Raw genomic sequence first — 72,089 nt, forward strand, 5'->3', positions numbered from 1 at the left:
AAAGAAAATCCCGGAACAATTTATGGCCTATAGCCAGTAACAAAGTGTTTCTTTCTGTACCTTTATATCATTCCCCCCACCCCGTAACTGCTGATTATGCCCAAGTTGAAAAAAGAAAAAAAAAAAGTTTTGGTAACTTTCTAGAAGGTTTAGATTTCAGTCTGGATTGAAAAAAAAAAAAAAAAAAAAGAACCTCATAAGAAGGGCTCTTTTTAATCAGATAATTGACCAGTCAGTAATTTTAGCTTGTCTGTGACACACCAGTTGGCAGGTACAGAGGCACGCAGCCCTGTGCTTTCGCCTCCATTCCCCCTTCTCTGCCTCCTGGGACTGTCAGTGAGCTTCCCTGTCTTATTGCTGGTCCCCAGAGCCTGTCCCCCGACGTTTTGAAGTTCAGAAAAGGAGAGCCAGCTGTCAGAGGTGTCCGTGCAGATGGCACAAAAGGGACTCCATCCCTCCATCACCCACCTGGGGGGGACAAGGAAGGCCCCACTGAGCAGCTGTCTCTGATCCAGAGCACCCACGTTTCATACTGATCCCTAGTTTCCTGAAATCCTGGCTCTAAAGCTGTTTGGGAGGCTTTGGTGGGGCTTTAAATACAAGTACATTAACTCCTCTATTTTAACTCCCTCATCATGAGTAATGGCAACTCAAAAATGCCCTCTATAATGTCACGTCACAAAAGGCTCTGAAAATTATCCCTGACCCCTATTGTCTGCCCGTTTTCTTTGATTCCTTCCCGACTCATCACGTTCCCTGGCAGCCATGAATGAAATGTAACATGCTAAATGACTGACATCCATTAAAGCTCCTGGACAAGTCTTGGACCAGGTTTTGAAAGGACCTTGGAAGAAAAAGGATTGTGTGCTCTTTGAATCTTGGTCTGCTGAACGGCTGCCAAGTGAGGGCTGCTGCATTCAAAGGGCTGAGTGAATAAATGAGAATAACATCCTTGGGGACCTGCTGGATCGGCTTACCTCTGAAAATGCTCAGCTTCACAAAGGGTCAGAGTCACAAGGTAAATGAAAATGGCTACGAGGGGACTTTGATGGCCGAAGCCCGGTAACAGTAGAGGACTTGAAAGAAAACTTTATTTAAAAAAATAAAAAAAAGAGGAAAAAGAAAGAAGGGGGGGTGGGGGAACCTCAGAACTGCAAAGTCAATTGATAAGAACAAAACTCTTCGAGAGCCAATCTATGAATATTTGTGAATTATACGTGGGCGGTGCATAGATGAGTGTGTGCACTTACAAACATGTATAAACTCTTCATCTACCCACAGCTGTAAACATCATGAATTAATTTTATTTTACACTGGAATAAAAACTGGGTCAAGCCTATTAGCTCATTTTCGTGGTGTGTGTAAGGACTCTAATTTTGATCTTAGGTGCAAGTGATAAAAATCTAATGAGCCATCAAACATGTGATTTCTTTGGTCACTCCTTGTTTTGTAAAAATTTTTTAAAAGATTTATTTATTTATTTTGTTGGGGAGGGGCAGAGGGAGAGGAGGAAGCCGTGCGCAGACAACCCACTGAGTTTGGAGCCTGGAACTAGGGCCCCATCTGAGGATTCTGAGATCATGACCTGAGCTAAACCGAGAGTCAGAGGCTCAACCGACTGAGCCACCCAGGCGCACCACTTGTTGTTTTTGTTTTGTTTATTTTGCCTACATGTGATTTCTCAATTAGAATGATTTCTATTTACCACTTTAATGGAGGTGCATTAGAAGCAGATTCTAGGCAATAAATAAATAAATAAATGAATCAGAAAATCACAGGAATTTTTGACATGTTTCCATTGAGACTCCACATGGTACCTGCCACAGGATCAGTCTTAGGAAGCTTCTCTGGCTACTGACTTTTTTCAGCTCATTTTTAGATATGTACACTTAGGAAGCATAAAGAGATCCTATTGAATTCGTTACATAAGAATGCCTCCAGTGAAGATTTAAATGAAGTTCTGGTCCCTCCTTTGATTCAGCAAATGACAATGACAATGGAGGCTGTGACTCAATGGGGTGAAAACTTGTTGACAGAGGGCTGCCTTGGCCTTGTGGGCATGATTTCCAGTAGCTGTGATATGTTATATAAATTTAACCTTGGAGAGTATAGTGGATTGAATGGTGTCCTCCCCGCATCCCCCCAACCCTTCCAAGAAGATATGTCTACATAGAATCTTTGAATCTGAACTTACTTGGAAAAAGTTTTTTTGCAGAAGAAATCAAGTTAAAGAATTCAAGAGAAGGTCATTGTGGATTAGGGTGTGTTCTAAATCCAATGACAAGTGTCCCTGTAAGAGAGAAGGGAGAAGGAAATGTGAAGACAGAGGCAGAGATTGGAGCAATGTGTCTACAAGCCAAGGAATGCCAAGAGTCACTGGTAGCCACCAGAAGCTAGCAGGGAGGCATAGAACAGATTCTCCTGTGGAGTCTCAGAAGGAACGACCCCAATGACACCTTGATTTTGGACTTCTGACCTCCAGAACTGTGGGAGAATAAAGTTCTGTCATTTTAAGCCATGCAGTGTGTGTGGTAGCTCCAGGGAATGGATACAGTTGGCCATGACCCAGTGTACTACTGTAATCACAAGGCCATCCAGCTTGGGATTGCTGCTCTTCTATAAGGTCAGGCAGTCCACTGATTGTTGGATCACCCTGGTGATGGGGGTACACTCTGCCCAAGCTCTTCCCTTTTGTCATTTTCCCATGATAATGCTTCCTGGCTTCCAGTAAGGAAGCATGCATATCTCCTCAAGTCATTATTTAGATAATGTCTGTAAAGAAAAATATTGTTCCCCCAAACTCATGAGTGTATGGGAAAATACTCTTGTTGTATTCCAAACACAGTTATCAGAATCAAGGCTGCTGGTGTAAAGGAAGGTCACCCTACTTCACAAGACAACCATGTGTCAATAGCAAAATTAACTGTTCAGGAATGAGGAATAGAGGTTTTCAGTGTCTTATATTCCAACTTGCTAGTTTGTTACCTATAGTTATGAGTCATTGTGTTAACAATTTGATTGGTGTTTTGAGGTTATTATGTAACACATTTTAATTTTTCTTTCAACTTAAAATAATACAAATTTGGATTTCTGATACTGTTTTCTTTCAAAATCTCTGCTAATCAAGAATAAACAATGTATGTTGTATAGGAGAGGTCGGTACTTACCTGTATTTGTGCATGTATATATATATATATATTTTTTTAAAGATTTTATTTATTTATTTGACAGAGAGAGAGATCACAAGTAGGCAGAGAGGCAGGCAGAGAGAGAGAGAGGAGGAAGCAGGCTCCCTGCTGAGCAGAGAGCCCGATGTGGGACTCGATCCCAGGACTCTGAGATCATGACCTGAGCCAAAGGCAGCGGCTTAACCCACTGAGCCACCCAGGCGCCCATGTGCATGTATATATTTTAAAGGGGCACAATTATATTTTATTTATAAAAGATTTTATTTATTTATTTGACAGAGAGAGATCACAAATAGGCAGAGAGGCAGGCAGAGTGAGAGGGGGAAGCAGACTCCCTGCTGAGCAGAGAGCCTGATGCAGAGCTCGATCCCAGGACCCTGAGATCATGACCTGAGCCGAAGGCAGAGGCTTAACTCACTGAGCCACCCAGTTACCCCTACAGTTATATTTTAAAGAAGATTTTTTGTTAAAAGACACAACTTACTATCTTTTCCTAAGTATCTGAGTTAAAAATCTTTGGGAGTGGCCAATTGAATATAAATTTAAAATCCTTCCACATAAACGAGTTCTGGGAGATTCTTCTTTAGTTTTTATTTATGGTACTGGATAAAAGAAACAAAACAGACTGTTTCTAGGACATAAGAGTGGTACAAGAACACATAATAAGCTTGAGGTCTTACAAATTAGATTGATTGAACAAAATACTTTCTGTTTTTAAATAAAAATTTCAAGGAATGCAACATTTGGGGAAGTGTCTCGAGTATACCTAATTATCAACAAGAAGTTTCTAGGTGTCAGTGGCCAGAAAAAGTTAATCTGTTTTCCTGCTTCAGTAATTCCCATGGAGTAAGATACTGGAAAAAATGGCTGAAAGTGTAGATTTATAAAGCAGGAGTTGTAACAAACAGTTAATAGGTAAATGTCCATTTGACTGTTTAAAATCTATGTATGGAAGGAATCCTCGTTGCAAAAACAGACAAACAAAATGTATATAATCCAGAGTGGGTATATCACTATTGTGTGTTCTAAAAATCCCATCTTTTTTTTTTTAATGCCAAGTAAGACTGACACATGGAATTCATTACATTCTAGCTAATGGTTTCAGTCAAATTTATAACAGAGCTGAGTAGGCAGCGAGCATTTCTGGACCTGTGTCTCCAATCACAGGGAACCCAGAGACACAAGCATTCACACACAGAGGAAATTCGGTGCCCAGACTACTGAAGGCTAATTCCTCTGCCACCTACATTTTTCACTCCCATGAATAAAATAAGTTGTTTTGTTTTAAAAAATTAATTTAGCCTCTGTGAAAGGCCAAAATAAAGGATTGGTAGGATATATGATATTGTAGGATAAATGGTGTTGATTTTTGTTTTAGCTTTGCACCATGGTAAGTTCAGAGTAGAGTCTGATAAAATGGAAGGAAAACACTAGATTTCCTGATTATGACATTGCAGGATATGCTTTTAAAACAGCTTGTATGTGGAAGAAATAAGAAACAGTGATTTATTGACACTGGAAGTGAAAATTTGTGCTCATTCTTTTTTCGTGCATTCAAGTATGATTTGAAGTTGATATTTATCTAGCTACTTTTTAAATTCTCATTTTTATTTGGAGAAGTTTGTTAATTTTTCTCCGCTATTTAACCTATTTTGTTAACTTCAGTGAACTGAACTGTTGTTTTCTTTGGGATGTGGAGATTGGTGAAAAGAACTCTGTGCAAGTGTTGGTTAAATGTCTTTCTTTTCGCAAGGATACTTTGAAGAGCATCAGAGACAAACTTCCTGTAAGCTGTGGATTCTGTTGGAAGAGCGGTGGGGAAATTCTTTGCCTGTGTGTGTAGTTTTGGCCTGCAGGGGGCAGCCAAATGCAGCGAAGCTAAAAGAGCTGGCATACACCGCCCTGTTTTCATGCTACCTGAGTAACCCTAGTTCAGGAAAATGCAGCAAAAGCCAAAGTAAGCACTCCTACCCCATCTGTCACTGCGTGGAAGAGAGCTGAGGCAGCCATATTTAATCAACACTGAAGTCTCCCCCTGGGTGATGTTCGTGCCCTTCTGTAATATTTTATTCTAAGTCATTTCCCAGACAGCATTATTGATTCGTGTCATTATTCTCCCCCAAGCTCCGGGAGCTTGTGCAATGTGATACCAACTGCAGATCTCGTCGTGAACATAACCTCAGAACTGAAAGGTAAGGTGACTGCTGGCCACATTCAGTCTTACCCAGATGGCTATTACCCAGTGTACGGTAGGTATTTTAAACTCTTAAAATCTGACATCCGTTGGTTTTAATGCATTAGCAAGAATAAAAAATTAAAAAATAAAATAAAAAAGAAGAAAAGAAAGAAGGAAAGAAAGAAAAAAGAAGAAAGAAAGAACGAGAGAGAAAGTGGAGTTTGGCACTTGTTTCTTCTTTCTGCTTTTTTACTTTATGACTAGTAGATTTACGCTCACGCTGAGAAGATACTGTACTTTAGGTATTTTGTGTGGGTGGTTTGGATGAGGAACTCCCCTCCCCTGGAAGAGTCATTAAAAATAATAATACATTTGATATTTATCTTGACTAGAGTTCTGAAATTCTTTCCTTTCCCTTCTCTCAGAGGTAAAGGAGAACAATAAACATTTTCTTTCTTTTCTTTTTTTTAATGACAGAGAGTGAATTGTAAGAGGAATGGATGAGTGAGGGAAAGAAGAAAGGAAGAGAGAGGAAGTCGGAAAGGAAGGAAGTAAAGAAAGAAGGAAGGAAGGGGAGGAGGCCAGCAAGTTTCATTATTCCCAGAGGTCTTCTTACTCTTAGGAAATGACCCATTAATCTGTTTTCTCAAAGCCATTTCAATTTTGGGTCCATAAACATCCTTAAAAGTGTGCATAGTTATTTACCTTGTAGACACGGTATTTCAAGGAGTAACAAATGCTCTCCGCATCATCCCTCATCCAGACCCTCACACACATGCCCTTGCATCAAGTTCTGCAAAATACAACCTAGATATTTGCAATTTCAAACCAAGTTTCTGTTTTGTCTTGGGCCCCGTGGAGTAATGAAAGTTGAATTGCCCACTCTTTCCTCCTCCTCCTCCAGCAAAGGTTTTCTAATTATTGTATCAAAGTCCACCCCAGTAGTACTAATCCTATGTTGTAGGCACTTCAGGAATCTTTTCGTCTTGTTCAGTTTGCATTTACAATTGGAATTGATGATTGCACAGTAATCATTACCAATCCAGAGTTCTGCTTGTCACTTTCCAAAACCTAAAGCTATTGTGGTAATAATTTGCCTGAATATCATGAGAGATGATAATCAAGATGATAATCACCATAATACTACTTATTCTTGAACTTCTTCTCTGCTTCAGGCCCTGGATTGGGCCACTCATATCCAGCCCTCCCTGAAGCTCTAAGGAGTAGGTATTCCATACTTTTCATATGTGCTTAAACTGTAGCTCAGAGAGATTAAATAATTATTATTGTTTTAACTACACCACTCAAGTTACTTCAAGGGAGATAACTATTTTCTAACGAATAATCTTCTAATAAAGCTTAGATAATTCTAAGAAAAATATTAATGCAAAACACTTGCCTCAGTAGGTATGAAGCATAATAATTAAGAGTCACTCATTACAGGATTGTACTATAATTATACTTATCACAGGACTAATAGGACTGAAAAGAAAATCTAATAATAATCCCAAGTCCAGCTAGGAACTAATTTTACCGAAATGTTCATTGTGCCAGATATCTGGCTGAGTGTGTGGCGCACTTTGTATCACTTTATCCTTGTGTGGTTTTAGGAGGCATTATTGTCTCCACACTTTAGACAAGGAAGCTGAGGCCTAGATCGATTTAGGAACTTGTCCAAAGTTACAGTTAGTCAGTGTGAACATTAAGTCTTTCTAATTCTAGCACTAAACTGCTTTGCTGCTATGTCCATAGTCTTTCTAATCTCTCCTGGTGTTTAGTACATGATAAAAGTAGCATTTTGGATCAGCCAGTGGAAAAGCAATATATTAGTCAAAAATTGGTGCTGGTCTGACTCTCCAAATTGAGGGAAAAGAAATTAAGTATTTACTTTAATCATACCAAAATAAATTCTAGATGGATCAAATATATAAATATAAAAAATGACTCCATAAACATCCTTTAAAAAGTTAGGATGAATATTTTTCTGTTCTTGGGAAGGCCATTCTATGTGTGACAAGAAAACCAGGAATCATAAAGTAAAAAGGTGGTAACTCTGACTACAAAATATTTCAAACATTTGACAGCAAAAGGTATTTTATGCAGTTTAAAAGGCAAATCGCATACTGGAGAAATATTCATAACATATATACTAGACAAAATATTAATGATTTTGATGTATAAAGAACTCCTTAAGTCAATGAAAACAATCGACATTTCATAGTAAAGTGGGTGAAGTTTATAAATAGGTACTTACAAGAAGAGAAATACAAAGAGGGAGCCTGGGTGGCTGAGTCGGTTAAGGGTCTGCCTTTGGCTCAGGTCATGATCTCAGGGTGCTGGGATTGAGTTCCACAGTCAGCCCCCCTGCTGGCAGGGAAACTGCTTCTCCCTCTCCTCCCTGTTTGTGCTCTCTTTCTCGAATAAATAAACGAAATCTTAAAAAAAGAAATACAAAGTGTCAAAAAATACCAATCAGAGAAAAGCAAATTAAAACAGGAATGAGATAGTATTTTTCACCTACCTGCTTGGAAAACCATTTAACAATGGTTTAGAAAAATGAGTATCTATGAGATTAAAATTGCCAATAGGATTACTGATTCAAAAATAAAAACATACACTATTTGTCCTAATAATTCTACTTCAAAAATATTAAGTAGTGAAAATAATTGGACAGTTAAATAAAAATACATGCAGAAGATATTTAGAATGCTGAGGTAGATTTATCGCCACATTACTTATTACAGAGCAAAACTGGAGATAATATAAATGTCTATCATGAAGGCATTTCTGTTAGACATTACAGTATATGGATACAATGGCATAGTGTGAGCCATTAGAAGTAATGCTACAAAGCTATATTTATGATCACGGAAATGTGTTCATGTCATTTAACTTAAAAAATGCAAGCTACAAATCAGCTATGAAAAGTCATATGTGAATACTATTTTCTAGAGAGAAGACTAATGGCTATTAGTGGTTTTTAAAAAATGCTTATCATATTAAAGATTTTGTTTGTTTCACAGTGTCCAATGTTTACTACCAGGAAAGCAGCAAAGCTATTTTCCTTTTAGGAAGCTACTGGAAGAATATACGTGGGTTGGAACTGAATAAAGCTGAAATGGAAAGAAGGCAGATTCTGGGACTTTCTTCTTAGGCTTTCTAGGAGTTTTACAGCCTCATTGGAGGATCTATTCTCCTGCTGGGCAACCACGCTGTTCCTTTTTTTTTTTTTTTTTCTTTCTTTCTTTCTTTCTTTTTTTTCTTTCAGTGCTAACATGTTCAGCTCTGCCATTACTTTGGCTGGTTTATGGCTTTGGCTCGTCATGATTCTTGCTGTTCTGGTGCCATTTCAGCATTTATGTTAAAGTTGGCAGTAAGGCTCTGTGGGTATTTCTCACTTAAAATCACAGAGAAAGGGAGTTTGATTGATCAAGCTGTCTTTTCTTTTCTTTTTTCTTTTTTTTTTTTTTTTTTTTTTAAAGTTTTTTTTTTTTTTTTTTTCAAGAAAGATTACAAGTAGGCAGAGAGGCAGGCAGAGAGAGAGAGAGGGAGGAGGAAGCAGGCTCCCTGCTGAGCAGAGAGCCGGATGCGGGGCTCGATCCCAGGACCCTGAGATCATGACCTGAGCCGAAAGCAGCGGCTTAACCCACTGAGCCACCCAGGCGTCCCTGTCTTTTCTTTTCTTAAGTCTAGGCCACATCAGATATCACTGGCTATCCTTGGGTTATCCTTGGGGCAGGGGCTCTCTTAATATATTTACTGGGTTGATTAGAGTATCTCATGATACCCAGGCCACTAAGATCAGACACTCACATAGCAGATGGAAGCCAGGCCATTTCCTTACAAGGGCATTTTGGTGGGCAGGCAAGGATTATCGACTTGGCAATCGAAGCTCTCGTATAGAGACTATCCAGCTTACTTCCTATGCCTATGCATTTAATAGTTTAAAGAGTGGTGGGGAAAAAGTCCATCAGAATTCCACTATGTAATTGGAGAACCTTGAAGATCCAGAAAGAAGACTCTGGATCTAAAACTATATCTATCTATCTATCTATCTATCTATCTATCTATCTATAACTATATAGTTCTGGATCTAGAACTATATTTTGTAGGGAAATCTGTGTTTCTAGTTAAGAAAATTTTCTTCTTGAAATAATCGAATAACTTTAGCAAATTTGACGTCCGGGTAAAAAGTACCCAAACCATCAGGGAAATACAAATCAAAACCACAATGAGATATCCCCTCACACCAGTCAGAATGGCTAAAATCAACAAGTCAGGAAATGACAGATGCTGGCGAGGATGCGGAGAAAGGGGAACCCTCCTACACTGTTGGTGGGAATGCAAGCTGTGCAGCCACTCTGGAAAACAGCATGGAGGTTCCTCAAAATGTTGAAAATAGAACTGCCCTATGACCCAGCAATTGCACTACTGGGTATTTACCCTAAAGATACAAACGTAGTGATCCAAAGGGGCACGTGCACCTGAATGTTTATAGCAGCAATGTCCACAATAGCCAAACTATGGAAAGAACCTAGATGTCCATCAACAGATGAATGGATCAAGAAGATGTGGTATATATACACAATGGAACACTATGCAGCCATCAAAAGAAATGAAATCTTGCCATTTGCGACAACATGGATGGAACTAGAGAGTATCATGCTTAGCAAAATAAGTCAAGCAGAGAAAGACAACTATCATATGATCTCCCTGATATGAGGAAGTGGTGATGCAACATGGGGGCTTAAGTGGGTAGGAGAAGAATCAATGAAACAAGATGGGATTGGGAGGAAGACAAACCATAAGTGACTCTTAATCTCACAAAACAAACTGAGGGTTGCTGGGGGGAGGGGGTTTGGGAGAAGGGGGGGTGGGGTTATGGACATTGAGGAGGGTATGTGCTTTGGTGAGTGCTGTGAAGTGTGTAAACCTGGCGATTCACAGACCTGTACCCCTGGGGATAAAAATACATGTTTATAAAAAAATAAAAAATTAATTTAAAAAAGAAAGGAAAAAAAAAAGTACCCAAACCACTGGGCACTCTAGTACATTTTTTTTTTTTTTGCTTTTTATTTTTATCTTTAAGAACCATTAAGAAATTCTTCACAGCATGTGTAATGTGATAAATTTTTGCTTCAAGAAATGTAATGTGTAAATCTTTACAAAATTAAAACTCAAAGAAGTTAGAAATAGCATTTAAAATGACAATTTAATCATTTAGCCCAAATTTCTTGATAAAAATTTATAGTAATATTAGTATCTTTATGTTGCACAATTTAAAGTTTGAATTTCTTTCTTTTTTTTTTTTAAAGATTTTATTTATTTATTTGACCAAGAGAGATCACAAGTAGGCAGAGAGGCAGGCAGAGAGAGAGGAGGAAACAGGCTCCCTGCTGAGCAGAGAGCCCGATGCGGGACTTGATCCCAGGACCCTGAGATCATGACCTGAGCCGAAGGCAGCGACTTAACCCACTGCGCCACCCAGGTGCCCTAAAGTTTGAATTTCTTTAAAAAAAGTTTGAATTTCTTATAAATTATAAATAGCAATGATCTGCACTGAGCAATTACTATGATTTACTAAGTGTTGCTAAATGTCTTGTTACAAGTCACAAATCTTACTGATTTATAAACTGAGATAAGAAATTTAAGTAATGACTTTGTCCAAATTCATATATTTAATTATTTGTTTGAACAAAGCAAGCTCAAAGCTTGTGCAGTTATCCAGGGCGCTAATTTGCATGACCAATATCAATAACACTGTGACAATTCCTTAAGCAAATAGAGTAAATATTAATACTACCTTAAGAGACCAGTGTTTTAGGCCAAATTTGAGGATTAGATTCCATAGTATTATTCACTTCCAATTACATTTATAAAAGATTTTAATGCAAGTAAACATAATACTTTTATTTTGTCATCTCATTATTTCAAAACTGTGGTTAAAATTCCCAACATGTCGTGGAGTATGCTAGCATGAGGGGTTGAGATTGAAAGATACAACCCCTAATTTGAAGGAATTTAAAGTTTAGTAGAGGGGACAGACAAATAAATAGCTTAAAGTATGTGCTTTTCTAGAAAAGTGTGCTGGATGTAATGGGAAGCCTGGACATTATTCCTTTTTTCATTCTTGTTGGGAGTCATCCATATTAATATTCTCATGAACAGTCGAGTATTTCAATATCCTGGTTTTGAGTGTCTTCTCAGGGTAAAGCCAATACGTCTTTGGAGCTAATAGATAGTCTACACATACACACACAAGCCCTTAGGCATAATTTCTACTGATATGAAACATGACTTTAAATTCTTGCCAAACAATACTTCTGTGGTGTTTTCTGCTTGATGAGAACTGTTGTATTGAGTTCTGACAGCAATAAAGGTGTTTCATCAGTCCATCTCATGAAGTGGTGGTACCCATCTAATGCAACCAACCAAACACTTTATAAAGTTTAATATTTTCATTTCATTTCCAAACACTCACTAAATACAGAAGATATATATATATATTTTTAACACACCTTGTTGATTTTCTATGTAGGGTAAAAAGTATATGCCTTATTCAAGTAATTGGTATTCAATCACCTACACTCATCTTGTTTAAAATTTCCTCTTTCCTACTTTTTAATATCAACTTATAATCATTTTGTAGTGCCCTGGGTCATCTTGTTTTGTAGATAAAAATCACTTAATACAAAAAGGGGGTGGCAAAAAAGGAAAAAGTGAACTGATATATGACCTAAACATTTCCTTGATGGGCCATGCACAAGACCTAAGGAATTTTCTTGATGATCCGTTTCATTTCCTAGTTATACAACTTAGAAAAAGATAACCTTCCAAAAAAATTTCATTGAGAAAGTACTCTTCTAATATAATTGTGGGATTTCAATTTCAATTAAAGTGGGACTTTACACAGTCTGAAATTAAGAATCAGACTGGAATCTTTCAATCTTGGCTAGGTCCGTAAGCCAGCAAACTCACCCTGAGGGATAGAAAAATGGGTAGAATAAAACTCCTAAATCTTCAGAAAATGTGTTACTTCATTTTAAGACAAATATCATGTAGGAAAGGAAAGAGTTATGTCTTTCAAAGATGTAAAACACCATTTGTAGCCAGTTGTTTCAACCCAGCTAATAGAAACACGGTTAGGCTCTAGAAGATGAATAGGTGTTTTTCCAAGACAAAATGCTCGAAGGCTAAATGGTCATTACTGATATCCATGTTGTGACTCGTATAGTAGTTAAAATATTTCTGATTTGAATGCAGTTCCCTCCCTCCTCCCTCCCTTCCTTCTTTCCTTCCGGTTTTCTCTTTTCCCTCCTCCTCCTTCTTCTTTTGGCTTAACTTGAGAGTGGGTGGGTAGATGTATGTTTTCAGTTGTGCCCTATGTCTGCCCATTTTCTGCCCATATTTCATTTTCAAGCCCATCTACCAACTTGGAAGTTGGTGTCTGAATTAAAATGGTCTCAGTACTGAAGTTTCTTTTTAAAGAGTTAGAGTAGTCCTTATCATCTTTAAGTTTAACTAATTCTTATGTATGTTGATTGGAAGACCCACTAAAGTAGAATAAAAATATCTTTGACCCTCATGTTCCTCTGAAACACTTTTAAGTGAATTGAGAGAAAACGCAATAATAAATTAAACTACTAGTTTCTTTACAAGGAGTTGAAGCCCTTGGGAGGATCCTTGGTCCATTGTTCTTGGACCCATGGCTTACTCTTCTAGTACTCAGCTTTGATCTTGATTCTTGTAGGCTGTAGTTCCCAGGTTTCCATGATATCTGGCTTCTGGCTGGCTTTGATCAGTGGGAGCCTCTGGTGGGGGATTGGAGGCTGGCAAAAGAGAGAAGAGTAGGTATTTCTTAGCCTGCTCTGGGCCCCTGGTGGTATCTTAGCAATGATTCCCCTGTGGCGCTGGCTTCCACCAGACTTACTTGATCCAGCTTGCTCTTTCTTTCTTTCTTTCTTTTTTTAAATTTTTAAAAAGATTTTATTTATTTGACAGAGAGAGATCACAAGTAGGCAGAGAGGCAGGCAGAGAGAGAGAAGGGGAGGCAGGCTCCCTTCTGAGCAGAAAGCCCGATGTGGAGCTCCATCCCAGGACCCTGAGATCATGACTTGAGCCGAAGGCAGAAGCTCAACCCACTGAGCCACCCAGGCACCCCAGTTTTTTCTGAACAATAATGGTTTTTCCACTAGCGTCTTTTCCCTTTGTGTATCCAGCCCAGCATGGCAATGACTTCCTTTTTGTAACTATGCTCCTCACTATCACAAGTTTGGTTTCTTAGGTTCTCTAGCACTTGTGTAACCAATTCCCTGCATTGAAATCACTTGTAGTAATTTCTTTTTTCCTGATCAGATCTCTTTTGATTTAACTTATTTTTGTAAGTCATTGCTGAATACATTTTCCAGGAGTTGCATATTTCAGGGGGGAAAATAGGTTTGGTTATACCAACAATATTGGCTGGATATAGCAAAAGTTAGAAAATAAATCAATTTTTTTCTTCCCTACACGATACCAAACAGCCAGTTTAATGGTATTATTTTTCTTTCATAATTGAGTAATTTTTTGGATTTGTGTTGGTGTAATTTTATACCATAGTTGCTGTCTCCCCTATGGTTACTTAGAGAAAATCTACTCAAAAGCACAAAATTTGGAATTGAATGCCTCTTTGGCTGTCTACAGCTTCCTGGGGACATTTTTGGCTGCAGTCATACCATTGGACATGTTGCATACACAAATAGGTAGTGTTGACTGTCTGAAAAATTTGAAATGGTCAAACTTACTGTGAGCTTAGCTAAGAAAAAGGAGAGAGGAGGAGAAAAGAAGGGAAGAGAAAAAGAAAAAAAAAGCCGACCTGAAACCCACGGGTGTTGTGAAGCCTGGCTGTCACAAACTGCTACCAGTTCAAGCCTCAGTTTAACCTAAAGAGATTTGCAAGAGATTGGATGTGTCCCTGTGAATGAAAGAAGAGTAAACTCACCTCACTTCAACATTAAGGACTATTTGTTATCACAAAGGACAGAAGTCCTTAACTGGCACTGGTCTAGTTGTTCAGGTTTGGACGCAGGAGCTCCTGGCATCCCCACTGTTTGGGTTCCTTCCATTGTTCTCTCTGCCATCTTGGATGCCCCTGAGGTCACTGTCACACAGAGTTCTAGGCAGTGCCTCCACAAGAGTTGAGCAGAAGAGGCCTTCTCTTCTTTGAGTATCTTTTATTTTTTTAAATTAATTAATTAATTAAAAATATTTTATTTATTTATTTGCCAGAGATCACAAGTAGGCAGAGAGGCAGGCAAAGAGAGAGAGGAGAAAGCAGGCTCCCCACAGAGCAGAAAGCCCAATGTGGGGCTCGATCCCAGGACCCTGGGATCATGACCTGAGCCAAAGGCAGAGGCTTTAACCCATTGAGCCACCCAGGTACCCCACTTTGAGTCTTTTTTAAAGACCCTTTCCCAGAAGTACCCCAGGGGACTCCCTGAGTTAGGACAAATCACTCTGAAATTTGGACATATTTTAGAAGTAATTTTCATTGCTCTCTTTGCTTATAAATCTTAGGGACTAAGGACAGTATAAAAGTTTCTGATCAAAACCAGAATTTTTAGATGGCATACCAAGGAAAGCATGTCTTTCTTTTTAAACATATTTTAGGGTTGATACATATAAAATAGTTTGGAATTCTTTGCCTCTAGGAAATAGTACTAGTTACTCAGGTTTACTGGGCATTTACTGGATGCCAGGTGTGAGGGAAAACAATTGAATCTCACTGTTCTTTACAACCACTTAAGGAGGTAGTTACTAGTAAGATCCCCCCATTATATAAATGAGGAATTTGAGATATAGAGAGGTTTAATAATTTTTACACTGTTCCTTTGCTGGCAAACTTGGCAGGAAGCTGGGATTTGAACTCAAAAGTTTGAGCAGCAGAATCTCTGACTCCCAAAGCTGCAGGAATGCCAACACACATTTTATCCAGAATTACTCAAACAAAAGTCTTGGGACGTTATGGATTTTGCAGCTGTCTTGAAGCATCTCGATTATTGGAGGTTTTCTTAAAATTTTTTTTTTCTTGATTCTAGCAGTTAAAAAAGTGATGCTCTAAGGATATAGTCACTAATTTTTAATTATAATAAATTATATATCTGTGTGTATATATATATTTATTTCCCTAAATTAGCATCCATTCAAGCTGTTTGTTAGCTCAGTTCTTCTCAAACTTTACTGTGCCCCGAGAACCACTTAGGGATTCTGTTACATGCAGATTCTGAGTCAGGACTGTGGGGGGTGGGGGTCGACAAGCTCTTAGATAATGTTGATCCTGCGAGACTGAGGACTGCAGTCTGAATGGAACAGTATTCACTGGCCATGCAGGAGGGCCCAGGTGGCTCAGTCAGTTAAGGGGCTGCCTCCTGATTCCAGCTCAGGGCATGGTCTCAGGGTCCTTGGATCGAGCCCTTCATTGAGCTCCCTGCTCAGCGTGAAGTTTTCTTCAGGATTCTCTCTCCCTGTGCCCCTTCCCCTGCTTGCTTGCTTTCTCTCTCTCTAAAATAAATAAATGTTTTAAAAAGTCTTAAAAAAATAGCTGTTCTTATGGTGATGGTGGCCTGCAATGCCGCAGAGCTGGCTTTGACTGGCATACGAGAGCCTGTTGTTAAATTTTCAGGAATCTTGGGAACCGTTGTCAAGCACAGTCATTACCAACAATTAAATCATGGAAATGTACCATTGCATGAATTGTGAACAAAGGCAATAAATACTCCTATCATAACTTGGTAATTATTTTACTACAACTCTCAATTACTGATGCTCTTGGTGTTTCTTCCTGTGTGTGTTTGTGTATCACTATATGACCATATGACACTACTCATCTCTTCCCATCTCTTTGCTTGGGGATGTCATGTTGACAGCTTGAAATCGATCATCATGGGAATGCTTATACCTTGGAAACTGGAAAGTACTAAAATTAGGACTTTTCTCCTCAGAGAGCCTGTTGTTAAAATGCTGACTAGCATACAACTCTGATAAACCCGTGTTGCATTTATACTTTATGTTTACTGACTCCCCCCCCCCCCCCCCAAAAAAATCTAGTTTTCTTTCTAAACATGAAACTAGATTACGTGGAGTTACCTGCCTAATATTACAGACTGGGTAAGAGTGTGGGAGAGGGACTTTGAGTTCCAGTTGGTGAGTTGGCTAGACTATGGTTCCTGAGTGTGAATCTCTGTGTTCTCATTTGGGGAGGGGCAGGCTTCACACTCACTCTGTACCTGCCCTCTGTGTTGGTTGTTCATAAGAGAGGGGAATGCAGGAGCCCTGTTGGGCATGTCCAGGCTGTGCAAACACATAGCTTGCTAACATGAAGTGCTAACTCGTTCTCTTGTTTGGTCTCGAGCACCCCCTCGTTGTAGTCATTTGTTCTGCGTGGTCTGGGCACAGTTTCTTATTTTGCCTTTGACAGCTGAGAGCTATTCTTGGACCCCACCACATCTGTTTCAGTAACAATGGTTCTCTGGTCAGAGAAACTAATGAAAAAAGAAGTCCCGAACAAAATGTCGTCTCTCGTGTTTTCCATGTACGGGAAACAAGGTTACCGGCAAAAGAAGGAAAACCTTTGCAGCTGGTTGGAGTTGTTTACAAGACTGTGACAAGCGATGAAAGACCTGAGCTGGATTTAGAGTTTGAGGCTTCAGGAGAGGACACGAGCCAGCCAGCTCTCCTGATGTGGGGTGCTTTGAGAAGGCCGTGCTAATTGGCAAAATTCTCCGGCATGATCAACTGTAGAAATAGCAACATGTAATGGGTCCCCAAACACTCGCTCAGTCCCGCTGGTTCATTCTTCCATCAAATTTTCACTCATCAAGATACAAGTACAAAGTGCTGGTGATTTCCTGGAAGGCTAAATAGTTTTTCCTAACCTGGCAGCAACAAAAGCAGGGATGTTTACATTGAGCTAATGAAATGCAAGTAATGGACAAAACAGAGCAAGATGGGGGACCAGGAGCCTATAAGGCTTCCATCATTTTTTCTTTCAGTTAGCTGCCGAAGTAAGAGAGGATGGCAGAAAACCTCAAAATCTCTCTTTTTCCTTCCTTCTGTATTGATGGGAACATGCTTCCTTACTCTTCTTATAAATGGAGCCTTGATGATGATTGAAAATGCTGTGTGTGTGTATGCTTTTGAGAAGCACAGCTTCTTTGGAAAACTTAGAACATTTAGAAGCAAAGCAATGACTAATGCTAAATCTAGAGTTCTTAAAAACCAGCTGATGCATATTCCTTCTACGAACATGTTGTCTCCTGCAGGACCTGAGACAGGGCTAGGTCAGGCTGACAATTGTGCGGGCTTTTATTTTAAGCCTCTTAACCCTACACAACAGCTGCAGGAGTGCTGGGACCCCTGGGGAGCACAGCCCACCTGGTTCCCTTCTTTTCCTCCCATCTAGATGATATGTTTAGTTTTTTAGTTGCTAACAAGGCAACTACCCGTTTCCATGGCTGACTGCCTCCATCCCGGATAGTTTTGAAACTGGTTATGCCTTAACCTAGTGGTTGCCTCTCACACTCGTTTTGCGTTTAATGGTGTGAATCAGCGTGACTCTAAAGCAGTGGTGCGTGCAGGTAAAGGGTCTAGACACAGCCCAACTGTACAGGTTGGAATCCTGGCTCTGCCATTCACTGGCTGCAGGATTTGGAAACACACGAATATCTTTAGTCGTTCTTATATGGAACGTCCTCTATGTCAGGCATTCCTGGAGAACAGCACAATAGGAACGCATGACTTTTCACACCCCCGGGGAGAGTGCTTTCCTCAGTCTCCATTTTTCAGATGGGGACACTGAGGTACAGTGGGGCATGTCGGTTTGCCTGGCTTCCAGACATGTCACCCTATGGCTGTATGAGACCTCAGGCAACAAAACAGTAGCATATCTTACCCACCCTCTCATGGTCGTTCTAGTCCTAGAGGGATGTTTCTTTAATACCAAGAGAATAAGCATGGCACAATATCAGAATAAATGACAAACTTGTAAATGGAGTAAGTTCCGTTGTTTTAATCAACCACTGCATTCTTCTCATTTTTCTTATTTTGTAATTTACTGGTAAAAACTTTGGCATGTTCTGGGAAAAATTTTCCACCAGTCCGGACTGGCGTTTAGGAACCACTACCTCACTAACATATCTTGGAAGCATCATTGTTACTGTAATTAGTAATATATAGTATGCAGAGAGGTAATTATTGTATTTTTATCATTATTGGCTCATTCTGCTAAAAAAATAAAAAAGATGAAGGGCAATATCATTCAAACAAAGAAACACAAAACTTACTCTTAATTGGGGAGCAGTAGTGCAGATCGTGTAACTTTGATAATATTTGTGGAAAATTCTAAATTTAGTCATTCCAGAAGACACACATTCATCCCATAAAATTTATCTCCCTTAATTTCTGGCTACCACAGAACATGTCTGTGAGCACACACAACGTATCTGGGATTGTGGATAGTTCTGCTCTGTAGGTGTAAGCCAATCTGTAATGACCCATGTCTGCACACCCCGCCCTGTAGACTAGCCCCGTTGTTAGCCAACCAGAACGCCTCAGAGACTTCTCTGGACATCTGAAAACACTGCCAGGAGAAGAGGCTCTGCCCAGATATTTCCCTGTCTTCCTAGGAAATACGGCCAGTTGATTGCGGTCCTATCCTGAGGCAGCAGAAATGAGGCAATCTGTTCTTTATCTAATGGATCTTCACTAATGTTTTCCACCAAGAATTACTAAATCCGCTGGACCGTCACAAAATAACAGTTAAGGCTGCTCTCGTTTCCCTGTGTCGTTTTTCACAATCTGAAAACATGTCAAGATAGGACAAGATGGCGGAGCTTGGATTTTTCTTTTAAGAATTGACAGGGAGGTGAGAAATACCTCCTGGGCAAACATTCTTTGATAGACCGTTGCGTGTTAAATAAATGGCTTTTTTGTTGTCTCATTTTGAAAGTGTGAGCAATAGAGCAGATTCTTTTTTGTTTTCATTCCTCTATGTTTTTTTTTTTTTAAATTCACCCTTTTTGAATTTTTTAGATTATGCTTTTATTCACAGAGCCCTTCTAATATATACATTGAAAGGAAATGTGTGGGTTGCTCTTAAGTTCCCACTGTGGACTTTCGGCTGACATTAAAAAAATTCCATTCATGCCTTGAGATTAATAGAAAAATCAGGGCTTTTGAAAATGATTTTATTTCCAAGAAGTTTGCCTGCCAAAATCTAAATATGATTTAGTGTAGATAACTCAGAGTTATGTGTAGAGGGAGTTAGGGTGAAGGGTTTATTGAACTCACGTTTTTGTAGATTAAAACCTTTGGTTTTGTGTGTCGTTGAAATGGGTTGACAAACACCATGGTCAGTAACCATCCCGTTCTTCCCCAATGGTCTGGTACAGGTCACACTTCACATTTTTAGTTCCCATATCGAGGGTATATACAGTTGAACCCTAAGAACATAAGCACTTTTTTAAAGACTAGTATTTTTTTTTAACTTTGCCCACTTTTCAGTAGCACTTTTGTTTCATGTCTTTATACTAACTCAGTGGAGTATATTCATATGAAAAGAAAAAAAGGACACAATCTTTTCTTTCAGCAACATTTTTTCAGTTGTTGGTTTCACTGAGATATGATTCTCTACCATCCTTCTTAATTGGTGCTCAAAACCTGACTCATAGTTTAAGGATACTTTACATCGAGTTGGGGGTTTGTTCAGTGGCCTGCTCTGAGATAGAAGGAGGCAATATGATTCTCTTCCTTGGAGAACTTGCTTACGTGGAACCAAAATTTATGTCCTTGAGGTTTTGAACTTTGGGTCCCCTAGAGCAATAATCCGTTTTCCATGTGGCAAGCCTATCTGAAGTTGGTGATCACATCCTACTGAAGCCCACTCTTGAGGTTAAAAATTCTCAGATTCTTTAATATAATTTTGAGCAATGTCTCTATTCCTCACTGGAGTTGTCTGTCTTTTGAATTTACTCTCTTGCACGGCATGGCTCCCAGAATTGAGCACAACTCCTAGGAATGCCTGGTCAGAGTAGCACAGGGTAGGCTTCTGTCTCCCTCAGTCAGGGTTGCTGTATCTGTGAAGGAGGCATGAACACCTTTTGGGGAGTGCTGAATTTACCAGTCACTTCAGCCAATGAAGCCACTAGACATTTTTGTTTTGCTCTAGGCCATATTTCTCCTCTGCCGAGAATAATTTATTCTCTCTCACTTGACTGACTTTGTAGCAAATGAAAATTTGCTACCTTCATCCCTGCATCCTCCAATAGGAATGTGGAAAATGACAGAGCTGAGAACAGAGCCCTGTAAGATGCCCCGGGATCTCCTTCCACAGTGATTGGTTGGTTAGCACCGAGACTTCCCTTGACTAATAATCCACTAAGCTGTAAAGCATTCGAGCCAATCCACCCAGAGTGTTCATGAAATCACTTCCCTTGTTTGTGGGTTACCTCCCTAAGAGAAAAGTGAACTTAACAGGTGCGATTTGGTTCCCCTGAAATACGTTTTGTTTTGTAGTCATTACTCCTGCGTGAAATTTGGGTGTTCATCCTTTCTTAGCCATTTTTAGTGGTTGGGCAGTAACATTTCTTGCTTGCTCTCTTATTGTGTGTCAGCAGGGGCTTGGGTTCATTTACAGACACTTAATGGTGTTTCTGTTATATTAGAAATATGTTATATTAGACTTCAGGTCTTTTTTGGCGTTTTCCATTCTCTCTCTTTTAGCTCCAAGATGACTCTTGTTTTTAGAAAGTGGAAGAGTTCTCACCTCTCACCCACATGTCACCATTACCTCAAGAAAATACATAGATTTTTAAAAATAATTCTTTCTTTTTTTCTTTCTTTCTTTTTTTTTTTTTTTTTACCAGCTAAAATCCCTTCCTAAACACAGAGACATTCAGTACTATTCTTCCCACATTTTCAAAACAAGGCTTTGCAAATTTATTATCTGTCCTGCTAAAAGTCTTTCTTCCATGTTTCATGTATTCATTGTTAAAGCTGACCGTTTTGGGAGCTCCTTGGATGGGACTCTTCTTAGCTACACATTTCTTTTTGTCCTAATTTTAGCTTCTGGGGCTCAGGCTGGGATAATGATAGTGTTATCTCAGAAATGTTTGAAGTCTTTCTTCCTAAGTTCCTTCTAGACCCACCCACTCTGTGCTCTTCCGGGGTCTAGGATCACATCTGCACCCCCTGGCTCCCACGTTCCTGTCATTGTCACGTTGCTCATGAATCTCTTGGTCCACAGTTGATCCACAGGAGTGGTGTTCCTGCTTGGTTCCTAACATTTGAGGCCTGGGGGTCATGCTTAGGGTGCAGAAGTGTGCTCCTGTGAAAACACAAGGAATGAGGCTATCATAGAATTCCCTTTACTTTCCAGGTCATTGAGGTTCTACTTTTTATATTTCCACCTTGCTTTTTGAATGGTATAATTTGGTAGGGGCCAGGGAACACTAAACAAGGAACCAAATGACTGTTTTCTTGACATAGAGCAGCCATAAACTTGCTATGTGACACAGGACAAAATCTTGGCCTCAAGGGACCTTTTCTCCCTCCATCTTCAGGAGTTTGGCAAGATTATGTCCCCTCACCAATCCTACAACTTTAAAAATGGAGCCTTAAGATGATCTCTTGTATTAAGGATCCAGGACAACATCGGTTCCAGTGACAGCCCATGTTGAGTGGTCTTATTACTGGAGTTTTGGGGTTCTAAAATTCTGTACATCTTACTTTTGTTGTTCGCGGTAGGGAAAAAATTTAATCAAGGAGAGTAGTGCAAAAAAAGAGCTAGCATTGATGGAACAATTTTCACAAACACAAAATAGTACCTTAGGGCATGTTCATAATCCCTTCTCAGAAATTTTTGACACCAGGCATGTTTCAAATTGAGAAATGATATGATCCTTGGGGAGCTTCAAAACTGAACATTTCTGAGGCAGCACTGACATTCACACAAGGTGAGATGAGACTAATGACATTGATATTTCGGAGGCAAAACGTGAATGTCCATATAAAGTGAGATAAAGACCATTATTAGTTAAGATCAGGTTGTCATCCACGTTTATAAAAAAAAAAATTTATTAAAATAAATTGTGGCATTGGTAGTAGAAATCAATACTGGTCTTACTTACTGGTTTTTGTTTTTACCAGAACAGAAGATGGGAAATTTGGTAGGACATGTATCTACTTGATTTTATGAGATTCAGCCAAAGCCTTCAAAAGACGTACTATTCACCCACTGAATTGAATTGACTACATTTGTGCTTCTATTATATGCTAAACAAATTCTTCTATTCAGTAGGTATGGACTGAAGTTATACTGGGTGCCAATCCCTGAACTGGATAAATGGGGATATAAGAACGAATATGTTAGTTAAGCATTAACTCTTGATTTCAGCTCAGGTTATGGTCTCAGGGTTGTGAGATCCAGCTCCGCAGTGAGTTCTGTGCTCAGTGTGGAACCTGCTTAAAGATTCTTTCTCTCTGGGGCTCCTGGGTGGCTCCGTGGGTTAAGCCTCTGCCTTCGGCTCAGGTCATGGTCTCAGGGTCCTGGGATCGAGCCCCGCATCGGGCTCTCTGCTCAGCAGGGAGCCTGTTTCCCTTCCTCTCTCTCTCTCTGCCTGCTTCTCTGTGATCTCTATCTTTCAAATAAATAAATAAAATCTTAGAAAAAAAAAAAAAGATTCTTTCTCTCTCATTCCCTCTGTCCCTCTGCATGCATGTGTGTGTGCTCTCTCTCTCTCAAAAAAAGAAAAGAAAGGATATATTATTTATTTATAACTGTTCTTATTGAACCCACAAGTCAAGAAAGGAAGAGAGGCATTATGCAAACATTTGCATATTATCAGGAAGACTTAGTCCAGTCTTATGGTTCGAAGAATTCCCTTCGAACAGGTATTTAGACTAAAACCTGAAGGATGAGGTGGCACCAGCCAAATGAGGAGGGTGGGGGAGAAACAACCTTCCAGGAAGTGGCCGTATGGGATGGCACAGGTGGGAGAAACCCATTCAGTGAGCCCCCAAAATCTAGTAAGTTTGGAGCAAAGAGGAAGATGACGGGTAGCTAGAGAGGTGAGTTAGGGGTCAGATTGTAGAGGACCATGTAAACCAGTTTAAGAGTTTAGAACCATCGGTTACTATGTCAAGTCTTGTCTGTAAACAACCTGTTCTTTGAGCCATGGACCATGTATTCTAGAGCTCATCATAATGTTTGGCATGTGATTAAATATATATTTATGAAAGGAAGCGGGGGACAGGAATGAATTTAAGAAAGAATGACTAAATATAAGCATGAGAGAAAACCTGAGCATGAGACATGGTGTTAATCATTTTTAAGAATTGGGAGATGGTTTCTCGGCTAAGGGTTCAGAATCTGGGTTTTTAAATAAAGCTAGAACTTAGTCTATGACTTCAGGCAAGTAGTTTTGTCCTCAAAACCCTCCAAAATGTGATAGTTCATCTATCATCTCTAGCTCTGAAATTCAATAAATCTATAAAAAGAACTTCTAAATGAGTGTGGGGCAGATTTCTATCATTCAGAACACAATTGGCTGCAAATTGCAGTGTGATTCTTGTGGATACCACATCATGAGGAGAGAATCATGGGAAGTGTCTGTTTTCAGGAAGGTATATGGCCACATACATCATCCAAACTTTTTGAATCATCTTTGATTGAATATTCATCCTACTCCTAACAATATAGTTGGAAGAGCTGTTTTTCCTCAAATTTATATTCAGTAACGCCCTCGACATTTCTCAAATTGCTAGTGTCAGTTAGGACAAGAACAAAACAAGAATGTTAAAAATACATTGTGTATCTATGCCATGGCCGCAAAAACTGAATGCCAACTTGCCAGCGAAGGCTTTCTTTTCCGGGAACATAATTTGCATGTGGGGGTTTATTTAAATACTTTGAAAATGTGTCCAAGGAAATAGAGCAGTTGAAAGAATTATCAGAAACTGGTTGCGTTTCATTCTAAATCACACTTGTTTCCAAGACACTCTTGGTAAAACTAGAAGAGGATCAAGAGAGGGTGTTTGGAGCCTACTCTCAGTCCTCAAACACACAGGACATTTTTTCTTATTGTCTAGTTTGGTCTATGGCGACTTGACCTATTTTCCTATTTTGTTCCTCCACAATGTGCAGATTAAACATCTATTATTTGGCTTAGAACTTTGAAGAACTTTTGTGGCTGTCTATCTGTAAGACATTTTAGTATTTAGTAGATATCATAGCTTGGCTTACAGAAAACAAGCTTGGGAGCTTATAGAACCAGTGGGCTTGATCGTATTTTTTTTGAACTGGGCTTCTGCATGGGAGATGCAAGAGTAGAAGCCAGATAGGTATCATATAGGGGTAGACTAATCTCAGTATTTTGGTTTTTACAATAGAGTTGAAATAGCGAGCTGCTGAAGTGAGATGGAGAAGTTGTAAGGTCTTAACTCAAGTTGCATGACCTTGGGGAGTTCGCTCAATCTCACTGGGCCTCAATTTCCTGTCCTGTATGATGAATGAGATCATAGGAAACCCAGGGTGTCTCAGTTCCAAGACACTAACATCTTCTACAATCTCATGGAGACAAGTTGCTTTTGTGTACAAAAGTTTGAAAATTGCGCACTTTGGGTCTGAGCTAAAATATCATAGAGATTCAAGCCTATTCTAATAAAAAAATTTACATCTTTTATTTAAGTAAAGACTGTTGATTTCTGGCAAAAGAAGTCCAACAGCTTCTAAATCATGAATTGTCCCACTTCTCGCTTTGGGAGAAACTTCGTTGACTAGCCCCAGTGAGTGCGCTTTAAATCTCAGACACCAAATGTGAAGAACCACTCTAATTATAAAGATATTTGACTGTTTTCTTTCACATACACATACACACATACTATATATGTGTGTGTGTGTGTGTGTATATATATATATCTGTGCAATTATATTTACATATTAGGATTTGGCTCATTATTTGAAACATTTTTACTACCAAGAGCTTACAATCTACTTTATGGATTAAAGAATAATGCTTTCCAAGTAGTAGCATGCAGGACAACGCTTTTAGTTTATAAGAAATGAAACAGAGTGGGGTAACTGGGCGGTGGGCATTAAGGAGGGCATGCGATGTGATGAGCGCTGGGTGTTACACATAACTGATGAATCCTTGAACACTACATCTGAAACTAAAGAGGTACTACATGTTGGCTAATTGAAATTAAAGAAAAAAAAAAAGAGATGAAACAGAGAAATTGTTACAATCTGGGGTTTCTAGGAAATTTCCTCCAAGAAGTCAGCCTTAGTGACAGTAAACTGCTGTCTGTGTTAACACTTCACCTAAAGCATATTGTCCAAGTCTGCTGGACTCAACTCAAGAATAGAGGCTTTAACCTATCATGAAATGATTGTAGCGATGCATGATCTTTCTGATCTTGTTTGTCTGCCTGTTTCTGCCCTGGAACTACCTTTAAAGTAGTATGGCATTCTTAGCACTGTACTGCTTACAATAGATACCTACATTCTTCTTCTATAAAATGAGAGGAAGATGAGAGTCAGCCTACAAAAAGAAGAGGCCGTAAGAACAATATCTCAAAAGTATTCTCAGCTCTCACAGGAAGGCAATTCATGAGTATAATTTGTTTTTTTTTTTTTTTTAAAGATTTTATTTATTTATTTGACAGAGAGAAATCACAAGTAGATGGAGAGGCAGGCAGAGAGAGAGAGAGGGAAGCAGACTCCCTGCTGAGCAGAGAGCCCGATGCGGGACTCGATCCCAGGACCCTGAGATCATGACCTGAGCCGAAGGCAGCGGCTTAATCCACTGAGCCACCCAGGTGCCCTAATTTGTTTTTTTTTATTTTAAAATTTAGTCCCCGCTGATGACCAAAAAAGCTGAATGTGGCTGACCGTAAAATATGTAAGTGCCATGGAACAGAAAATCGTTAATGCCAGAATAAGAAGACCTGATCAATAAGGGAGAGACGAGCAGGAGATTTTTGTTTGCTTTTTGTCTGTTTATTTTTTAAAGCACTGAAACTCAAACACTGAATCATTACCCCAAGGAATTTCTACGTCCTGACAAAATTGGCTTCGTGGTGGGAGAGGGCCGTTCAGTGGAATCGCTATGGGATGTGCAAGGCCCTTACTTGGAGGTTGCTGAGCCTGGCAAGTAATGGCGATCAGCAGTTACCCTCTGACAGCTATTTTGTGGTTTAAGGAAGACGGCTTGTGGTCACAGTCCAACCCCTGCTGGACAGGTATCCACATCATAAGAAACCACCACTAAATTTGGCACTACAGCCAACTATTATTGGCAGCAGAGAGAGAAGGCCTGAATCAGCATTCAGCCTGAGAAACCCTGACCATTGAACCTGGTCAACCCAGGCCAGGCCATGCTCTGCAGGGGACATGGGAGCATGGAAGGGATCATGGCTTGAGAGCATTTGACAGTCTATGGACACAGTGATCATTCCGATATCCAGGCTTTTCCGTCTAGCACAGTTTTATGCCCTTAATTTGTAAACAAAATGAACCCCCTCCCATATTGGGTATGATCTTTTATCGGCAGATGGAAAAATATAAACCCATAGTCCAGGCACTCTCTTTACTAGGTAACAGTGTATCTAAGCCTTCCAAGTTGTTTTAAACACAGTCACTGTGCTAAGAAAGCTCACACTTTCACAGAATGGTAAAGCGATGATGAGGAAAAGCAAAGAAATGCATGCCCGAAGGTCATTCAGCAGTGAAAGCTGGTCTTTCAGTGAGCTGGCCGAGTCCTGGGCCGTTCAGTACCACCCACCTCCAGGGCAACAGAGGACCTGAGGTGGTTCTATCCAGATGGTGCCATTCTCCAAGCCTTATTTTCCTGAAACTTGATGTCCTCATAGGCCCCGGTATCTACTGCAAAGAAGTATAAACGGCTTATTCTTCCAGTAGGCGCTCACTTTGTTTCCTTCACTTTTCCATATCTGGTTATTTTTATTCAACACACAGTAAAATACATCCCTAAATGGAGAGAGTATACTAATGGATCAAAGGTGTTCCAAGGGCATTGCCACCAATATGTCAACAGTAGAATTTACCTGGCCCATGGGGCCCAACAGTCATTAAACAGGGTAGCAGTCTGGGGCGCCAATGAGCTCCGCAATATTATAGCTAACGTTGACCCCAGTAAGGTGGGTGCACCTCCTGCTGGTCAATAAATGAGGTAAATTTAATGGCAGCCTTTGAGGTGAACCAATGTTTTATTCCTTGGCCAAGGCTGGAAACCGTGGCTGGCCGTCAGGAGTTGAGGGTGATATTTAGGAGCGTGGAGAGGCAGGCAGAATGCTCGTAAAGAGCTTGGAAAATGCTTATAAACGTGGTTGAGAAGAGACAAGGCATTGGAAACAAAAGCAGATTTTCCAAACCAAATCTCTGAGATGCAATTTTTTTATTATTATTATTTTTTTCTGCAGACAAGCTCTGGTTGAACTGTGTGGTACAACTCCTAACAGTCTTTTGCCAGAAGGAGTCAAGTAAACATGGCAAAGAAATGTTTTTTTCCTTTAGGGGAATATTGACTTTTCTCTTTCCTGTGACTGTTTTTTTTTTTTCCCCCTTACCCTACCTGGAAACCGTTATAGTTGCTATAATCATATCAAACTAAATACACGGAGATGAATTAGCCTTGAAAGTACTTAGCATTAACACATGGTAGAGTCGATGTAGTCAACATAATTTAGAATAATTAAACTTTTGTGAGATTTCCCATTTTCTTTTACCCTGTGTTTGCTTAATTTCTTTGGCACTTCAATTTAAAATGTTTTTACTTGCTTTTTACAGTAAATCAAAGACAATTTTTTACTAAATTTCAAAGTGAAAGGAACAGGATATAATTGTGAGCAAAAAGAGGGGGGGCTGATGTGATCAGGGAAATAGAATGGAATTGCTACCTTAAATGGAGATTATCATGATTGAACATCAATTATGATAGAATCAATCAAATAGATCAGTCAAATGGAATTTGATTTCTAAAGACTCACAATTCTTAGAATCTATTTAACTGTCATTTAAGAGCAAAAAAATCATCTTAATTTTTTCACATTAACTGGCTTTTGAATTTCATAATTTTCTCTGTACATGATTTTTAAATTGGAGGAAAGGCCCAGTAAACTTTCAGTGCTTTCTTATTATCTCAGTGTATATTTAGGAAACATCAGGATATAGTTAATCTAGTATTTCTGGTAATTTAAATTGGTCATGTGCTAAGCAAACACTTCCAATCAATACCTGAATACTTCCTATACAAGCAATCTTATTTCCTTACAATAATGAAAGTAGAAGTCCTTGTTATTTTGTAAATCTTTCAACTTGAAGTGGGCTGGCCCTTATATAGTGTTTATGTCAATAAAGTACCTGACTAATGCGGCTTTTTTTTTTTTTTAAATCAGCATGCTCAGCTAAGCCTCTAAAAAGCAGTGGACTAAAAAGTGTAATGTCACAACAATGAGTGTTGATTTACTTTTTTCTTTGGTGAAGAGCAGTCTGAGCCCTACAGTTGGATTCCTACAGAAAGCCTTATTTTCAAGGGCCACATGGTGAAGGCTCATGTAACAGTCATAGACACCACCAGGGGGTGCCAAAGGACAGCACCTGTTTGCATAATACCCTGAAGGGCACTGCAAAGAGTGGAAGAAAATCACCCCCAAGTGAGAAACTTGTGGTTGGATCCACCTTGGGCAATGGTGGAGCAACTTCTTATGATAATGGGTTTGTGCAAATGGTCATTTCAATCACTAGAAATGGACAGGGCCATTGCAATCATCAGGTCAACCTCCTTACTTTATGACGGAGTCTACTGAGATCTGTAGAGAGCAAAGGTCTAAAACCCTGACCGTGGGCCGTGGCAGAACAGGGCCTAGAGGGGAGGTCTCCAGATTTTTCCTTTACAGCTTCTTCCGCTCCGCCATGCTATTTCCTCATAGTGAGAATACCGCAAGGGCAGTTCACACATTGCATTTGACCAGCCCCATTGTCCTTTTCAACACGGGTGAATGGAAAATCATCTCCTCCCCTGAGCTTTCAGGTTCTAATGAATAGTTACTAAGAATTTTCCCTCTGTACCCCTTCCTCAGAGAGTCTTATGGAAGAGAATAGGATTCACTCGGAGGACTTTGCGTTCTATTTAGGGAAACCACATTCTTCTTGGAGTGTGTTCTAATTCTTTCCTCGCTTTTTATCTCTACTTTTCCAGCGAGCACCAGCTGCAGGATCTTTCTTATTTCTATAGTCAGGACCCTGTTGGCCTCTTGTCAAAACTAACACAATCTCTCACGCCAAAAAATACATTAGGAGTTTATATCTTAAAATATATTAAAATGTCTCTGTGTTACAATGCATGCTAAAAACCCATTTTCAACCGATCCAGATCCGAAGGTTTTTACATAGGTAAAAACCCATGTTCTTGCTTTGTAAGAGTCCCTCTGCTTTCTTCATCAACAAATGAGGTCAGGCCTATGTTGTGGGTGTAGGAGAAGCCCACTGCACCACATAAATTAGAATTAGAATCATAACTGAAACCTTTTAGAGCACCTATCGATTTTAGTATGTCCGGTCTGTAGAGGAGACTTCAGCTTCTACTTCCTCCTGATTTGACAGCTGCCTTGCTATGGCCAGAGCTTGGACTAATGAGGTTACAGCTGTCAGGGTTAATCAACAGATCCAAATACGAGAAAGGAATGGGTAGCTGGTTTCAGTTAATTTGTGCAAATGTACAGATTGGGTGGGCAATATTTACACTGGTGACTCAAAACAAACTTTCAGGAATTGAGCCAAGTATGATCTCACCAGTTCTCAGCTCTACCCTGGGGAGATAAGACACAACTTACAGAAACAGGAGATGGAATACAAAAAAGTTCATAGCTCCAAACTCCCCCATGAAAAGCCCATCTACATCCAGCATGTTTTCCTCTTACGCGAGTATCTGATTCAATTTCCAATACTCAAGTCTGGTCATCCCTGAAAAAGTTCTCGAACTGTCCCGATGATTCAGCTTGGGATCTGTGAGTCTTTTACCCTTGCCCTGGGACTTTATGTAAGAGCTGCCCCTCCCCCGGTCCTGCGCTGGTGAGAGCATCCAAAGGGAGCGCCACAATTGCTGCACACCCATTTTGTTATGAAAACATGAAAACATCATTCTATTAATATAAATACAGACTGCATCTGCCAGGGCTAACTAGAACAGGTGCAAAGTCTTTAGATGCTTGCTGGGACTGAGAAATGAAAAGAGTGGACAAACAGTTTTCTGTGGTGGCACTGCTGGTGTCAATGTAACATTCATCTCTGTTGCATTCCTTGATGTTCATGGAAGGTAGCCCAGGGAAACTCAACACCACTGGCTTGCAAGGGAGAGAGGCAGGAAGGAGGAAGAGCAAGACAGCGACGACATGGTCTCTAGGATTCTGTTTATGCAAATAACTCTCCTCTTGATCTGGGGCTTGCATGGGTTATGTATAGAGTGCATTCTGTCGGATCTTCTCCTGCTGCGAGTTACGGGGTGCTGCCAACATAAATATTCCACTGGTTCTGAATTTAGAAAACAGCTTACAGTCTCCTGATGTGTCTGTTCTTCCTCTTTTTTTTTTTTTTTTTTTTTAATCTTATCCATGTGACTGCCACTGTGTTGCCCGTGGTTTCAAATTCACTTTGTAGTTTTCCAGGCAAGAGAAAGTCATTGCCTGAAAGGCACATCTGGGTTCCCGTCCCTATCAAGAGAGTTATCTCGAGTTCACTTTGTTTCATGGAGCGGAAGCGGGAAACACAGGTGCCCATTATGCCGCAGTCTTAACAAATAAACAAGAAATACTCTGTGTCATCATTGTGGATCTTAAGTGGGGGGTTTTACACTTTGGGGGAGCCCATGCTGAGAAGTGGGTTCCTAAGGATAGGAGTGTGTCACACGCACACGCATACTTCTACACGCATACATCTTTGGTAGTTTGGGATGGATTGTTGTCATCCCAGTCTCTCCCATAGTGGTGGGTAGAATTCTAAAATGATTCCCAGGATTCCTGTGTCCTGTGGTACACATCCTGGTGAATCTGTCCCTGGGTATGGGTAAGACCTGTGGATATGATGAGATATCGTCCCTGAGATTACCTTGTGCTATGTATGGCAGAGGAGGAGGCATTTTGAAGATGTCATTAAGGTCCCTAATCAGTTGACCTTGAGTTAATTAAAAGAGAGATTATTTGGAGTGGTCTGAGCTAATTAAGCAAGCCCTTTAAAAGAAAACCTAAAGCCCTCCCTGAGGTCAGAGAGATTCTCTGTGAAAGAAAATTCTCTGTGAGAGAGATTCTCTTTGAAATTAGGTGCTATGCTAGGAGAGGGCACCTGAGAAGTCTGCATGGCAAGAATGCCAGGGCCCTTCTGGGGCTGGGACAGACAGACCTCCAGCTGACAGCCGGGAAGAAAGCCGGGACTCGGTCCTATAGCAGCAAGGCACTGAGTTGAGTCACAGCCATGGGTGTTCAGAAGAGAACCCAGAGCCCTCTGTGGGCTCACAGCCCTGTTTGACCCCTTGACTTCAGTCTGTTGAGACCTTGATCAGGGAGCCCAGTTAGGCTGTGAAATGATAAAGGAATGTCACTTCATGCTACTAAGTTTATGGTCATTTGTTACGAAGTTTGTGGTCCTTTGTTACACAGCCATAGAAAATGAATACACCTTTGTTCTGTACAAATGGTATCTAGATTTTGAACATCAACAGAACTGGTATTGCTAAGAAAGAGAAAAGTGTACCCACACTGTAGATGCCACAAATTACCTGTTAGAAGGAACTTCAAATTATAAATGGTGGCAGTGGTTGTTACATTCTTCTTGTCAAACATCTCATTTTCTTCTCTGCCTTAGAGTTGGTAGCCACTCTTTCATTTCTCAAAGGGGATTGAAGTTTGTTTGAATACTGATTTAAGGCTTCAAAGCACAGCATCGTAATCAAGACGCGTCCTATTTTTGTTATAAGATTTATTAATTATTCACGAGGTTCCTAGCTTTTTCTCTGGACTACTTTCTTTGTTACCAGCCTAACATTTGGGCTTTATAATGAGCAACCCAGAAGGAAAAAGGAGAAGATGACAGCTGGTACAAATGCCAGGGTTGGGCTTTTGTTTTGGGGAATTTGTCAGGCAGAGACTATCCTGACCATGAAAGTAGGGATCTCACGTCCCTGGTCTGAGTGTTGTTGTCCAACCGCAAGTGGTATTAAGAAATCTTTCAAAATAAACTACATTAAACATAGACATAGATGTGAGGCAAAAGTGGGATTTTATTTTGTTTTTTCTTTTTTTTTTTTAAGATTTTGAAAATTTATTTATTTAGCAGAGAGAGAGAGAGAGAGAGAGAGAACACAAGCAGGGGGAATTGGAGAGGGGGAAGCAGGCTTCCCATTGAGCAGAGAGCCTGATGTGGGGCTCGGTCCTAGGACCCTGAGATCATGACCTGAGCTGAAGGCAGACTCTTAACCACTGAGCCACCCAGGTGCTTCAAAAGTGGGATTTTAAAGAGACATACTTTGTTCTACAGATCCCCTCAATGTTATTAAAAATCGAAATAAATGACTGAGGATTTTTGTTTTTGTTTTGTTTTGTTTTTAGAAATGACTTTTGTAAGCTGGACTCTGTTCTTTGAATTATGTAACCCTCAAAGTCTGGACCACAGGGGAGCAAAGACTTGTAAACCTAAACTGGGCACAAAATCTTAGGTGTTTTTGATGGTCCTGGCACTGAGTCCTTAAGGCCACTGTGATGTCTGAGATGAAGTTCTTGTCAAGTGCTTCCTGTATCATGGGAGGTCTCCCCAGGAACTCCATCTTCACCTGTGGATAAAGTCAGCAGGAGAAGGGCTAAATCAGACACACCCATGAGCATCTGTGGAGGCACGGATGCCCAACCTGTACTCCTGAGCAGAAGTGAAATGATGTTTTCAGCCTTGATTTCATCTCACAAATTATAAGCTCAGTTTAATTGCTAAGGAAAGAGGATAAGACGTGGTTTATATTGGGAGTTATTATTATTATTATTATTTTTTTAATGGAGCACCAACACACAAAGCCTGGGTAGTGACATGTGAAAAGGGAAAGCTGTTTGTTCTTTTTAGAATAAGCATTAGCAAACTACAGCCTGTGTGGCAAGCCCAGCTGGTCCCTTGTTTTTGTAAATTAAGTTTTATTGCAACACCACCATGTTCATTTGGTAACATGGTGCTTACGGCTGTCTTCAAGCTACAACGGGAGAGGTGAGTAGTTGAAATGGAGACTGTCTGACAAAGATTAAAATATTTTTGCCTGCTCCTCTGTTTGCTAACCCCTATTTTAGAAAACCTTTCACTTGTATATTGTTATCATGGAAAACCATGGAAAGTATCTCTGCAGCAACAAAGTTGGGTCATTTGGAAAGATTTAGGGGAAGAACACATTTAAATGGATCTGTTTGGAAATTGTCCAGCTCTAAAAACAATAATTAACAGTAACTTTGCTTTTATCCAAACTAAGTGTTATGCAAGCATTACCCTATTTCATCCCATAATAATTTTATCGGGTACTATTACTCCTATTTTACAGATTATAAAAAACCTGAAGCTGTGTTGGGACAAGGAACTGACAAAAAACTGCTCCCTGTTGCATCTGGAATTCAAACTCATGTCTATCTGAATCCAGAGTCCGGAATCTAAATATCAGACTGTGATAATGTACAGAGATGGTAAATACTGGTACACTCCACACAAGGCAAACCCACCTCCCCCCACAAAGAGGAAAAACTTTCTTTTTGGGGGACAAATGCATATTTCGGGATTGAAAACATATAGTATAAAAACTAGTGTAGAATAAAAAGAAAAGATTAAGTTCACTCACTAAAGATGAACTTACCAATATAATAAGATTGTCCTATGTTTTGCCTGAAACTTTTTATTTCTTGTCTTTGATGAACAAGAGCTGTCATTGATCCAACAAATATTTACTGAGTATTGACTTTGGCAAGATGCCCCATAGCCACGGAAGACCACCCTTTCCTCTTGAGAGGAGGGATGTTAATTCACATAAACTTTCCTTTTCACCCTCAGGACAAGCGGAAGATGACGGTTGCCAGACTGACCCATTTCTTAGGTAAGAGCTCCCGGATACAAAGAGGTAGATTTCCGAGGCTAATTGAGTAAGATGCACATGGCAAGGAACCTGCGGCCTAACTTAGGATGTCAGTGAGAAGCCCTCGGTAAATGCTAGTAAATGAGATTGCATAGGATTGGTTTGCCTGTGAATAAAACAAGGCTTTCATTTACTAAGTTTTGGAAAAAGTCTCTGAAGGCCATGAAAACTGGGGATTAGGGGACATCAATTATACATTTTTTTTTTTTTTCATTACAAGTTTGCAATCGCTTCCTGAAAATGTGTTCGGAGCAGTCATTCTCCATTGTGGTGGATTTTGCCTCTCGTGGAATATTGGAACCCGTCCGCAGCCTTTGTCCCAACGCTGGGGGATGGCTCTATGGGCATCTAGTAGGTAGAGGTCAAGGATACTGCTCAGCATCCTACAACGTGCAAAGGACAGCCCATGCTGAAGAATCATCTGACCCCAAATGGTGATAGCACAGAGGTTGTGAAACTCTGGCTTAGGGGTTTTACTAGTGTTGGAGGGCGGTGAAACACTTAGGCAGTGTAGTTAACAGGTGGAAGGAGAGGCCAAGTCTAACTTGCTCAAGAAGAAGCTTGTGTCATAGTGGAATCTTGCTAGTCTCTACTTCTACAGCTGCTACTGACTTATTTGTGGGCATAGGATGCTTTTTCAGGTCCAGGTATTAAAAAAATTACTTTTTAATACCCTGGAATGTATTATTGGAAAGGAAAGCAGCTTCCCAGGGCTGCCATAACGATGTCTTACAGACGGAGGGGCACAGAAACGTATTGTCTCACGGTTCTGGAAGCTGGAAGTCCAAGACCCTGGTAGCAGCAGGCTTGCTTCTTGCTAAGGTATGTGAGCGAGAAGCTGCTCCATGTCTCTCTCCTAGCTTCTGGTCCTCTGCTGGCAATCTTTGGCCTCTGCTGTATCACGCCAACTTCTCTGTGTGTGTCCAGTTTCCCCTTTTCATAAGTCAGGTGGGTTCGAGCCCATCCTAATGATCTCATTTTCATATGATTACTTCTGTACCATCTCTACCTCCAAATAAAGTCACATTCTAAGGCATTGGGGGTTAGGATTCTGACATATCTTTTTGGGGAAGGTGGAGGGGACATAATTCCATCCTTCCAGCGCCTCACGCCAATACTATTTTAGAAACAGCCAACCCAGCCGTTCCACATTTACACAACTAGCTAGGTGCCCACTTCTCTTCTGAGACTCTACAAAGCAGGATTCTGAAGATACTCTGCGGGAAAGATGTAAATGAACTTTCCTTGGATGAAATTAATATGAAAAGGATTTGGCTTTCAGTTCACTCATGACAATTTTCTCTGTCACAATGAGTCATCTTAAAAATGCCTTGCAAGCCCAAAACAATGCAGAGCACCTAAGCCAAAGGGAAGATAAGTTTGCTCTCAGAAAGCCACATTTGTCCGGACGGGGAACATGAGCAACTTCATTTGTGCGGAAAGGGAGACTGAATTGGGCGGACTTGCTTCCATGATCGCCGGTTCGCTTTTCTAAACGGTCTCCCTGCAGCTTGCGGTCACCTTTGGTGGTCGGGCAGCCGTTTAAACAAAAGGCCCCAATGTGCTCGCTGCAATCCTGCCACCCTAAAGTGACCAGCCGAAATTACCTGTGACCTTTCCCAGGAGTCTGAGCAGAAAACCCTTCCCGAAAGAGGGAGCGATAAAGAAATCTGGACTTCATTCTTTCATGGGTTTGCTCATAGGAATGTTTATTGGCGAGACACTAAGAATAAACCCAGTTATTGAAGAGGGAGCTGGGAAGTTGACAAGCATGGCTAAACCCAGCAGAGAAATTTGATGAGGAAATTAGATGCTGTGTAGATGGTGTGTAGTGATTAGTCTCCTGAAAGCCAGGATTATTATATAAGTGGGGGGAGGGCAGCTTATTGTGTCCGACAGATTCCATTTATACAGGTATTCTTCCAGCTAATTAGACCCGTAATGCTGCACTTGTTTATAAATTTCTAGCACACTCTTTTCCGTGGAGTCTTTTAATGAGAGGAAACACCAAAGCAGCAGTATTTTCCCTTCCAAACTGGGTCTTGGCAAAAGGAAATAAAATTAAAAAAACAAAACAAAACAAACAAAACCCGGCTAAAACCTATCTTGTAACAGGTTTTTGCAGACTTTATATATTCATGACTATGTAGATTTGTGTACACCCACAGCAGTGAAGAAGACTGGCTGTATGAGGTAGAGCCCTGCAGTCCCATAAAGGAGAGGAAAAGAGATGCGTCAAAACGCTCTCAAAATGAGCGTTGACACATCTTAGTGCCTTGTATCCTGGCCGTCCCAAAGAGCTCCTCTTCGCAACCTCCAATTCTCAAATAATTGTTCATCCTGAAAGGCTTTTCTAAGATTGCTTTTGTTCAGTTGATCAGAGGAGAATAACACGTAGTGGGCTTACCTAGCACAGCACCTGGCATAGAGTAAGTGCTCAAGAATGTGGATGACTTCCTGCCTCGTTTTAATTCCCGTCCGTCCCTTCTCTGCACCCCCAGCTACTTCTCTCATAGTCCCCCACTGAAGGCGAAGATGCCATGTGTTGGGGAAAATTGGAACCAAAGCACGAATCTTGGCTGTGCACGTGATGTGACCTTCGAGGGCGCTTCGCTCGGTGGGCTCTGCGTGGTTGCCTGTCTACCGAGCAGCTGCAGATGAAACGACTTTTTCAAACCGTGGCAGACATTTTCTATGTGGATTCCTTCGCAGCCATCACAACCCTTTGGTGGGGAAAAACTCAGTCTTAGCAAGACAAAATCTCAAGCGAATTCAAACGTGGTCCAGGTTTCTGATAGCATCAACCAGTTTTCTGCCTGAAGTTATCAGAAGAAATGACATGCCCAACATCCAGCACAAAACTAACCAAACTACATCTTGGGAAATCTCTGACAACCACGTCCTCCTTGAGTTTGTTTCTTTGTTTGTTTGTTTAAATCATGCATGGCAGCTGGACTTGTAGCCATTTGCTTTTGTAGGTTGTTCCTTGTTTAAACAATATATCCACCAGGTCACTAATCAATACCTCTTCTCAAAAGAGAAGAGGTATAGGTTAGTAATGCATTAATTTCTGGAGCTTAATTAGCTAACAAGGATACAAAAGGCATGCAGTGGAGACTTCTTCAAGTTCCTGTGGGTTGAAATTGCACACCCTGGCACGGATACCTTCACTGGGTGATAGACGTCATCAACATTATAAGTGGATAAATTCATTTTCCTCCTCTAAGTACAACCCCATATTGTGCATTGATGCTTGATTGATGCATTGAGGAATGGAGAATAAACAAAAACCCCAATAAATTATTCGCTACTGGTAATGTGTTATTTAAACAAAGTTAGCTTTTCAAAAGGTAGACTATCCCTGATGGACACTCTACACATTTTATAAATTCAGGGCACTTGGAAGAATAATAGCACTTAAATCGCACACATTGCAAAGAACTTCACAGTTCTGTAGATATCTTTCCTCACTTATTCCATACAACAAACTGTTAAATGGGCAAGAAGTATTTTTAGACCCATTTTACGGATTAGAAAACCAAAGCCCAGAGAGCATAAGCAATTTTCCCAAGATCACACAGCTGGTGAATGAATGCGGATTCAAACCCAGGCAGTTTGGCTCCAAATCTGGAGCTCTTAAACACCATATTACCTCTTAATGGAAAAAAGAGAGAGAGAGAGAGAGAGCACTCATGGTGGAAGGAAGATCTCAAAAAGGGAAACCACTTCAAGTCAACTGTGTAAGCTTTCACTTTAAAAAACTAGAAAAAGAAGAGTATAAGAACCCTAAGAAGAAGAAAATAATTAAAAGATCAGAAAGCAATGAAATTGGAAACAAAACAATAAAGAGAACCAGTAGACTAGCTTAGACACAAAACTGGACAAAAGAGAGTCGGGGTCTATTTTTTGCCTTACATTACAATAATTGATTGTAGTTTTTGATTCATAAGTTAGAATATTTATTTTTAGGATCTTAGTATAAACTAGCCCTTATACTGAATCTTCATATCTCCTTACTGTATTTATAAACTACCTAGTAGTTTATATTATAAGACCGAGAGTGTTTCTTTTATAGCCCATCAATTTCACACTTAAATAAAAAGCATGTGTTTTGAATGTGTATTAATGTTTTGTGCACACCCATTCTTATTTCACAGTGGTTCCACATATTGTGGAATTAATTGTTTTAGGCATAAAAATCATCAGCTTTTTCTGAAGTGAACATCTTGCCTCACAAAAGATATGGAAGGAGAACAGTGCCATTGAATTAGTCACGAATGCTTGCTCTGTTTTTCTTGCAAACTCTGCCAAACCAAAAGTGTTTCAGGGGTTTATTTTACCTTTCAATGGAAGGACCAATTCCTTGGAGGGAAATTATATTTTGCACATTACAGTTAAAAATTATGTTTATTTTATTTTATTTTTGCAGCGGAGGTATTGTGACAAAACCATTTTCTCTTTGCAGCCTCTATTTGCCAAGATAGCCTTGAAAAGTTTGCTCATTTTCCTTTCTGAGGACTCTGTTATTTCAAGTATTTTTTTCTCTCTCTCTTTTTTTTTTTTTTTTGCCAGCTGTGCAAATTTTTATAAAACAGCTTCAATATGAATCTTTTATGATTGTTCTTCAGTCATCTGAGTTATACTAAGCACGAAAAGCATAAGAGATGCCCACTTTGGATACTGGCTAAGAGAGAAAGCAGCATGCAATGCACACAAAGGAAATTCAATCCTCTAACAGCTAATTAAAAAAGCATTACTTTCCACCAGGGCTGACCTCCAGCCATATAAAGGATAAAGATGGCTGTCTGTCAATCATGTTTACCTAACAAATTCTGGCACGGGATCATGATGAATGGACAGATCTAAAAAGGGACGATATTGCTCAGAACTCCTAGGTACTCTTAATACCACCTTTAAAGAGACAGAAGACCTCATCAGTAATTTGAAACCCCTGCCTCAGTGCTAGGGATACACTAGGGCTAAATTTGCCAAGGACGTCAGATACTAGACACAAGAAGGCAAGAGAAACATATTTTCACATCTGCAAAGATTTTGATGTAAGTGTATTTAAGATATCATAATGAGTTAATGTACCTTAATGTGTTTTTTTAAACTTTTTAAAAAATCTCTTGAGGATATACCAGAGAACTAACAGTAGACTGTGTTTGTTCTTCCCTGTAATTATCCCCAAATCAGCTAGGAGGAAGGAATCCTTGAAGTCATTTAGTCCATCCCCCTGTTTCTAGGCAGTCCAGCAAGAGACTTTTCTTCTTCAGTCATAAAAACACTAGATGAGTCAATAATTTACTTTCCTATGATACAGCAGATAGTGTAGGTTTTTATAGCCAAGAAATTTCTCCTATGTCTAAACTGAATCCTACCATTTTCAAAGCAGTATTTTGTTCTGCCCTTCATTAGGAAAAAAAAAAAATCTTTTCCATCTGCCATAAAATATCTCTTCACAAATTTTCACTATGAGGACTACTTCGAAGAGAACCCTGATAGGAAAAAGTTCACTCAAAGTTCATGCAAGGGAAGAGTAGCCAGTCTAGATCCTCTCTAGATCCAGGAAAGGTATGATTATCTCTTGCAGGCTCTCTCTCTCTCTCTCTTTTTTTCTTATTTTTAGTTGAGGTATAATTGACACTAACATTATGTTAGTTTCACATGTACAACATAATGATTCAATATATTGTTTGTATTGTGAAATGATCATGGTAATGAGTCTAGTTAACATCTATCACTGTACATAGTTACAATTTTTTTCTTGTGATGAGATCTTTTAAAATTGACTCTCTTAGCAATTTCCAAATATGTAATACAGTATAATTAACTTTAGTTACCATGCTGTATGTTACATCCCCAGGACTTTTTAAATTTTGTAACTGGAAGTTTGTACCCATTGACTGTCTTCACCTATTTCACCCACTCCCCAACCCCCTGCTTGTGGCAACCACTGATCTTAAAGTTTCTGAGAATTTGTTCCTGCTGTTGTTATTGTTATTGTTGATGTCTAGATTCCACATATAAGTGAGATCATACAGTATTTGTCTTTCTTTTTCTGAATTATTTCACTTAGCATAATGCCCTGAAGTTCTATCCATATTGTTGCAAATGGCAATATTTTTTCTTTTTATAGCTGAATGTTATTACATTGTATAGATATACCACATCTTCTTGATCTCTTCAGCCACTGATGGACTCTGAGGTTATTTCAATACCTTGGTTATTGTCAATAATGCTGCAATTCCATACAACTTCTGACCTGCATTTTTCAGGAGTCTTTACTATGTCCCGTCTGTCCTTATCATTCTTGTTGAGCTTACCTTATTTGCTTCAATACTTATTTTGGATCACAGCAAGGAAAATTTGATTTTTTTGTATTAATGGTAATAATGAAACTAACAGTAATACTACTAATAAAGCACAGTGTCTGGAAAGCAGAAAATATAAATTTACTATTTGGATGGTTTATACCTACATTTTTAAAAAAGATTTTATTTATTTATTTGACAGACAGAGATCACAAGTAGGCAGAGAGGTAGGCGGGGGGTGGGGTGGGAAGCAAGCTCCCTGTTGAGCAGAGAGCCCCATGTGGGGCTTGATCCCAGTACCCTGAGATCATGACCTGAGCCAAAGGCAGAGGCACCCAGGCGCCCCTATACCTACATTTTTGAGCTTCAGCTTTGTCCAGCGATGGCATGGTGGCAAGGAATAATCTGACCAAGTATGCCGGAGGAACATTCTCTCAAGATTCTTATTTCTTGGGGTTCTATTTATGATTTTTGAATGCACTTTAATTTATTTTGCTAACTCAGGCTGAGACTATGAAGTATCATATCTCTTTTGATATACTTTATTTTGCCCTAGTTAAATATTATGAATTTTTTTTTCATTTTTTGGGCCATGTTCCTTCTCCAAAACCACATATCCATTCACCACATTTTTTTGGCATGCACATATAGGTTTGTAATACATTTACAATTGTTTTCTGATTATTTAATGAAAGTTAGTCTTGTCCATTCAAAGTCAAGAGGTAATAGAGAGTAGTGGCTCTGGTTTACTTATTCCCTGGGACAAGTTATAGAACTTCTCGTGCCTCAGTTTACGTTACTATGCTTCTTAAAAATAGGTATCATAATATTACTTTCTATTAGGATTATTATGAAGATTACGGGGATTGATGTAGTGCTTAGGACAATTTCTTTCTTTTTTTTTTTTTTTTTAAAGATTTTATTCATTCATTTGACAGAGAGAGAGATCACAAGTAGGCAGGGAGGCAGGCAGAGAGAGAGGAGAAAGCAGGCCCTCCGAGGAGCAGAGGGCCTAATGCGGGGCTTGATCCCAAGACCCTGGGATCATGACCCGAGACGAAGGCAAGGGCTTTAACCCACTGAGGCACCCAGGCACCCCAGGACAATTTCTAATACATAATAAACACTGTATATGTAGCTGCTATCTAGAGCTAACCATCCACCTAATGTTCTAACAATATCATTGGTAAGTCCAAATAATTGATAAATATACAAAATTCTCTGAAGATGATATCTGGGTTTTTGCTCAGTTGCATTTGTCATATGTGTTTTTCTTTTTCTCCCCTACTGGCTGATATTCTAGCAGTTTTTCCTGGTGAGGCTCCTTCTCAGGTGTGTGCTACTTTATAATTTGCATAACGACCTTATCCCAGTTATTTCAAAGCATTTGTATGACATACGTAGGTAATTGTTTTCAGAGTCAACTTATCAACTTATGCCAGCATTCTTCTGATTTGTTAGAAGAAGATTTAGATTTAGTTAGTTAGAAGAAGTTAGTTAGAAGACGAAGATTAGTTAGAAGAACTTAGTTAGAAGAAGAAGATTTTGATTTCCTGCAAATCCAGGAAACAAATTGAGGGTTTTAGAGGGGAGAAGAGTAGGGGGGATGGGTGAGTCCGGTGGTGGATATTAAGGAAAGCAACTGCTGCGTGGAGCACTGGGTGTTGTACACAAACAATGAATCTTGTAACACTACGTCATAAACTAATGATACACTGTATGGTGGCTAATATAACATAATTAAAAAATAAATAAAATAAACATTATCAATCCAATTCAGTATTGGTCTCATTCATCACCTTCAAATTTTTCTTAATCCAATGGTTTTGATCTTTATAAATAGATATTTGGGTGATAAGTTTTAATATATTTCCCACATTTTATGTATAATTTTGATGACCATAACCTGTTCCATATTTTTTTTTCCTGTGGTTTTTTTTTTTCCCCCTGTTCCATATCTTTAACTGGAGAATGAATCAGGGTCAAACTTTGGTCTTTTCCCCAATTACTAATAAGAAATTAAGTTGTATGTACCTATATATTCTGATGAGATTATAGCTCCTTTTTATATTGCATGTCCAATATTTATTATTTTACTGTGCAAGGCAATGAAATGTGGAAGCTGAGAACTTCAACTTAGTGATAGGAAGTCAGTGTCATCTTGGGGCTCTGTGTATGTGTTTGAGATTTCCTTTCCATTCCTAAGGAGGGAAAGAAAATTTGGATAATTTATGACATGTTAATGATGCTTAGTGGAAATATATCTGTATCTTGTAATGTTTAATAGTGGTGAGAAAGTTTAATTTGCCCTCTCTTTTACTCATGTTATTAAAAAAAGAATATTTGAGGGGCGCCTGGGTGGCTCAGTGGGTTAAGCCGCTGCCTTCGGCTCAGGTCATGATCTCAGGGTCCTGGGATCGAGTCCCGCATCAGGCTCTCTGCTCCGCAGGGAGCCTGCTTCCTCCTCTCTCTCTGCCTGCCTCTCTGCCTACTTGTGATCTCTCTCTGTCAAATAAATAAATAAAATCTTTAAAAAAAAAAAAGAATATTTGAGTGGAGAGAAAGTGAAACATTAAGTGGGGAATATTATGTGGCTCCTTTTTATTTGCTTTCCATGAGCTTTACCCTAAAATTCTTCTAAATGCTTGTCCTCATAATGGCTTTTGGCACTGTTATTTTTGGATAACTTAATACAGAATGCAGTACAAGAAACAAGTGTCAGAGTTTTGGGCTCTGAAGGCAAATTTCTGTAATCAATCATGAGATTTACAACAGATTCTAAAAAGAGAAGTGATTTTACGGAGAAAGGATTTAGGATGGTAAAATGTCATCATAGGAAAAACTCTAAGTGGCATTCAGTTCCAGCGTACTCCACAAGTGCAACTGACATTTCATAAATTGTCTACATTATCATATTATGTCAAAGGGTCATAAAAATTGGGGCATTAACGAATGTAATTTAAAGTATTTGACCTCAAAATAAAGTCACTCTCTTGAGACCGGTAAGAAGTATAGCTGTCTCCCACAGAAAATTTCATGATGGAGCTTACTTAATTTCAGAATTACCATGGTAGAAGAGATTTCGAAGTGTACAGTTAGTGGCTCATAGACTGCAAAATCCAGAGAGTTACTTTCCGTAGCATGTTGCTCCTGCATGATGTGACCATCCAACACCATTCTGGAGGGGTTGAGGAGAGAGTGGAGCAGTTGCCCAGGCTCAGCTTTCAGGGAGGGGAATTACAGTATGGTGGAAAGTAAGTTGGATATTAGACAATCCATGAATTGGCCATGTAGACATTTAAAATACCTTATATGAAAAATGTTAAGTGAATAGTTTAGTTGAGGCATTAAAACAGTCTGTGCCACAATTCAAAGAGACCTGTGAGAGCATGAAGCTGTGCTTTCCCCTTTTCGTTTCATGGAAAATTCCAAATATTTACAGAAGTAGATAGAATAGTATAATGAATCCTTAGTATCTATGGCTTGGTCTCAACACACGGCCAACACATATCACTTTGTTTCATCTTTATTCTCACCCCCTCTACTAATACATTATTTGGAAACAAATTCCAGACATCATACCACTTAATGTGATATACAATATCTTAATGTGATATAAGTAAGTATCTTAATGTGTATCCTTAACAGATAAAGACTCCTCAGTGTTTAATATATCCATAATACCACTATCCTTCTGAAAAATTTAACTCTGTTTCCTTAATATCATCAAAATCTCACCAGTGTTTACATTTCTTTGTTTCATATTTTTTCATAGTTAGTATGAATTAGGGTCCAAACAAAATTTATGAATCATATTTAATTGATATCTCTCTTTAGTGGCTCCTTTTATTTCCTACTCTTACAATTATTTGTTGAAAAAAACTGGGTTAGTTGTCTTGAAGTTTCCCACATTCTGGATTTTGCTGGTTTCATCCTTGTTTAATTAAAGTTCTGTTCCCCTTGTAAACTGACAACGTTTAAAGGCTTGAGTAACGCCACATTTTCAAAGAAGATGGAAAAACTAATCCTATTAACCCTTCACTCATAAAGAGGGTGGAAAGAGTAAGGCTTAGAAAAGGAACATGTTTGAAGAGAGGAGTTAGTCTGTTATGGGTCCTTTTTACTTCAGATCAGGAGAAAAGGGCCTTAATGAGACCACACTGAGAACTTAATATAAGCCCCTGCGTTTAGTCAGTGTTTGGATCCTGCCTAAAAACCTGAAAGGTCAGTAATGGAAAGACCAGCTTCTTTGATGCGGAGCCAAGGAGACCTGACTGGGTTGAGATCCTCATTCTTCAAGTTTATCAGATTATAGGATGTGTGAGATCATCTTATGAGGCCACAGTGTGAACGAATGGCATGCGATTAGTTTAGATCTTGATTAGTTTAACAAGAAGGTTCCTTGGAAGAAGGCATTGGTGCCTCTGGGAAGAAGGAGCAAGAGATTGGCCAGGATACAGATGGATTTGCCCTAGGTAAGGGAACTTGGAGAAGAGATCTGAGGCCATTGATATGCTGTAGCTTTTGGGGGATAGTTCTCCTAAGGACTGATAAAACCCCCCAGAAGTTTGAGTCATATTCTACCTTCTACCTATTTCATGGTCCAGTTGAGAGGAGCAGCTGGATTGGAGAAGCCAAGCTGATACCTTGTGATTGCGGCACATTGGAAGAAAGACCGAACTTTTATGAAATAGATGTGATTATTGCTTAGTGTTTTCAGTACAATCCAAAATCATGATGATACCTGATGTTTCTTCTTTGGCTCACCCCACCCTAATTCTGGACTATAAGCTCCAATATGGACGGTTACTCTTACATAGATCACCAGCAGCTATTGCCACTGTGCCTGGAATGAACAATTGTTCAGGAAGTATTTGTTAACTAGCTTACAACTACTTTAACCTCTATGTCTGAATTAAATCTTAAATATTGGTATCACTTCAGCAGGGTTTTGCAAAATTTACTTAATGTTATCAAATTGATCTCTTTTGCATTCTTTGCAAGAAAAGAATATTTTCTTTTTTTAAAAGATTTTATTTATTTATTTATTTGGAAGTGAGAGAGAAAAGTAGACCCCCAACTAAGCAGGGAGCCCTTTGTGGGGCTTGATTCCAAGACTCTGAGATTAGGGCCCGAGCTGAAGGTAGATGCTTAACTGACTGAACCATCCAGGTGCCTCAAGAATATTAAGTTTCTTAAGTGTCTTTTTCTTTTCTTTAATCTTATTTACCCTAAGACATAAATTTAGAATTTCAGAGATTTAAAAGAACAAAGTCAACCCTCTTATTTTACAAATGAAATAACTCAGAAAGGAAAAGTGTCTTATCCAAAGGCATAGAAAAATCTATTAGAACAATTATTATTATTATCTAATAATTAAAAATTATTAGAACAATTATTAGAACAATCTATTAGCAAGTGAGTTATTTGTTATTTCTTCCATTTACGTTAATTTGTTCTGTTAATTAAATTGTAGGATTATTGTTGATGCAGTGCTTTATACTTATACATAAATCTCCACAGCATGTATCCTAGTGCTGGCATATATGTAGTTTTCAGAGAATACAAATTACTTGAGTTATTGGAGTATCAGAATGTCACTCAAAATGATATCAAGAAAAATTACATTACAAAAAATGTGCTTTATTCAAGTACCTTCTTTAACATTTAAATATTATTATAAGGATAATTATGTTAAGTGAAATTGCATTTTATAGTCAGAACTATCTAACCATAAGTGTGGAAAGACAAGGTATCCAAGAGAACATTTACCCAGAGTTTTGTTTGTTGTTTGAGCCATGGTTTTCCCATTTTAAGAAATAAGGGAAAATAAGGAAACAAAGAACAACTAATTTGAAAACATTTTTATTAAAAGGAGTATAAATCAGCAAATGGTCTAAATAAGTCTCTTCACTAAAGATGAATTCAATTTAGTGGAATGAGCATATGACTTAGAGTTGACTTGTAGACAAAGTCTACCATGAATTAACTGTGTAATGTGAGTTTAATGCAACTTTATGTGCTTTTATTTTCTTGCCCCTATTATTTCTATGCAGAGCTCACTGGTAAAATACAATAATAAAAGCACTTTTAAAAAAAAGATTTTATTTATTTATTTGACAGAGAGAGAGAGATCACAAGTAGGCAGAGAGGCAGGCAGAGAGAGAGAAGGAAGCAGGCTCCCTGCTGAGCAGAGAGCCCGATGTGGGGCTCAATCCCAGGACCCTGAGATCAAGACCTGAGCTGAAGGCAGAGGCTTTAACCCACTGAGCCACCCAGGCGCCCCAGGCGCCCCAATAAAAGCACTTTTGAAATGATAGAAGTCGATTGACCATGTGGACTTCTCTGTGCTTAGCCCCTGAAAAGAAAAAATCATGCTTCTGTAGCTATCATCTATTTAGAATCATAGATCACAGGGAAAGGGATGTTAAAGGTCGCTCTCTTTGCTGAAATGTCTTCTGCAGCAGATTTCCTAAAGTTGAAATGTGTACCACTGGTGGAACACGAGGTGACTTTAGACAGTACATGAATGAATGTCTTTAAGTTATTCAAATGCTTATTTAAAGTGCTTAAATTATTTTAGAAAAAAAAATTCCAAGACAGTAAGCCTTCACTATGACAGATATTATTGCCTTTTCGTTGAACAAAATTACTTAGGCAAAAAAGTTATCATTTTAGTGTAAAAAATTGAAACATGGTACACAAATATGGTGAATTAATGATACAATTTTTTAAATGACTAAAGCTTGGGAAATACTTTTCTACAACCATCTATGAAGAAGAGTGTTCACTTGGCCTTTGTTTGACAAACCCAAGAAGAGGAAAATTCACTGCTGGGTCAGAAAGTTTATTCTGTCTTTGGAAAAATTTGAACATCTCAAAATTTTGCTCTTATCTGTGCAAAATCCATTATGTTGTAGTATCCAATGTTTGATGTCAGTTCTGAAAATTCAGGAAACCCAGAATCAGTCTAATTTCCTCCCTATAGTCCGTGGTCCTCTACCACACTGCCCTGCTAAATGTCCATATCTGAAGAGGGCAGCAAATTGTGCTTTAATAATATAGATTGGTGAAACTGACATTTTCCAGTTTGCTGACTCTCTCCAATATTTTGATTCTGGCCAATTTTATATGGACTAATAATTATTTTTCAGTTTTTAAAAATTTTATAAAAATTGGGAGAAACTTGTTCATATACTTTCAATTTTTTCACACTTAGGTAATAGTGACTCTGTTAGCATTTCTGGGGGAGAAATGGCCATTCCAAATTTTGAAATGATATTTCTGTGAGATTTTTCAACTCTTTAAAATTACAGTTTTCTGTAAATTTACTGAAGGCAAGCAAACTTGAGCATTCTGGCCTTTCATTGTCTTCTAAATTTAGTTTATTTTGCAGCTTTTGTTTTCAAGTTAAAACTGTTATCATTTCTTTGGGAGATGTCACTTATTTTATGGGAAAAAAAGTTGGTTTAACTTGTACATCAGCATATTTTATGCCAAATCACTTCCTTGGACTGAGATTTCATGGATGCAACAATTTTTCATTTTTGTCCATGTGTGCAAAGGAACAAGAAAAGAAGAATAATGTAAAGGAACAAATCCAAGCCAGGACCTCAGACTCTTAAGAAAAACCGCTTTCTGTCTATCTCATTGTCCAAGTGAGAGGAACAGCTTGATGGGACGAACAGAGTTGATGCCCTATGACTAGAGCTCATGAGAAGATATAAGTTGCAAGAAATAGAATTAAGTAACTTACTTATTAAGTAGTTCGCCCAGACCCACAGCGTCATCATAGTTCTGCCAATCCTGTGCAGTCCTGTTGGGAGGTGAGCTGAATGACTTCCTAAAGCAAGCTCACAGGCCATGAGGGAACCCCCAAGCCATAGCTTGTGACCTTTTCCAGTGAAAGTGAGGTTTGCCTCTGGGGATATTATTTTAAAAAGAAAATATTACTGTGATGATTGGGATTTTTACTAAAGTTATGACCACTAGAGCAAGAAAATCTATAATGGTACTGTTGCATCCCGGCAACAGTTTGGTTGGGATGGATGATGAATCGAGGTTTAAAAAGGGCTCATGGAGAAAGGGGGGCTGAGAAACTGATTTGTCTAAAGAGACTGGGTCTCCAAAATGAGTAGCAGCTGCCTAACAAAAATAGTGTACAAAAATAGTGTACAAAAAGAGGAGTAAACTTGATCTTGATTGTGGCAGATGCTAAATATTCTAGGTTTGTTAATTTGACAGATGAGGCAGATCAAGGGAATGGGTGGTATATAAGTCAGTCAAGCAAGGACACTGGTGGTCCTTGAACACGTCAAGTGTGCTCCCAACTTAGGTTCTTGGACATATTATCATTTTTGTGATGCTTTTCTTGAACCATTCTACTTTAAACTCATATTCTCCTTTATTCAGTGCACACAATTTCTCTTCCTTGCTTTATTTTTCTCCATAGCACTCACACATTCTGATAGGATATGTATTTTGCTCAATATACTATATAGTCATCCCACTAAAACGTGCTCCTTCCATGGGGGCAAGTATTTTGGTAACTTTTATTCACTGCTGTATTTCCAGAACCCAGAAAAGTACCTGGAACATAGTAAGTGCTCAAATATTTCTTGAATTTTCATTTGAATGGTACTTGATACCTATCCTTCTTCATCTCTAGCTCATTTGTCCCCTCTTAGTTTCTGTTACCTTAAAACTGAGGTTAAACCGTAACTATAGTTTGTTCATGGAATCTGTTCATTCTATAAACTTTCTCTAGCCTTTTTTTAGATTTGCTTCTGCTTCCAAAACCCGAATCCCTTCATATTTCATTGAAATAGACTATTCAAAATTAATTCCTATTGAGCCACCTTTTCTTTTTTTCTTTTTTGTTTTGCACCTGGCAACTGTTCACCCTGTGAATCAACTTTCTTGGATCCCACATTAAAATCCCTCAGCTGTGGCTGGAGATTCAAACCCCGTCACCCAGGGCTATCTGCCCTCTTCCCTTGGGTGAGAGAGATATGTAATCGATACAAGTGTTAAAATTACTGGTTTTGTAAGATGCAAATGTGATCTGAGTTGGATATCAAATTTTTTAAAACGTGTTCATTCTCATTACCCTTTCTCAATCTACTTCTAGCTAATTCTCTTCCTTTTTAGATGTCTCTTAACTCATGTAGATGTCTAACAGCCCCAGCTAGAGATCTCATTCCTTATAAATGATTACCATTTCTTGTCAATTTTATTTCTGAAAAATCTTGAATATGTGCCTTTCTCTGAGTTCCCACAAATGTTTCCTTAGTTAGATTTTTCTAGACCTAACTTCTCATTTCAAATAAATATTACACACTTCTACCAGAATGTCATTTAAAAATACTAATGCAAACAGGTAATTTTTCTCTTCAGAATCCTTCCATGAGCCTAGGTAATTCAGTAAGATATGAAATAGAAATAAACTTCTAAAATATTTTTTTAAAAGAAGCAAAAGGTACATCACATCATTGTGTAAAAAGAATCCAGTAATGTCAATTCTGTGAGATTATCTGCAAATTACTTAATAGAATAAATAGGTAAATTCGACAAAGTTGTTAGTATAAGGTAAACATACACAAATCAATTATTTTAACCTGCTAGCAACAAACAGTGGAAAAATTGCAAAATAAAACAATTCCATTAATATTAGCATAAAAAATTGCTTAAGAATTTAGTTAATAAATGATGGATGATGGGGCACCTGGGTGGCTCAGTGGGTTAAAGCCTCTTTTTTGGCTCAGGTCATGATCTCAGAGTTCTGGGATTGAGCCCTGCATCGGGCTCTCTGCTCAGCGGGGAGCCTGCTTCCCCCTCTCTATCTGCCTGCCTTTCTGCTTACTTACAATCTCTCTGTCAAATAAATAAAAAAACTTAAAAAAAAAAAAAAAGATGGATGAGGGACGCCTGGGTGGCTCAGTTGGTTAAGCAGCTGCCTTCAGCTCAGGTCATGATCCCGGCGTCCTGGGATCGAGTCCCACATCGGGCTCCTTGCTCAGCAGGGAGCCTGCTTCTCCCTCTGCCTCTGTCTGCCATTCTGTCTGCCTGTGCTCGCTCTCTTTCCCTCTCTGTCTCTGACAAATAAAATCTTAAAAAAAAAAAAAAAGATGGATGAAACATATAAACATAAAACATATTAGTAGATGTTAAACAAATGTTTATTAAATTGACACCAAATACTTGTGTCTAGAAAATATTCTCCAGTCATTTCTGGGAATGTTATGTATACTTAAACCAAAGTAGAAATGCAAAGAGTGTTATCAACTTACTTGGAAATACAAATGTGCTTTGCTCATCCTTAGAAAAATAGATTCTTATACTCCTGTGGGGATTGTAAATAATTTTAAAAATATCTCAGTGACAGTCCCCATATTAAACTTTTATTTTGTCTCCACAAATATTAAATGCATAGAGAAATAAAGATAAGGGTTTTGCACATTTCTATGCATTTCAGTACACGTGTTTGTTGTGGAAATAAAGCAGCAGATTTAAAGAATTATTTTTATTTCTGGTAACATGCTTGTTTCATCAATAGGTGTGATTTTAGTATTTCAGTAAATGCATTTTTGTCAAATAGCAAGTTATCAAATTTAAAAGGTGTATGAAACAAGGTTTATTTGTTTGCATTTTCCTTGAATGGGGTCTTGTCAAGCCCTTGGTTGGGTTCAACATTGCTGAACATTTGCCCTTGACTGTGACTGCCCTCGACAAATGTAGGAGAGCAGCCAGATTCAACACATGATTCTCAGAGTTCATTTAGGGTTTTGATGGCAGGGTGCAAAAATACATATATTTGTTGTTGTTGTTTGAACACCTTAACTGACACTTTTCTAGATGTTTTATGACTACATGAAATTATATCTGGGTATTAAATTGTTCGTAAAACATTTCCTATTTTGTAGAAACTAATTAGGTCTAAATGACTAATTCCCAGTTGCAGAGTCATGAACGCAAAATATGATTCATGGAAGTAGGAATGACTTCACATCCAGGACATGGTAACGCTTTATTTGTGTGCATTTAAGGAAGACAGGGGCAGAAGTTCATCTGCTGCACCTGTTACAAAAAGTTGTGAAGGCAAGTAATAGTCTGGAATCGTCCGTACATCATGCCCAGTGGCACTTCAAGAATGACCGCATATGCCAGCCACATGCTGGCAACCCTGCTTCTTCCGTCTTACCATGACTCACACACAGTGTGTATAGAGCAGGAAGAAACTGAAAGAAGGACTCAAAATCTCCACTGGAATCAGGGTTGAAAAAGGAAGCTGATGAGGTGGCGGTACAGGATATATTTTCCTCTCAATTTTGTAATAAATAATAGGTTTGTATTTGTTGATTGAAGCATATTCATAAAGTACCTACATTATTGCCATTGGTTATGCTTCTGAATTTAAATCAGGGATTCCCTGCATCCCACACATTTTTTTTTTTTTTTAAGATTTTATTTGTCTATTTGACAGACATTACAAGTAGGCAAAGAGGCAGGCAGAGAGAGAGATGGGGAAGCAGGCTCCCTGCCAAGCAGAGAGCCTGACGAGGGACTTGATCCCAGGACCCTGGGATCCTGACCTGAGCCGAAGGCAGAGGCTTAATCCACTGAGCCACCCAGGCACCCACAACACAGTATTGTTAGCTGTAGTTACCGTGCTGCACTTTACATCTCCATGACTTATTTATCATATTTCTGGAATTTTGTATTTTTTGAGCACTTGCGCCTGTTTCCTTTCCTTCTTTTATTATTTTATTTTAAATTTTATTTATTTATTTAACACAGAAAGAGATCACAAGTAGGCAGAGAGGCCAGTAGGGGGGTGTGGAAGCAGACTCCCTGCTGAGCAGAGAGCCCGATGCGGAGCTCCATCCCAGGACCCTGAGATCAAGACTTGAGCTGAAGGCAGAGGCTTAACCCACTGAGCCACCCAGGCGCCCCTCCTTTTCTTCTTTTAAACAGCATCCTTACTGCCATCATTGTAGGCCTGATGTCTTCCAGTCAAGACAAAGCTAAATCCATTGGATACTCTGTTTTATAATTTTAATCTTAAGTAGAAAAACAAACAGACCAAAACACATTTGTTGTTGTTGTTTTTCCTTCCTATTGGCAAGGTTCTTGCTGTCCTTGCCTGGCTATGAGATGACTATGGTTGTTCCTGCTTCCTAGCTTTGAAAGCTTCCTTCATATGCCAAAGCCTTATTCTTTATCCTCTGATAAACTTTGAATTCTAGTTTTCCTATTGATGTCCTTCCAATAAATTCTATGTCTGTAGCTTTCAATGAAAGATATTTAACCGATATATTACTCATAATTTCATTTTTATAATTTCATGCAGAATGCAAATGATCAGAATGCAAATGACATTATGAATAACAAGGAAATTGCTCACAAATATTTTACATTTATTGTTGATAACAAATGGTAATTATCCCACAATTATTGAAACAGACATATGGTAGAACACTGTGGTTGGAAAATTCTGATATTTAGCCTTAGAAGCTATTGGTAATGGCAACCTGTTCCTTATTAACTCTGAGTAGAGATGGTCTCTAGGATGCTTTATAGGTCTGGGGCTCCAGGAGTTTGATACAACACAATCATACCATTTATAGGAACCTGCTACAGTTGGTGGAGATTCTACTGAGGGGACTTTTTGTTTAAGCTGAAGTGGGAATGAAAGGTGTGTGTGGGAGAGGCAGGAGGAAGAACTCAGAGGGCATGATTGGAGGAGGTAGAAACAGAATAAACAGCTTTATCATGTGACTTTGGGACTTCTACCTTGTTGTGTAAGTCACGTTTCTGGGTTTTCCAACAGTGACAATGTACTATATATATATATGTGTGTGTGTGTGTGTGTGTGTGTGTATATATGTATATATATATATATATATATATATACATATATATATATATATATGTCATTCGCAATTACTTTCAGAATTCTAGCCCCTCTATAAGAAGACTGCCTCACTGACAGAGCCCGCCGAGAGAGCATCCATTTGTATACAAATGGCTACACTGTTAGGCTCACTGCTGATTGGACCAAGTGATAGGCAGCTAACACTGGGTCAACCAAACCAGTGGCTTATAGAGCTGGTCTAGTATGCCTCTTGAAACAAGGAATAATGGTCATTAGCAAGGATAACCCCCTTTTTTCTTGGGGGGTATAAATAGGGAAATCTATGAAAAGAGCTAAAGAAAATAGTAAAGAGAATGTATTTCTTAGCAGAGCCATGAAAAGTCAAAGTTCTGTATAAGATGAAATTAGAAATGAGTAGAAACCATAAAGTAAAAAAAAAGAAAATAGTTGAAGTAAACCAACAGACTCCCATTTCTGGTAACACAGTGGATTAGAGAACCTGAAAAACCTTCTGTACTACCCGGAAATGCAGTATACAATACAACAATTATCAATTTAAATGTTCAAGTGAGCTTTCAAGCATGTGTTCATACGTGTGTGTATAAATATATACATATGCATATGTAAAAGCAATTTCTGAAAGCTAGAACCCAAGAGGAAAATGAAAACCAGAGCAGTTAAGAGGGAGTTTATGTAGGAGTTGCCTGGGGTATTTGGCAAGCTTAGTGGCCAAAGATTTTGCTTCTACGTCCTTGGAAATAGAATATTTAAAGCTTCGAGTTACCTTGAGATAGATGTTCTGAGTGTTTTGCCCAAAGCCAGGACTGCAATTTTAATGAAATGCTAGATCAGAAACAAACTGCCTGCAGTACAGGGAGGTGACAAGGGAGTTTGCCCGTCTTGTCCTGGAGTCACTCTGTGATGTCTTCTAGATTGTTTGCATCTATGAGTCTTCTGCTCTGATTTTGAGATTTGAATCTATCCTTCCTGTAGGGTCTGGAAGCCCCAAGCTGTGAAACTATTTGTTTTTTTGAAGTAGCAATATCCACTTTCTATGTTAATTTATGACAATTTTATGATTTCATAATAATGTGAACATGACACAACTCTGGAGAAAGACACGATCTTAATGTTTTCTGAAGATGAGATTACAATCTGCATTATAAACTCACTCAAAGAAACAATCCACCATTGGGGAAAATGGGCAGATTGCAATAAGCATCAGGAGTAGGCCAATAAGAAATTCAGATAATAAAATGTTTAAACAAAGACTCTCTGGGTTTTTAAAATAAATACCAAAAGATAAGGAGAAAATATAAAAATTGAGACATGAATCACACTCTATTGAAAAAACCCCTAGGCATTTTACAGATCTGTCAGGAGTTATGAAACAATTTTTTTGTTAAACAATGGTCTAGAAGTAGTGACACAGAAGGGGGAAGAGGAGAATGCAAATGATGCCTTTGTTACATTTTTGTAGTCACAGTGCAGGAAAATGAACATCTATCACGTTGAAAGCATCGGGGCTAGAGCAAAATTTTAGTGTAAGACAAGATTGTCCTGTGAGTGTATTTTGAAGAATACAAAGGTAGAATTTATTTTAATGGGAAAATGTTTCAAAAGGAACATTGAAAAGAATTAAGATGAAGATTAATAGAAGGAAAAACAGTTGTGAACGTAAACCCACAATCATATGCAAATAATGGCTCGGAAAAGTATTGAATTTGCTAGAAGGATCTGTATTTTGTCTGATGGCTTAGAACAGCTAGTTGAGAGAATGACTGCACTGGTTGCCCTTGGAGTGACATATTTACATCTGAAGTCTCAAGTAGCATCTAAGGATGTTCTTCATGTGATGAAATCTTTTCTCTTTAAGTAAGGTCATAGCATTTTGAAAAGAAATTTCCTCATGAGGAGCTGTGAAAATGTATAAAAGCTGATACAATGCTGGGACCTCTGGTAAACACTTTTCATGCCATATCTCATTTAGTCCTCACTTCAAGCCCAGAATATAGGTAGTACTACTACTATTCACCTACAAGTAAATGAAGGCTAAGCTATTTTATTTTATTTTTTTAAAAGAATACAAATAGAAGTTTATTATACAAAATTGAGGTCCTCATATTTCATAGTTCACTAAGGCTAAACAAAGACTAGGTATTTTTTAAAATCATTCACAAAAATTTCACTTTCACACCCCCCTCACTCCAACTATTAAAAAATGGCCTGACCAAATGTTATCAAAACAAACACTATAAATAACACCAAGTCCTTTAAAGACAACTATCCAATATGTTATTTCTTGGCATAGGTGATCTTCATGGCGTGGGACGGTGTGATTTTAAATCCCTGTAAAGCATCCCTGGCAGCTCCCGCCTGTCCATCGTTTTCAAATTCAACAAAAGCAATGTCATGCCTCCCAGGTACCAAACGTACTTCCTTGAAGCCAGGAAACTGATTAAACAGCATGGATAACATCATCTCATTAGTCTCTTCTGGTAAATTATTGAGGAATAAAATATAGTTTGGAGGGTAATCAGGGACCTGAGGATTTGGTGTTGAATTTCCTTGGGTATTTGCTGCATTTGGTGCTCCCTGACCAGGCTTTTTGTTCGCAGTGGTTGCAGTCTGTTCCACAGTTTTTGCTTTTTTCTTTTCCTTCTTCTTTTCTTTGTCAGCAAAAGTGCCGCGCATTTTAGATATTATATCAGAATCTGTTTTTGCATACTGGATTCGCATTGGTTTACCATAAAATGGAAATCCTTGTAACTGTCTCAAGGCATTTGTGGATGAGCCCAGTTCCTTAAAAATAACAAAGGCTTGCCCCCTCATCTTCATCGTCTTCAAAGCTACAATATCTACAACGTGGCCAAACTGAGAAAACAGGGCATACAGGGATCTCTTCAACTCTTCTTTTTTAATTTTGTCGTTCATATTGTTGATGTAAATTGTATGATTTGGTCTGATATCCATGCTGGAGTTAAACTGTTCAAACTGCCGGAGGCCTAGCCCAGTTCCCAACGAACCGAAAGCCGGAAACGGAGCCGCTCGAAGGCTAAGCTATTTTAAATAATGTGGCCAATATTATACCCATAAGCTCGGGATATTGCATTTCCACTGTTTCAAAATTAGCTAGTCAAAGAAGTAAAGGAAGAGTAATCTACCTCACGTATACCGTAGTATGAAAGCATAGAGTAAAAAATGATATTGTGTTTATAAATGGATATGGCCAGGGAAAAGAATCTGTATGGGAAAGTTATGGAAGGTAAAGAAGGCAGTCAGGAATCAAAGCATGGCAAGATTCATGTGCTGAGCTGAATTTTCTTCTAAAAATTAACAAATCTCTCTATATAGACAAGACCTATAACTTGATTTTCATTTTAGGGTAATCAGTCTTGTAATAACATGGTGATAGGACTGTCAGGGATTGGACCGAAGGCCAAGATGCCAGCCAGTGTTGCAAAAATCTAGGAGAATTACTTCACTTAGTAGAATCTATGATATCCAGTAATCGATTGTGTGTGTGTGTGTGTGTGTGCGCGCGCGCACGTGCGGGTGTGCGCTGTTGAGCTGGGGAAAGGGACTAAGCAGTGACTAAAAAGAGTGGACAGTGATTCCATACAATGAAGCAGAGAATGAAAATTCAGTTTTGATCCAATTGAATTTGTGTTTTCCTTTGGGATATTGAAGTGTTGTAGATGTGAATTCTAAGGTCTTGAACTTAGTTTTGTGTAACAACAACAAAAAGTAACCCTATTTCTTACAACATATTGTGTTAATTATCTATTGCAGAGTAATAGATTACCCCCAAGCTGAGCTGATTGAGGTTTATTCCATTAGAGGAAAGTCCTACTGTATTGATTCACCAGTGTTCTGAGGTCATGCCTTACGTCTCTATGAAGTCTCAAGAGATTTTATGGTCACAAACTCAGCTTCCTCTTTAAACCATGTTTTTCTGATAGTATCTGATGGTATCCTAGATTTGGTCTTTGCCCAGAAGCCACTTAGTGTTAGCCATTTGTAGAGGTTGGGAATATTCAACTTGAGCAACTCCTGGCTCCTTTTTGTTAACCTTCCTTTAGCTTATTTCTGTCTCCTCCCACTGTAATAAAAGCATCAGAAAGAAGAAGGCAGCGCCTCTAGCATACTGCCTGGAAATCTCCTTAGTTACCTGAAAGGTTAGTTGCCTAGAGGAATTTGCATTCTTTTAGTGGCCCAGAACGGCCAGTTGTCATTTGCACTTGAAATGACATGCTTGCATCTGAGGTTCCAAGTGATGTAACTAATTAATTGGTATATTTTCTACTTTCCACATTACCACAGGTGGCAGTGTTGCTAAACTTTCTGCCAGTGTGTAAGTATCTCCTTTCCTCCAGTTTCCAATAACATTCTCCCTACTTTTCTTTAAGCCTTCACTGGCAGTTCTCTAAGGCCATTAGGATTCTGCTAACAATATCTTTAAAGCCCTTCAGATTTTCCCTAATACTCTTCTTAGAGTTCTTCCAGCTCTGCCCACTGCCCTGTTATAAAACTTTCCCTCCCTTTTAGTTTTTTCTTATGTCAGCACCACATGCCCAGTTACTGAAATCTGTAGTCATTACCTGATATGAAATAAATTACCCCAAACTTGGCAATTTAAAACGATAAACATTTATTATTCAGAATTTTTGTGTGTTAAGAAATTGGCAGCAGCTTTGTTGGGTGGTCCTTACCTGGGTCTCCTATGAGTCAAGATTACAGATAGCCACGGCTATAAATTGTGTGAATGATAGGTGGAGATTAAAGGATTTGATTCCAAGATGGTTGACTTGCATGTCTGGCAGAGTTATGCTAGCTGTTTTCACATGGACTTCTCTGCAGGACTTGAGTATTCTCACAACATAGCTCCTAACTTGCCCAGAATGAGTGGTCCAAAAGAGTAAAGTAGAAGTTGTAATGTCTCTTATGACCTAGCCTTGGAATTCATATTTTGCCATTTTCACAGTATGCTTCTGGTTATACAGGTCAGCTCTCTTCAGTGTGGAGAAGTACCATACAAGGACACAAACTCTCACAGTGGGAATCACTGGGGTCTACCTTGGAGGCTACTACAATAATTTAAACTCATTGTGTCCTCCCATTTTCCTGGTCATTGTCAACTCAAGGTTTTTCTTTCTCTTTCTCTTTGTGAAGTTGCCATTATTTAAACATTTTAGATCAACTATCCACCCCAATTCCACTGTTGTCACATCTATAAAGTCTCACTTGTTGGGAGAGGGTGATCTGGTTTTCATCTGTTACCATCTACTGATAAATACATATTTGTCTCTTATCCTTAATTACTGTGATTCCTTGATACTGATATAAGCCAAGTGATTCCCAGATGCACCAGACGATGGGCCTTATTGGAGTATATTATTGAGTTTTCCTGATCGTGGCTCAGGACCTCTTTAAACTTCTTGTCATCTCTGAGCTATTTCCACATTTTTGCAAAAGACACAGACATCTTTTAAGTTCACAGATGCAAAAAACTCAATGGGCTCTTTCATCCTAGACACATTGAATGCAGGGGAAACAATATAAGGCTGAACACCTATCCTACTGTATTAATCCAGATGCTGACGGGAAACAGCTGGTACACTAAAAATACTAATTTGAAGACACTAATAAAGGCAATATTTATAAGGTCATGGGCAGGTTTGGGAAGAGCTACAAGGAATATGTAGGAACCCAAAGCCTAAGAACAGTTGCAGTGGAAGCTATTACCACCTTGGATCTAAGAGGCAAAGAGAGAGAATAATTATGGGACCCTGGGAAAGGTCTCTTGACAACATCACATTTGTTTTCCTCATATAGGGACACAGTCAATCCACAATGACAGGGAAGAAAGGGAGCCTGGGGAATAAGCACCCTATGTCAGTCTCTTCTTTCCCTTCTGTTAGTTCCTCCATTAATTTAAGCTAATCAAGAGCCAAAAGGCAAGGAGGTACATGGATTCTATCCATTCTTCTCAGAGACACCCTCCTGGAACATAAAGTCAGGTGGAGAAGGGCAGAAAGTAGATCTGGAGATGCAAACAGACAATATTCAGATTATACCCAAGAAATCAGACAAGTGCTTAATACCTGTGGTTTCAAAGTGTGTTCCCTAACCAGAAACAAAGTTCTGAAACATACTGATATAAATAAACATTGAACTCCTCCCTTCCCCATCTTCAAGGAAATCAGAAGAGAGTCACTTCCTTAAATGCGGTCTACAAAAAATGTCTACTCAAGATAATGATTCTGAAATGAATCAGGGAAAGACATCCAGAGGCTTTTACCCATGTCTCCCCAGACCTCAAGGAAGGAATGGGTGTGTATGAGAGTGGAAAGTCTGACTGGTGTAGGCTTAATAGATAATTCTTTAACTGGAATAAGAAGGACAGAAATGAGGGAGGATGACAGAAAACAAGCTTGGAAGAACCATTCCTGTTGCTGAGACTGACCTCAATCCATTTATCCACAGGATAGAGATAATGAGTGTCCATGAGAATGTCCACCTTACCGTGGTATTGTGAGCGTTTGATAAGTTAATGCATGTAAAGTGCTCATCTTAATGAACAGAGTATGAACTCCATTATTAGCCGTAGCCACAGTTCATGGTGATTAAGAGTAAGGAAGCTGGAACTAGGTAGCACAGATTCAAATTCCAGGCCTGCTACTTTTTAGAGGTGTGAACTCAGGGAAGTCACTTAATCTTCACATGGGAGTTTCTTCAGTGGTGATTGTAAAAACACCTACCTTATGGGGTTATGAGGACCTTATGGGGTTATGAGGAAGGTTAGGAGATTTAGAAGAGTAGTTTCTGCATTAGGTATTTTTATTTATTAAAATCAAGTAATGCATATTGTTGGACAATCCAATGTTCCTGATACAAATTGTAAAGGGTGTGATGACCGTCCTTGTCACTAAATCCTCAGACCTATGGATAGAACTAGAACTATCCATTTAAAGATATGTGTGACTTTAAAGTTTTTACTGGTGTTACTAAAATATTCTGATAAGAATTTACTCTCCCTCCAACAATGTGTAGGTGCTCATTTCCTTGTATTCTCACTTTGGCCAAGTTATAATTAAAAAAAAAAAAACAAACCCAATTCATACAGAAAATGTGAATCCATGTAAAAACCTCATCATCCGGGGAGCCTGGGTGGCTCAGTGAGTTAAAGCCCCTGCCTTTGGTTCAGGTCATGATCCCAGGGTCCTGGGATCGAGCCCCACATCGGGGCTCTCTGCTCAGCAGGGAGCCTGCCTCCTCCTCTCTCTCTGCCTGCTTCTCTGCCTACTTGTGATCTCTGCCTGTCAAATAAATAAATCTTTAAAAAAACAAAACAAACAAAACAAAACTCATCCACCCATTGGTTTACTAATTTCTAAAGGTCTCACATAAACAAAATCTCAGGTAATTTGGAAACTCTTCCTAGATTCTTGCCCTCTCGGGTCCCTATGCCTTTGAATTTAAATAATCACCAATGGTGTCATTTAAATATTTTATTTATGTATTTATTTGACAGAGAGAGACACAGCAAGAGAGGGAACACAAGCAGGGGGAGAAGCAGGCTCCCATGGAGCAGGGAGCCCGATGTGGGGCTCGATTCCAAGACCTTGGAATCATGACCTGAGCGAAGGCAGCCGCTTAACAATTGAGCCACCCAGGTGCCCTGGTGCCATTTTTAAAGTGATGTCATTTATCCAAGATACCTTGAAGATTTGGGAAACATACGTCTGTTCACAGAGGAGCCAATATAGTTCTCACTTCTTATTTCTCATAATTACCAGGTATGAACACAAGTTGAATTTTCTAGAAGTCATGACTCAAATCTGCAAGCTTTGATTTATTTTATTTTTAAAAAATTTTATTTATTTGCTTTATTTATTTATTTATTTTTGCCCGTCCATCAGTCTGATGTTCAAATAAACAATATAGCACTTATAGTACTCTTTTTCCTTTAAAGACAGTGTTCTAAAAAGTACAAAAGGCCCCAGTAGTTTGGTTCTATTCAGTTTAGATAAGCAGCCAAAAAGTTCAGAAGCCCAATCCAAAATTATTCTGTTTCAGTTGCCATAAAATCAGATTAAATATCGCATAAGAATAGGCTTTCTTGGAAGATTTCTGGTTCAGGACTTCCTGGCTTTGGCATGAAGCAAAAACACCACAATAGAGCAAGTAGTTGACTCAGATTGGAATGTAAGCAGCACCTAGAAGTCTAAACTTGAAATACTATTTGCATCTTCTATCTGAATAACGCAAGGGGATATATTTTTGTCTTTCTCTATAGAATGTCATATTTATGTTACAGTTTGTTAGCTAATGATTTTAACTTAATAGCAACAAACAGTATTTAATGGCTTAAATATACTCTTACTCGCAATTTGTCGAAATGCCGTTTTTGAAGAAACAATCATTTGTCCTTAAGTAGAATACATACTCCTTAACCGCCCGATCATTACATTTCTTTTTCATGCTTCTGTGTGGTATAATTTTTGCACTTTAAATAGTACACTATTAAGCCATGCAGAGGATATTTTTGACTGTATCATACCTATGGGTATTTGGTTTTTAAACATTATATGGTCTCTTAAATGGTCTGCTATTGCAAAAACAAATTTAGAATGAAATTACTCTCTTAACCATATCCCTGAAATGGTTTGAATTCTAACTGTGGATAAATCTTAGTTCTCTTAGAGGTTACCTCTCCCCCTTAGGCCATCTGCAGTAATTAGATGGGCTCATGCAGTCCTGCTGACAGCTCCTGCGTTGATTTACAAGGTTTGGAATTAAGGATTTTTTTCATGAAGGATATTTGCTGAGCGTTTTCCCAGTGCCTCCAAGTGCTACAAAGCCTATGTATTTTGAAGCTGGTGTTTATAAATCTTAGTCCGTAGTGGATATTTTTATTCCTTTTTTTTCTCTATACTTCAAATCAATTATATTGTAATTACTTGATTTAGATTTTTCTTCCTAATGAAATAAGCTAGTCTGAAAAGGCTGTATATTGCAGGATTCTACTATATGACATTCTGGAAAGGCAAAAGTGTAGACAGAATGATCAGTGGTTGCCAGGGCTTCGGGAGAAGGGATGCATAGGTGAAGCAAAGGGAATTTTTAGGGCAGTAAAACTATTCTTTATGATACTGTCATGGTATATACATGATATTACATATCTAACAAAACCCATAGAGTTTTACAGCACAAAGAGTGAACCTTAATGTATGTAAATTTAAAACAATTATTAAGGAAGTTGGGGGATCTCAGGAAGGAATACAGATTTTAATAAGAGAATATACATGACTTACAAATAGATGAAATGACCTCACTGAGGAGGATGGGGGGGTCAAAGAAGCTGACCTAAATAACTTTGGAAATGAGCAGAGTCTGTAAGACTAAAGATGAAAGAATAGCACAAAAGTGCTATGCTCTAGTTGATAAAGTCGTTTCTCACAAGGGCACAGGCCAATAATTCTGATAGTTGACATATGTACAGTGCAACTGAAAAGCTAAGTAAATGGCAGATGGCAGATGGTGGGGGTCAAACTCGTCACTGTTGTACTGGAATCTACAGACAAGCAAGAGGAAGAGACTAGAGTGATTCATGTAGTCATAGCTTAGAATTGGAGACAATCAGTATAAACTCATATTTAACTTCATATGGATGTGAATGGTTACATATAGAAATATTTATAGATGTTTGTATATGCATGGGTTAGTGTATATATTCATATTTATTTGCTTTGTCAGTTGAGGGGACCTAGAAGGAAAATCCCAGTAGAGCAGATCTAGTGCCCAGATGTTGGTTTCTAATACCTTTCTTCCAATAGAACTCCTTGGTGAAATGACTGACTCTGGGGTTAGGGAAGGAAATATACAAAATAAAACACAACTGGTGAAGGTATGCCCAAGAAGTACAGTAGCCAACTGAAAAAGCTGTCAATGTCCCAAACTGGGATAATTGGAGTACTAAAATAAATAAATAAATAAAATAAATAACACTAAAATAGTGTTAGTTATAACATGGAGTATATATATAAGGACATGTATGATTAATAATATGTAAATAATATATAATATAACAGTATATAATGTAATAAACACCCGTGAATTCATAAAATATGAATACATAATTGAATAAATTAATAAATGTGGGAGAGGAGACAGATCTCCTCTTAGAAGAATTCCAGATAATTTATGTAAGTGCCCTGACCTCAAGTGGAGGGAAAATAAATCTATACTTCTTAAGCATGGTTTCTGCATAGTAACTTCCTTCCAAAGAGTACAGTGTGAACAAGGGGATGGAGAAAACTTTGTAGTAGAGAACTTTACAGTGGAGAAACCGAGCTACTTCAGCCAGGTAATCGAGGTCAACATCAATAGTAATAAATGAAGTTGATAGTACTTACTATCATTACATGATAGTTGACATGATGTGTTGATAATAACATGTAATCTTTGTGATCTTACTCTTCCAAACCCCAGTCTTATCATGAGAAAAAAAATCAAATGATTTCCAGTAGAGGGGTATCCTATGGCTACATGACCGGCACTCTTCAAAACTGCCAAAGTCATAAAAAAAAAAAAAAAGAGTGTCTGAAAAATTGTCAGAAATAAGGAGACATAGCAATTAAAGGCAGTATGACATCCTAGATGGGACCCTGCAACATAAAAAGGATATTAGATAAAAACTAAAGAAATTTGAATAAGCTACGTATTTATTTAATAATAATGTATCAATATTGGTTCATTAATTATAGTAAACATGCCATACTAATGTATGCAAAGGGAAACTGGGGGCAGTGTTGTTGGAAGTGTGTACCATATCCACAATCTGAAAACTACTGGAAAATCGAAAACTACTGGAACTAAAGTTACTCTAAATCTGGAAATCTAAAACTACTCTAAAAAATGAAGTCTATTTAAAGAAAATTACACAAATAGCACACATTTGTATTGAGAAAACACATTAAAGCCAATGAAAGCTATAAAAAGTATAAAATGAAAACTCCTTGCCGTTCTTCCAGTTTTAATTACTAGTGGTGACCAAATTAATTTGGTTAACATCTATTTTTCTAAAATTTTCTGGTCATATATATATGTGCAGGTATTTGCTTTTCTCATAGAAATGGGATCATATTAAGACATATTTTGTAATTTTCTGTTGAAATAAATTAAATACTATATTTAATATAGACATTATTCTATAAATATTTGAATACCTACTTCACTCTTTTAATGACAACATGATATCCTATGTTACAAACATACCATATGTATTATGTGTAATTTTTGGTGATAAAACTAACCACATAGTGTACATCTTAAGGAAACATCTGCAATGTTAGTCTATTGTATTAAAGAATAGTTTAAAGAATTTTAAAAGTAGTTTCTTTCCACATGATTTGGGGATTTTGTGTCTTGATTAGGGAGATCATAAAAGTAATTTTACTGTATTATATTCCATTATTTATTACTTTTAATATTTATGTTTGGATTTTTAATCCATCTGGAAAATATTCTTTGTAATTTCTTTTTCTCCTAAATAAAGAGTCATTTTAATAACATCAGTTATTGAATAGTCCATTTTTTTTCTGGAATTTGAAATGTTACCTTTTTAATATGCTAATGTCTCCTATAAGCATAGAATTAACTACCATCATATTTTTGTTCTATTATTTTTCTATTTCTGTATCATCAGTTTTAATTTATGTACACTTATAGTGGGTTTTGATAGCTGGTAAGATGATTTCCTTTTTATTATCCCTTCTTTTGTAAAATGTCTTCCTTTTTATGTGTAATTTAAGGATTAATTCTTTAAAAAAACAGTTTCCGTGCTTTCTTCTCCTCATCTTCCTCCTCTTCCTGCTCACCCGTCTCTTCTTCCTTCTCCTTCATTTTTGCTGTTAAAATTTGCCTAGAAGTTTTTGTTGGGTTATTTCTTTGTTTTTAAATTTTTGTGGCTGGCAGTTTGAATAAGATCTTTTTGTGAACACTTTTTTTTTAAACTGACTGTTGGTAAGAAATTTTTACAAAAGCTATTTACTTAATATCAATAATTTAGCTGATTACCTCACTGAAAGCTGTCTTTAGTTTTGCTATCATTACTCTTTGTTTTTCTATTGGGAAAATGATAGCCAATTCAAATAAAAGAAGGTAATTAACTCTGCCACAGAGTTCATCTTATGGTAAGAAACCCATGACTATGAAGGGTACTACCCCAACATCTACTGAACTTATATATTTTTGGAAATTATTAAGTTGATCCATTAATTGATTGATTTTACTGACACATATTAAAACAAGTGTTTATGGTTGTAATTATGATTAATTTTTTTGAATGTGGCATGAAGCCAGTTACTAGGCCAATGGATGATTGTTTTATATGGAAATTACATTCTGATTAAATGTAAGTATTTACAAATGTTGGGCCAGAGTTATGTAATGATTTTAAGCTTGTACCATTCTGTCCTGAGACAAGATTCTGACTATTAGGCAAAAGCCTGGTTAAATCAAACTAATACATTAACTTGCCCAGAGCATAAATACATTAACAAATAAAATCTCATTTAATCCTCAAAATGACCATTTTAATTTGATATTATTGTTCTCCATTCTTCATAACTGCCTAGGAACGAAGTAAGATGGAGACAAAATCAAACATCTCTTGGTTACACATGTAACTTTAACTCATATAAATCCGGAATTTTCGTTTTGCTTTGAGTAATGGCAATAGATGTTCATTTGGTTAAGTCTTTAAAGCAAGGAATCTACTTAAATGTTTCAAAGCCAAATTGCCTTTGTTTTTCCTCTCTCAATCATGAGAAACAGGCTTTTCAGTGGGAGGAGAGTAACATAAAGACCTAAGAGAAAGAGAATTGAAGGCTGGGCAAAAAGGAAACAGTTGAAAAAGGACCAAATTGGAAGAAGCCTGTGTGAAATGGGGGTTTGGGAGCTGTTGGGGAGTCAAGTGTTGGTAATATATGATGGGCTGGTGTCAATGAGCAGGTGCTGATGGATGAAAGTATATGTGTATGTGATTGGCTAGTGGTGGGTAACATCTGATTCGGAGAGGTCACGAGTTAAATTGGAATGTAACATGTCTCAAATTTACTGCTACATGATGTTGAAAGCCAGACAAAACTGCAGTTTGAAGAAACATATTAATCAAGTAACATGTAGAATTTCGCATGCCTCCCCTCCAAATGATACTGCAACATTTCAAATAGAAACATTGCTTTGTATATACTAATATTAATCCTCTCCTATCTCCCAATTGCCTAAAAACATTTTAAAAAATATTTATTTATTTATTTGACAGACAGAAATCACAAATAGGCAGAGAGGCAGGCCGAGAGAGAGGAAGGGAAGCAGGCTCCCCTCTGAGCAGAGAGCCCGATGCAGGGCTTGATCCCAGGACCCTGAGATCAAGACCTGAGCCGAAGGCAGAGGCTTTAACCCACTGAGCCACCCAGGCACCCCCTGAAAACGTTTTTTGTGGAATCCTCTGAATAATGTAGGAAGAGATTTCTTTGTGTTGGTATTTATCTTAAAAAGCAATGTGCCTATAGTCTGAAGACAGACACTGCTGATATCAGTTGATATGTATTCAACTCTATCAGGGAATATGCACATTGGATAAAATATTGTTGTTTTAACAATTTTCTTTTAACTATATGAATGTTAAGGCATTTTAATTTTAACAAGTAAACCAAAAATGGTGTCAAGATTTGGAACAGAATTTTATCCAGAAACCTCACTTTTGAGAACTGAGGAGAAAACGTGTAACAGGAATAGAAAGACTTTATAGTGAAAAGCACTTGAATCATTAGAAAGTACAAGTGGGGAATCTCCACACTGTTCTCCACACTGCACCAACTTGCATTCCCACCAACAGTGTAAGAGGGTGCCCCTTTCTCCACATCCTCTCTAACACATGTTGTTTCCTGTACCCCAATGTTTATAGCAGCAATGGCCACGGTCACCAAACTATGGAAAGAACCAAGATGTCCTTCAACGGATGAATGGATAAGGAAGATGTGGTCCATATAAACTATGGAGTATTATGCCTCCATCAGAAAGGACGAATACCCAACTTTTGTAGCAACATGGACAGGACTGGAAGAGATTATGCTGAGTGAAATAAGTCAAGCAGAGAGAGCCAATTATCATATGGTTTCACTTATTTGTGGAGCATAACAAATATCGTGGAGGATAAGGGGTGTTAGAGAGGAGAAGGGAGTTGGGGTAAATTGGAAGGGGAGGTGAATCATGAGAGACTATGGACTCTGAAAAAGAATCTGAGGGGTTTGAAGTGGCGGGGGGGGGGGGGGGGGGTTGGAGTACTAGGTGGTGGGTATTATAGAGGGCACGGATTGCATGGAGCACTGAGTGTGGTGAAAAAATAATGAATACTGTTTTTCTGAAAATAAATTAATTAATTAAAAAAAAAAAGAAAGTACAAGTGGGAAGCAGTAAGCGGTGCTATGACTGAAACGGCATCTAGTTTCTCAATCCCAATGAACATTTACCAAGTTCTACTGGGTGTAAAAACCTGCCTATTGTCAAAACCATGTAATTCTAGTTATAGATTAATTGCCATCTAGTGGTTTTCTCTGTGTGTCTATATATGTGCTCATCTGTGTGTACGTGTGTGTGTATACACGTTTGTGGGTCTCCATGGGGAAATTGACCTATAGAGTAGTGTCACATTAGCGTTCTTTTTTTAGCATGTTGTTATTGGGAACACATACAAAGATTGGCACTTAAGGGTGGGGAGGTCTGTCATTTTCGGGCACTGCTTGGTTAAAAGTAGACAAAAGAAGTCAGGCTTGGAAGGACTGACACCCAGAACCAAAACAGCTGTGGGGATCAGTCAGATGGTGAAGAGACAGAACCAATCCCATATTCCACCAGGGTGTCTAGTCCAGCAGAGTGGAGACAATAGTAGTTCTGATATCAACCAGTTCAGATAAGTCAGCATCCGGGTGTCCCACCTGAAAGGTGAGTCCGGGCTGTTGGCCTCAGAGTTAGTGCCAGCAGTTATGGGCTTTATTTATGAACAGGGGCTCAGAGTCAGACCTCCTTTTCAAAGGAGGCACAAGAAATAGCCAAATTCAAATCTTAGAACCACGTCGAATGCACCAGACTTAAATAGTGACATGACGTCGAGTCCCTAAAAAGTGACTTCTTTCTGACTAAATTCTGAAGGCCAGAACTGCTCCTAGAGGTTTGATGTGGTCTAAGCATATAGGAGGAAGAGTCAGGTGAGGGGAAAGAAAGAAGAGTCAGATCCAGGCAGGGAAAAATTTGAGTGTAAGGTATGATATCTTTTCTCTATCAATATACAATAAGGGGCAAATACCATTTTGAGGTGTGTTTAAGAACAGATTTGGCAATAAAGGTTTGGCAGGTTTGGCAACAAATTTATGCTGTCTTTATCAAATGAACTGGGGAGATTTGCATCTTTTTCTGTAGTCTGGGATAGCTTAGCAACAATGGATTTTTTTAAAAAAATGTGGCCTTTTATTGTGACAGACTTTCTTATTATTTTGTGTTTATTGCATTTATCCCTCATTTCTTAGCAATTTGAAAAGCTTTATAGACTCTTACTTTTTTTTAAGATTTTATTTATATATTTGACAGACAAAGATCACAAGTAGGCAGAGAGGCAGGTAGAGAGAGAGAGAGGAAGCAGGGTCCCTGCTGAGCAGAGAGCCCGATGTGGGGCTCGATCCCAGGACCCTGGGATCATGACCAGAGCCGAAGGCAGAGATTTTAACCCACTGAGCCACCCAGATGCCTCAGACTCTTACTTTCTTATATGCAAGGGGCGTAAGTTAGAAAGTTGGAAATTGGAAAAACAATGCTGAAAACTCACAAGAAGGGAGTGAAGAAGTCAAGGCCAGGACAGTGTCTCGAGGGCTGTTCTATAAATATTTTGGGGCTTTTCAAAGAGACATTGCTTTAAGGGCAAATATCCGGTCTTTTATTTTAATTTTGACCTAAGCTCTCTTTATCTAAATTACATGATAAATATAATTTATTTATATTTATGTAAATAATATGATGTGTTTTTCAGTAACAAAATATTTTCAATCCTAGAAAAGCAAGGCTCGGGTAACCACAGTGACCTCGGCAAAAAGTGCAGTGTAGAACCACTAAAAGAAGGTGTGAGGTTCCACAGCTTTTAAATGATTTGTGAGTCATGTCTCCTTCTTATAATGGATGGCTTTGGTCAACTGTATACATGTAAAAATAGGAAAATGACAGTTTTGCTTTTACTGAAGTTCTTGTAACAATGGTCTCTTTCTTTTTCCTATAGATAATACACACACAGAAATTTTCCCGTTTCAGAATCTAAAAGAAATGTACGTATAGATGTATACTGACATGTAATATTTACTTTTAAATGCAATTTACTATATTAAAAATTCTTTTTAAAAAAAAAAGGTTTTATTTATTTATTTCACAGAGAGAGAGAGAGACATCACAAGTAGGCAGAGAGGCAGGCAGAGAGAGAGGAGGAAGCAGGCTCCCTGCTGAGCAGAGAGCCTGTTGCAGGGCTGGATCCCAGGACCCTGAGACCATGACCTGAGCCAAAGGCAGAGGCTTAACCCACTGAGCCACCCAGGCACCCCTATATGAACAATTCTTAAAGGCCTGTTGTGTGCTATATTCATTTTTCTCCACTTAATAATGATCTCTACATAAGATTCTAGACTGAAAATAAAAAAGATATAGTTAGTGTTTACTTTGGTTCAACCTAGATAGGAAGATCTAACCATAACCTTATTTAAAGATAGTTTTTGAGTTTTTTAACCAAATCTCATGGCACAAACTGTATCAAACTTTGTTTAATTTTTGTTGATAAAAATTTAAAGCACACTTTAGACAAAATGAGGATATTTTAAATACAAATAATAAATTGATGGCAAAAATAAAGATGGCTTTAAAATTACTTCTGTGTTTCTAATTTATATGTTACTCATAATATTATGAAGTATCCTGCGCGGGAAAAGGCATAAAGCTATGGTCTTGGGGGCATGGATGCAAGCTGGATCTGCTAGCATAGCCAACTCAGGCACACAATGAAACAAATCTTTTGTTTTTTTGCTTTAAGGCAGTTTCAACTGAGAAAGGAGTCATATGTATTGTTTACTTTGTCTTTATATTACTCATATGGTCAAATTCGGGTTATGGTTTCTTTGAGGAAGCCAGAAAAGTGAAATATACAATTTAAGGACATTTTCTAAACAGGATATATAAACATATTCTTGCATATTGTATGTATTCTATACTTAAGAAGCAGAAGGCTGAATCCACTTAACAATATAGATGTCTATTTCAATTCTTTGACCATAAATTCCACAATTTGGGAATTGCACGCTTATTTTCTAGGTACACATATTTTATTAATAATGTTTCCAAGCAAACCTTTTTTAACCAGTCAGAAAATATTTTTAAGTGGCTATAGTTTTTGGCTTTGAACAACACTTTGTCTTTGAGTATTTGCCTCTAATGGTGAGCCTTTCAATGTGTTATTCAGCTTAATTTACACCATGTGCTAAAATGTGGTCCTTTACATTTTGGAACTAGGTATAAGCTCAGTTTGAATCCCACTAAAAATCTATACAATATAAATGTATACTCATTAAATATCTTCTGTATTTGGCATAATTGAAAAACAATTATAAAAAAAATTTAAACAGAATCATGCTCTTCTTTAGTGGACATTGTTTCTTAGTATCCATGTTTCTCAGTAGCCACCTGTTTCTCCTTCCTTAGAATGCCCTGATTTTCAGCTATGTGTTCACCTTTCTTCTGGGCAGTCCAGCAAGTTAGAAGAAAGCTCATGTCTTCATGTCTGGTCTAAGATAATCCCTGTATCCTTGCCACAGAAACAGGTTTAGGAACCCAGGGCTCAACCAAAAGCCCACAGCAATTATTTCACATGTGACTTGTTACCCAGTTTGGACACCTAAGACATGAAGAAAGATTGCTGAGCTCTCCTGGGAGAGAAGTCTCTTCTATGTTGTAGTGTAAGAATTGGAGGCCCAGAGCTGCTATATGGCCATTTTGTTCCCAGTTGGATGATGCATTCCAGCTGGGGAGAGTGCAAAAGGCACAGCAGAGAAATGAAGACAGAATCTGCATTAGTCAATTCTATCTCTTGTTCTACCTATGAAGTTCATTATGTAAATTTCCTCAAGGCTTAAGTCAGTTTCATTTTCTCATCAAAAACACACTGAATTTATACATTTAAAAATATAGCAATCATAGAGTTTGGATTTTCAACATAGTTCTACTCTCAAGAAATTTAATTATTTT

At 38.5% G+C, this 72,089-nt stretch overlaps 1 protein-coding gene and 1 long non-coding RNA gene across 2 annotated transcripts; one reads left to right on the forward strand and one right to left on the reverse strand.

Moving 5' to 3' along the window:
• The first annotated feature begins 5,199 nt into the window (after nucleotides 1-5,199).
• Nucleotides 5,200-37,859, forward strand: LOC132017372 (uncharacterized). Its single transcript, XR_009404247.1, has 5 exons — nucleotides 5,200-5,380; nucleotides 33,981-34,119; nucleotides 34,481-34,523; nucleotides 35,298-35,384; nucleotides 37,064-37,859. It is a non-coding gene; the product is annotated as an uncharacterized LOC132017372 (long non-coding RNA).
• A 17,975-nt stretch (nucleotides 37,860-55,834) lies between these two features.
• Nucleotides 55,835-56,794, reverse strand: LOC132017373 (U2 small nuclear ribonucleoprotein B''). The gene has a single exon (XM_059399168.1). It carries the CDS (start codon nucleotides 56,721-56,723, stop codon nucleotides 56,046-56,048), a length of 678 nt encoding a protein of 225 aa, XP_059255151.1. The 5' UTR covers nucleotides 56,724-56,794; the 3' UTR covers nucleotides 55,835-56,045.
• Nucleotides 56,795-72,089: the final 15,295 nt, after the last annotated feature.

The sequence above is a fragment of the Mustela nigripes genome, chromosome 5, assembly GCF_022355385.1.
Source record: "Mustela nigripes isolate SB6536 chromosome 5, MUSNIG.SB6536, whole genome shotgun sequence".
NCBI lineage: Eukaryota > Metazoa > Chordata > Mammalia > Carnivora > Mustelidae > Mustela > Mustela nigripes.

Coding starts and splice junctions, on each gene's coding strand:
- LOC132017373 (XM_059399168.1), bottom strand. CDS start 56,723: ATGGATATCAGACCAAATCATACAATTTACATCAACAATATGAACGAC.